General features: G+C 34.2%; 4 protein-coding genes across 4 annotated transcripts in view; 1 reads left to right on the forward strand and 3 right to left on the reverse strand.

The window, feature by feature from the left end:
• Window positions 1–9,784: 9,784 nt before the first annotated feature.
• On the forward strand, window positions 9,785–13,465 carry LOC132626013 (lignin-forming anionic peroxidase-like). Its single transcript, XM_060340715.1, has 4 exons — window positions 9,785–10,075; window positions 11,120–11,308; window positions 11,894–12,059; window positions 12,824–13,465. Exons 1-4 carry the CDS (start codon window positions 9,869–9,871, stop codon window positions 13,237–13,239), a joined length of 978 nt encoding a protein of 325 aa, XP_060196698.1. The 5' UTR covers window positions 9,785–9,868; the 3' UTR covers window positions 13,240–13,465.
• A 10,662-nt stretch (window positions 13,466–24,127) lies between these two features.
• On the reverse strand, window positions 24,128–27,901 carry LOC132626015 (lignin-forming anionic peroxidase-like). The gene is made up of 4 exons (XM_060340717.1): window positions 27,642–27,901; window positions 26,618–26,806; window positions 25,541–25,706; window positions 24,128–24,772 (listed from the first exon to the last, which is right to left on the reverse strand). Exons 1-4 carry the CDS (start codon window positions 27,852–27,854, stop codon window positions 24,357–24,359), a joined length of 984 nt encoding a protein of 327 aa, XP_060196700.1. The 5' UTR covers window positions 27,855–27,901; the 3' UTR covers window positions 24,128–24,356.
• Window positions 27,902–35,100: 7,199 nt separating this feature from the next.
• Window positions 35,101–39,293, reverse strand: LOC132626016 (protein trichome birefringence-like 4). The gene is made up of 5 exons (XM_060340718.1): window positions 38,481–39,293; window positions 37,822–38,014; window positions 36,932–37,125; window positions 36,475–36,633; window positions 35,101–36,124 (listed from the first exon to the last, which is right to left on the reverse strand). The coding sequence occupies exons 1-5, from the start codon at window positions 39,227–39,229 to the stop codon at window positions 35,758–35,760; spliced, it is 1,662 nt and encodes a 553-aa protein (XP_060196701.1). The 5' UTR covers window positions 39,230–39,293; the 3' UTR covers window positions 35,101–35,757.
• Window positions 39,294–70,029: 30,736 nt separating this feature from the next.
• Window positions 70,030–72,089, reverse strand: part of LOC132626017 (formate--tetrahydrofolate ligase) — a 9,496-nt gene continuing 7,436 nt past the window's right edge. The window contains exon 5 of the mRNA XM_060340719.1: window positions 70,030–70,697. Within this exon, the coding sequence (XP_060196702.1) occupies window positions 70,422–70,697 (276 nt within the window). The 3' untranslated portion in view covers window positions 70,030–70,421. The remainder of the gene's footprint in view (window positions 70,698–72,089) is intronic.

The raw sequence follows: 72,089 nt of genomic DNA on the forward strand, positions 1-72,089 counted from the left end.
ATGTCAATATTCTGAAATATCTACATTCTACAAGGACAAACTAATTTTTAAAGACAAATAACTTTTGAATTTGACTTTCTATTGTTACAATTAGATACAAGTTGGGTCGAGGAAAATAGATTAAAATGGGAAAATTGACGTGGGATGGGTGGGAAGGGAGAGAAAAGTGCCAATATTTTAGGCTTATGTTTGCTAAACATAATTCTTGGCTAAAAATATACCAATAGTTTCTAAGGAATGTATTTAACTGTCAATTGTCCGTCCATTTATACGTAAAAATGTTGTGGCCTGGTCACTTCTTGGTTTGGTATTCAATTTTTAGCCAGCGTTTGAAATGCAATTAAAAAAATAGTTAGTATTTAACTAGGAAGATCTTTTAATCATTATCTTCCTCATTTGAAAGTGGCAAGGACTCGCTTTCACAGTCTAGGAAATTTGCATGGAGATTGAAATGCTCATCAATTTTTTATAGAGTTTTGAACTGACATAGTTTAAACTTCAGGAATCTTTTTCTGGTTCTGCGGACAATTAAAAACAATTTTTTAATCAACTTCAAATATGACGTATTCAACTATGAATATCATATGGATTGTTCAGGATTGTAGACTGTGGATTAATAATGAAAGAGCAATATATTAAATTAAAAGAGAAGACATTTAATGAAAATGACATCGAGATTAGTACTCCAAGGTAATATTACAAGATTTTTCACATAACTAAGCACATTATTTATACAGCGAACCAACTCGGATGAGATGAATGCCTTTTTGCCATTGTCCTATGAAGAGAGACTAGTTCAAATAGAATGGACGCTTCTCGCTCTTTTCTCGCTGAGCAAGAACCAAAATGTTCTCCAATACAGTGTGCTAGAGTTTCAATTGTGTAAGTTCGCGCTCCAGGATAGTGCCACGGACGGCAGAATATAAACTTATAAAGTTTCACTTCATGACAAAATTTGCATGGAGATTGAACTGCCCATCAATTTTTCCTAAAGTTTTGAACTGACATAGTTCAAACTCCAGGAATCTTTTCTTGGTTCTGCGGATAATTAAAACACAAGTTAACCAATTTCAAATATGACGTATTTAACTATGAATATCATATGGATTGTTCAGGATCGTAGACTGTGGATTAATGATAAAAGAGCAATATATTAAATTAAACGAGAAGACATATAATGAAAATGATATCGAAATTAGTATTAACGTTAATATTAAAGGAATTGCTGCAGAATTAAACACATCATTTATACAAAACTGTTAAAATCGAGACAGGGATTATATATAGTAACAAACTTGATTCAAGAAGGATCTAAAATTTTAAGTTTTGAATGTAGAATATTACAGTACCTATTAATAATTGGTGATGATGGATGCAAACTTAATATAAATATATACATTTCTTTTAGAAGTTGTTCAACTATATTCTATATATATGGTTCAAGACTTCAAGTTAGGCAAAGTGGACAGTGGCGGATGTAGTTCTTCGATAACATGTTCATATAAATTAAGTAATTTCGACGTGAAACGTAAATATAAATGTGGAAATTCACCAATATTTGAATGATTATTAGATTTGAACCCATATTAGTTTAGTGTTAAAAATTTTAAAGATCGAACTAGTAATTTTGGTCAAAACCTTTTTTGATGAGAAACTTACTGAATATGTAAACAATAAACTTTAGAACCTATAAAAATTCATAAAATTCAAAGTCTAGATCCACCTCTGGTATAAACTTATCCTTATCTTAATCATGTAAGAGTTAATTAATTTTCAAAAGAATGAAGTACAAGTCTTATGGCACATTATTGTACTATGCCCCAAAAATATATTATTCCAATCAAGAATGACATACCATGTATGAAAAATTCGTAAGAAATGTCTCCGACAAATGCTGTGATGAATGGGCCTGAACCAGTATTTGTAAATGGGCCAGCGGAATGGGATTCATGTTGCTAAATAGTGACTTGTGCGAGCAAAATAGGTTACGACAATATTGTTGAAGAATGTATGTCCTCTAATCTCCTTTTTCGAAGTTGAAGCTTCTCATCCCTATTCTTTGTTACTGTTTCATTTCTTAATTTTCCCATTCAGTTCGTTAAATACAATCATCTTCCTTGTTTGAGTATATGTAGTAGTGTTTACTACCGGTGGCGGACCCAGGATTTTAAGGTCTTGGATCCTCACCTTTAACGACAAATTATGGTCTTCTAAAAATGTAAAGCGATGTGAAAAGAGAAACTATTGTGTGGAGGTAATTAATGCAAGTGATTTTTTTTCTCTCTTTTACCACAATTAAGTAAACTAATTAAAAAAGGAAATTAGAATTCCAAAAAAGCAAATAAGCAGTGTGAAAGGACAGCCAGCTGGTAAAAATAAAAGGAAGAATCTACCCAAAAAAATGAGAAACAACGCTCTAAGCAAGGATCGAACTTGAATATCAAGCAAGCTATAGCTTTGATTTCCCCTTTTTAACCAAAGCACTCAACAGCATCTTTGTACAATGGTTGAGCATTTTATATATCCATTTTGTTGATTTTATATATAAATATGTATAGCTCGAGAAGCGGTCAAGCATTAGTGGCGGAGCCAGAATTTTACCTAGGGGTTCAAAAATATGGAGAAGTAAATGCATGAAGAAGGCAAGGAGGCTCAACATCTACTATATATGTATAAGAGAATAATTTTAACCTTATACATACACTGTTATTTTTCGCCGAGGGGGTTCGGATGAACCCGCTGGAGCCTAGCTCCGCCCCTGTGATAAGCACCACTGCACTATGTGGGTCCGCCCCTGTTTACTACAAATAATGCTTTCAAGATCTTCCGTTGGAAGCTAATTTTCCGACGAATGCGTTCATCAGAAATTGATTTTGATTTGTAGTAATTAATGTGATGATATCACCAAAGTTGTTATTGTTCTGTTTTTCTTTGTTTTCGAGAGAGCACAAATTTGACAATGTTCACTTAATAATTGAGCCCTACAAATTAAAAACTTGTCCAATTGTGTAGCCCTACACGTGCAATATTGGACTTTTTCAACAAAACAAAGATCAGAGCTTTCATGAAAATAAGTATAGCTGGCCAATTTCTAAAACTTATTACTACCAACTATTTCTTAGATTGCAACTCCTTATGATGTGTACATTTTATTCAATCAATTCAAGTAAACTTCTTACAATGATCAGGTGAGACAAGTAAATTTGGAGTGAACATAAGTCCTGCATCTAATTGAAATTATTGTAAAATCCAAATTATCAATTTATCTTGTCTTTTTCATTTATTGTTTGATCAAAGCTAAATTTGACTTGTTCACTTAAAAGTCATATGAAGTTAAACTATTAATTCCTGGATTATTTGATAAATTTTGATTTTAGTTCCTATGATATCCGACTAACCACATTAAATCTTCAATAAATTGAATTGTGCATTTATTATCTAGTTGGCCTTTCTTAAATATATTTCTTAGTTTGTGTTTTTTTTATTGTGATGTCATGATGCTCATTCTTTAACCAATTCATTATTATGTAAGACAAGCAAACATTACTTGGAAAAGCTTGAAATTATTATGGACGTTCTCATCGAACGTCGTTAGTGAAGGGAATAAAATAGACCCGTAAAAATAATATTCACGGTATTAGTGATAAACGCGGAACACTAAGTTATGGTTAAATCAACAAGAATAAAATGCAGCAATAATGACACCAAGATTTTACGTGGAAACCCTTCTGAATAAGGGAAAAACCACGGCCAAGAGGAGCAGCTGATATCACTATAGTAAGGAATTTTACACTGTGTAGTAACGAGTATAAATACTCCTAAGACCACTACACCCACAAAAAAGAAAAACACTCTTTTGATTTTCCCACCTTACTACAATATCACTTACACTCTATTTTTCTTCACAGACTATTTTCTTACAGTCTATGGAATACCTCACTTTTGGTCTCACTCAGATGTATTGTCTGAGATTTTGGTGTGTTACAAATGAACCATAAGCTGCCTATTTATAGGAATGAATTTCCTATGGTGAGGTAAGCGCTTACATCATGAAAATGTGAACAAAGAAATTGGCTTGTTAGCCAAGTCCACAATTATTGCCAATGTATAATTTGTCAAAGGAAGAAAAATCTTCCTTTCTTAAAATATGGGATAGGGGACTGGACCCCACAAATATCCCCCTCCAGTCCCATTCACCTGAAGGAGGGTACACTGGCTTCTAATTTGAGTGCATGCCGACAAGTTCTTTGCACGATTCGAACTTGTCTCTCGGTACCGCCTTGGTCAGCATATCTGCAGGATTTTCATTCATGTGAATCTTCTTGACTTGGAACAATTCGCTTTCCAATTGCTCACGAATCCAATGATATCTGACATCGATGTGTTTTGTTCTCGCATGGTACATGGAGTTCTTGCTCAAGTCTATTGCACTCTGACTGTCACAATAGACAACATACTCCATTTGCTGCAATCCAAGTTCTTGAAGGAATCTCTTGAGCCATATCATCTCTTTGCCAGCTTCAGTAGCCGCAATATACTCCGCTTCCGTTGTAGATAGTGCAACACACTTCTGCAACTTTGACTGCCATGATATAGCTCCCCCTGAAAAAGTAAACAAATATCCAGTAGTGGATTTTCTGTTATCAAGGTCACCTGCCATATCAGAATCTGTATAGCCCTTCAAAATTGGATTTGATCCTCCAAAACACAAGCATTCATCTGATCCTCCTCTTAGATACCTGAGTATCCACTTCACAGCTTCCCAATGCTCTTTCCCTGGATTTTCGAGAAATCTGCTAACAACACCGACTGCATGAGCAATATCTGGTCGAGTGCATACCATTGCATACATTAAACTTCCGACGGCAGAGGAATAAGGAATCTTGGCCATTCTCTGTTTTTCCTCTGTTGTTGTAGGACACATCTTTTTGCTCAATTTCAGATGACCAGGAAGAGGTGTGCTAACCCACTTAGCACTCTTCATATTGAAGCGCTCTAGTACACGTTCTATGTACTTTTTCTGCGACAAATAAAGCTTCTTTTCATCTCTCGAACGAGTAATTCTCATGCCCAAAATCTGCTTAGCATGACCCAAGTCTTTCATTGCAAAAGACTTACTCAACTGTTTCTTCAACTCGTCAATCCTGGAAGCATTTTTGCCTACAATCAACATATCATCCACATATAGCAGAAGGATGATAAAGTCACCATCAGAAAATCTTTGTACAAACACACAGTGATCTGAAGAAGTCTTCTTGTAGCCTTGCTTCCCCATAACAGACTCAAACTTCTTGTACCACTGTCTGGGAGCTTGCTTCAATCCATAGAGACTCTTCTTGAGTTTGCATACAAGATTTTCTTTACCTTTTGCCTTGAAGCCTTCAGGTTGTTCCATATAAATCTCCTCTTCTAAGTCACCATGAAGAAAAGCAGTCTTCACATCCATCTGCTCAATCTCCAAATCAAGACTAGCAGTCAAACCAAGAACTGTCCGAATGGAGGACATTTTCACGACAGGAGAAAATATTTCGTCAAAGTCAATACCTTTCCTTTGACCAAATCCCTTAACAACCAATCTAGCTTTGTATCTGGGCTTCAAGCTGTGTTCTTCGGCTTTAACTTTGAACACCCATTTGTTCTTCAAAGCTCTCATGCCCTTAGGCAAGTTCACCAACTCATAAGTATGGTTCTCACGCAGAGATTTCATCTCATCTTGCATGGCTTCAATCCATTGATCCTTGTGCTCATCTTCCATGGCCTCCTCATAACATTCAGGTTCTCCCCCATCAGTGAGTAATACATACTCATTAGGTGAATAACGGGAAGAAGGAACATGCTGTCTAGTAGACCTTCTAAGTGGTGTATCTGGCTCATCCATGACTTCATGAGTAGGAGCATCTACTTCATCAATAGCAGCATCGTTATCATCATCAACATGCTGATCTGGAACATGATTCTGGGCATCACCATCGTCATCGGGCCCACCAACTTCATCAGCATTTGTATGAGGAACTTGATCAAGATTAACTAAACCTTCAGAACTTGAAGATTTTATCTTCTCCGCTTTGTTAATATCTTCAATGGTTTGATCCTCCATGAAGATAACATCACGGCTTCTCACAACCTTCTTCTCAATTGGATCATATAGCCTGTAACCAAACTCATCAAGGCCATAACCAATGAAGATGCACTGCCTTGTCTTGGCAGTTAATTTCGACCTTTCATCTTTAGGCACATGTACAAAAGCTTTACAACCAAACACTTTCAAGTGGTCATAGGAAACATCCTTTCCATACCAAACTCTGTTTGGAACATCACTTTGCAAAGCAACCGCAGGGGATAGATTAATAACATGTGCAGCGGTCAATAAAGCCTCACCCCAAAAGGAATTCGGCAGCTTTGCTTCAGAAAGCAAACATCTGACTCTTTCCATCAAGGTCCTGTTCATCCTCTCTGCTAAACCATTAAGCTGAGGAGTCTTAGGAGGAGTCTTCTGGTGTCTGATACCCTGTTGCTTGCAGTATTCGTCAAACAGTCCACAATATTCACCACCGTTATCAGTACGAATATACTTCAGCTTCTTTCCAGTTTCTCTTTCAACTAAGGCCTGAAACTGCTTAAAGACACCCAACACTTGGTCTTTAGTCTTTAAGACGTAGACCCAAAGTTTCCTTGAGCAATCATCAATAAAGGTAGCAAAATAAAGTGCACCACCCAAAGTCCTTGTCTTCATTGGACCACATAAATCTGAATGCACCAACTCAAGCAACTCTGTCTTTCTTGAAGGAGGATGAGACTTGAAAGAAACTCTATTTTGTTTTCCAGCCAAGCAGTGCTCACACTTTTCTAATTTAGCACTTTCGAAATTTGACAATAATTTCTTTTTGGCCAGAACATTTAGTCCTTTCTCGCTAATGTGGCTAAGCCTCTTATGCCATAACGTTGAAGAGCTATTGCTCTCAACTGCATTCACCATATCAACACAGGTAGAGGCCGTAGTCCAGTATAGACCACGACGCTTTTCGCCACGAGCCACAATCATGGAACCTTTAGTAAGCTTCCACTTTCCAACACCATTGGTACTGACATATCCCTCATCATCCAAAACACCAACAGAGATTAAGTGCAAACGAACATCAGGTGCATGCTTTACATTGTTTAAAACTAGTTTAGTTCCAATACTAGTTTTCAAACAAATCGTTCCAACACCAGCCACCCTAGATACAGTCTCATTACCCATACTCAAAGTTCCAAAGTCACCCGGAGTATAGGATGAGAAAAATTCCTTCCTTGATGTCACATGAGATGTGGCACCACTGTCCACAACCCAGCTTGACTCATCACAAGCAATATTTATCAGATCCGCATCAAGGACAGTAACAAGATCTTCTGTAGTGATAGCGGCAACACGATTGCCATCTTCTTTCTTTTCCTCCTTTTCTCTATTCTCTTTTTTCAAAATCCGGCAGAACTTTTTTGTGTGCCCTTTCTTCCCGCAATGATAGCAGTCAATATCTTTAAGTCTGCTTCTGGATTTGCTTCTATGAGCTTCTCTATTTTGAGAACCACGATTCTTGTCTCTCCTCCTAGTGTCAGTCACCAAGACATCTGATGAGGAGGAACCTTGAGATTTTCTTCTCATCTCTTCATTTAAAAGACTGCTCTTGGCAAGATCCATAGAGATCACACCATCCGGAGCAGAATTTGATAATGAAGTTCTAATAATTTCCCAAGAATCTGGTAGGGAACCAAGTAGAAAAAGGCCTTGAATTTCTTCATCAAAATTAATGCCCATAGCAGATAACTGGTTCATGATCCCCTGAAAAATATTCAGATGATCTGTCATTGCGGAACCATCGTGGTATTTTAAACCCAGCATTTGCTTTATCAGAAACATTTTGTTGTTACCAGTTTTTCGAGCATACAAACTTTCAAGATGCTCCCATAGGGTCCGAGCATGTGTCTCTCCAGAAATATGGTTCAACACATTATCGTCAACCCACTGTCTAATAAAGCCGCAAACCTGCCGATGCAACAAATTCCACTCTTCATCTGATTTATTATCAGGCTTTTTATTTCCAAAGACAGGTTCATGAAAATTCTTGACATAGAGCAAATCTTCCATTTTGCCCTTCCAAATGACATAATTTACGCCACTCAAAGTAACCATTCTACTAGTGTTGGCTTCCATCATTTATCACAAATACAAATACTATTTTATTCGAATACCAAAGTAATTCTTTTCTGATGTGGAAGTTCAGACTGTGCTGCAACCACAGAGCATACTCAGACAGAACCTTGGCTCTGATACCACTTGTTGGGAATAAAATAGACCCGTAAAAATAATATTCACGGTATTAGTGATAAACGCGGAACACTAAGTTATGGTTAAATCAACAAGAATAAAATGCAGCAATAATGACACCAAGATTTTACGTGGAAACCCTTCTGAATAAGGGAAAAACCACGGCCAAGAGGAGCAGCTGATATCACTATAGTAAGGAATTTTACACTGTGTAGTAACGAGTATAAATACTCCTAAGAGTTAGAAATATGAGATTTTCGACAGAATATTTCTAATAAAAAATAATTTTTGATGGATTCTGTCAGAAAATTCCATTTCGAAATTTGAGTTTTTACTTACTTTGGAGTCAACATAAGTCCCTTAATTAATAATACCTATTTTGATATACGGTAAAATCAAAAGGAATTTATCTTGTCTTAATCATAATGAGATCCTGTAATCAACCTAAATTTGACTTGTTTCACTTAAAGTCAGTATACCTAATTGAGATGGTAAAATAAAACGAATTTATCTTGTCTTAATCATACTATTTTAATCAACTAAGTTTGACTAATTGCACCTTAAGTCATATGAAGTTAAATTTTAGGAAGATTTATACATATGCCTCTAAATATTGGTTCCTTCCACTGCTTTTGAGGTTACATTTACGTTCAATTTCACTACCCAATGGGTAGTATTACTTAGCACTCCCCTGGCACAATCGGGCCGTTCCGGTTCGGGTTAGAGCCAACCCGGGCCATACGTGGGGTGACCCGACTAATTCTGGCAGGATTACCTACTACTGCCTAGGAGCCTTGGAGCTTAAGATTTTAATTAAGTTCAAGTTTCTTTTCATACTCTCCTCATGGTACAACTTCACCATCAGAATCACTCTACCAAGATGATCGTTAATCAATTGTTAATTCATATAAGATTCTACGTGTCCTATGTTATTTGTGTTAGAGCCTAAACTAGTGATTTTTTCAACCAATAATCTTCAATCATCTAAGATGCATCATTCAAGCTGCTTCGCGTAGCTGCACTAATTATCACAGAGGGAGAGTAAGTGATATTGACATTTCAAAAAAAAATTCTACCGACAATGTAATATGCATGCCAAACAACGTGAACAATATTTTCTTGAAAACACATCAATCCATCTAAATCAAGAATTTATTATTCCACTTTCTATTGTACACAATTAAATCCCACTTCACAAGTCTTTGGTCCATGCAAATCACAAGTTGGTGCCAATTAAATTCTTTGGACTTGTCTACCATATGGCCCAACCTTATACTAGAAGATTTTAATTGAATGCAAAAATTGAAAATTCTCAACTAACTTGAAAAGAAAATCTAATCAATAATTTTCTTCACTCTTTTTCTTAGAATAGTCATACTGGTGGCTAATATTTGCCGTTGTCTCCCTGTTATCTTTATAATAATTATTTTGATAATGATAGTATTATACTTCCATATTCTATAAATAACAACCTAAAATGAACATCTAAAATATAGCAACTTAACTTCTTGCATATTCTTGAAAACAAGAAATTAAAAAAAAAGTTGTCATCACTTAGCGATTATGTCTTTTTTAAGATTTATTGTTGTAGTTCTCTTCTTGGTTTCAGTTTTTGGATCATCAAATGCTCAATTAAGTGCTACATTTTATGCTACCACTTGTCCTAATGTTACAGATATTGTGCGTGGTGTCATGGTGCAAGCTCAAAGTACAGATGTTCGAGCTGGTGCCAAAATTATTCGCCTTCATTTCCACGATTGCTTCGTTAACGTAATGATTCACTGAATATCATTATTTAAAAAATGTGAATTTCTAACAAACCTTTCCCTCAGAACGCAAGTTGATTGAGAACGTTTTGGACAATCCAATTTTTGATGGATTCCGTTAGAAGTTCGCGTTTTCTTATAGCCTGTTTGGCCAAGCTTCTAAAAACAGTTTATCAAAAAAGTATTTTTGGCTAAAAGCAGTTTGTGTTTGGCCAATTAATTTAAAAAATATTTTTGAGTAGCAATTAGTGTTTGGCCAAACTTTTAAAAAGTGCTTCTATGTGTATTTTTCTCAAAAGTACTTTTCAAAAAAGTGCTTTTGGGCAAAAGCTATTTTTTTTAGCTTCTGAAAACCTGTTTCTGCTACTCCTCAAAAGCACTTATTTTCTCCTAAAAGTTTGGCCAAACACCTCACTTTTTTTAAAATAAGCACTTATTGAAAAAATAAGTACTTTTGGGGAAAAATAAGCTTGGCCAAACAGGCTATTAGTATTGTTTCTTTTTAACTTATGTTTTCATGCATGTTTATGTGTCTTACTGCATTAACTTGCGTATCTAAGTTATATAAATTGATGGTGTAAAATATTTTTACATTCGTAGTATTGTTTAACATGAAGATTAGTCACCACTTTAATTAAGGACTTAAGTCATATGTATTGGTAGTGTAAAGAATTTTTATACTGTTACTACAATTTAACCGGTTAAATCAGGTTATTACTCTATTTTCCAGGTTATCATATCAAGCGTGATATGTAGACTTACTTGTTATTGCATCCTATAGGTCTAACCTTGAAATTTTTTGCATTCTCAGTGTCAGTTCACAAAAATAAATTATTTTATGGAGTTTAAGTTTCACACACTAATAGTACAAAATGTATTTACGCTATTGGTGTGTATAACTTAAATCCATTAGGAAATCACAAATTTATTGTTTATCATGGATCTTTAACCTGTAATTTTTACCTTATAACAACCTATTTGTGTAAATATATTTTACATCGTTAATGCATCCTAACTCAAATAATTGATGGTATTTAATTTTGTATAGGGTTGTGATGGATCCCTTTTGCTAGATAATGCAACAGGGATTGAAAGTGAGAAAGCTGCACCTGCAAATGTAGGTGCTGGAGGATTTGATATTGTGGATGATATTAAAACAGCATTAGAAAATGTTTGCCCTGGTGTTGTATCTTGTGCTGATATTTTAGCCCTTGCATCTGAAATTGGAGTTGCCTTGGTAAGTACTCACAAATGTTGCATTCTCTAATTTTCTTTTTGTCCCTTGTCTGGTGTTTGATATCCGTTTTGGTGTCTCAACTAATTCAGATTGATTATTTATACATATTTGTTTTGGTGTCTCGACCAGAGGTGAAGCGATCGCTATCGTTACGAATTCGACATAATTTATTAGCTTTCGCCCAAATCCCGTAATTACTTTGTATTGAAAATTTTATTTAATATGTATAAATAATCTATTGAGAACATAATAAGCAAAAAAGATTGTGGTCCAGATCCAGCGAATTAAAAATCCTGGATCTAAGACCTCTTAAAGGGAAACAAGCTCTCTAGTCAAGGAACCTTTTTTCATTATAGAGCTCGAACCCGAGACATCTGATTAAGGGTGGAGGGATCTTATCCATTTCACCGCAACCCTTAGCAGGGCAAAGATAGAATACAAATTACGAGTTCATTTGAATCCACTTATTGTATTCTAAAGCCTATATTTATCTTAAGAAATTCATTAAATATGTATAAATTATCATTACACTTCCAATAAATATATAAATTGAGGATTCTAAATTAAATCTAATTATATTTTCAGGTTGGAGGTCCATCATGGCAAGTTCTTTTAGGTAGAAGAGATAGCTTAACAGCAAACAGAAGTGGAGCTCTTACTGATATCCCAAGTCCATTTGAAAGCCTTGACCAAATTAGACAACAATTCGATAACAAGGATATGGATTCTACTGATATTGTTGCTCTATCAGGTACTAATTAACTGAGAAAGAGAGAATATCATTTTCTTTTTTTCTTTAAGAATCCGAAGTCCGGATCTACTAGCCCGGCCAATCCGAATTCACACTCTAGAAAGTTCATTATGAGCTCTTTCATTGGATTACACCCTCAGAGTTCAAATCGGGACCTCAGGATAAGGGTGGAAAACCTTTGCCGTTTGCTAATCCTATTTAGCGATGAATTAGCGACAGATTATCAAAAAATTATATTAGCTACGAGTAATTTAGGACAGATTACTGACGAAGTTCACAGTTAGTTTCAGTTTTTCTTGTAGATAACTAATCTAACTATGACGACTACTAGATTTTGAACGGAAGTGATATAAATGGTTCATAGAACTAGTCCTTAGGTTAATTTGAGATTGAAACATAATTGCTTGATTTAGCATTAGCAATATATTTTTATATGGATTTAAGTTATATACACTTTGTATCATTAGTATAATTTAATATTTTATAGCAAGTTACCATTTATCCAAACTTACCAATCAATGTTTATTACAGTTAAACTTCTTTATAACAACATCGTTTATCTAGAATTTTTTTTTAATTGTTTTAGCAAAATATTGTTAAGGAGTACATATAATATCACATAACATAAAAAATCAGTTTAAAAAAGAAACTCGACCGTTATAGTGAAATATATTATGAAAAAGTTTGATTGTATATGGAATTTACCATAATTAATCACCTTTTAAGTGATCTGATTGTGTAAATATTCGTTTTATATTGTGTAGGTGCACATACATTTGGAAGAGCAAGATGTGGCACATTTGAGCAAAGACTTTTCAACTTCAGTAGCAGTGGTAGCCCTGATCCTACCATAAACTCAACTTTCTTACCAACACTACAAGGAATTTGCCCACAAGGTGGAAATAATGGTGCTACTTTTACAAATCTTGATCGATCAACTCCTGATAATTTTGATAATAACTATTTCACAAATCTTCAAAACCAAGAAGGGCTACTTCAAACTGATCAAGAATTGTTTTCTTCACCTGGATCTGATACAATTGCCATAGTGAATCGTTACGCGAGTAGCCAGACTCAGTTCTTTACTGATTTTGCTAGCTCGATGATTAAATTGGGAAATATTAGTCCGTTAACTGGTACTAATGGAGAGATTAGGACAAATTGCCGGAGGGTTAATTAGTTAAGTAAATTTTCACCAAGAGTGCTTTAATATAATTTATACATGTTCTTGTGTTGTGTTTATGTCCCAAAGAGACAGAGAGATTGTCAAAGTTTGATATGATCTTGAAGTGTGATTTTTGTCTCTTGTTTGTTTTTGTGTAAATGTAATATGTGCTGAAATAGCAATTCCAAATAAGACATGTTTATGCTGAAATAGCAAGTCCAATAAGGACTTTACTATCTAATTTGTTTTGCACTATATATTTTCTTTTTGTTGTTTCAATTGGTGTTGAGTATCCGCTTTTATACTGTGAATGTATATAATAAGTTAAATTCAAACACTACTAGAACTATCACAGTTAGAATTAAATAAGTTTATTATAAGTACTGATTTTAGGATAAAGCTAGTAAACATCAACAATATAATCATATGAGCTGAGAAAATATTCACATTGGTCATATTTGAGAACTATGACCAGTTGTCATTTGTCAAGTGCATTAAATGACATTGAGCACATGGACAATACGTGATTCAGTTGACTATGTCAAATTAAGTCAGCGCATGGAGTACCTAAACTAGGTGTTGTCTATATTGCTTGAATTCTTAAATTTTTTATCGTCCTTTGTGTTTGATTTTCAAAAATGTTATTTTTAGATGACATGTCGATATTTTTAAAAAATCTGAGTAACATAGAATATGATTGTATGAGAATATTAGAAATTGTATGTAACATATTAAGTACACTAATAGATTAAATTTTGGGGAAAGTAGACTTTTGGTAATTTCTTAAAAAAAAAAAAAGGGGGGGGGGGGGGGGGGGGGGGGTTGATAGAGCAATGCTTGTCCTAAAAGAATTTAAAACCCTTATTACATGAGTTTTGTGGCAGAACTTTTCAATAATTTACAAAGGCAACAATAAATTGAATTTCTTTCGAGAACAAGGATGTGAATATTTTGAGAAGAAGAGAGGTAATTTATTAGGCAAATCTGATAAGTTGTACTGTTTAAGTTTATGGGGCAAAAAGGCAGGTATTTATAAAATCTGTAGGAATCTGTTAGAGGATAAATATTCTTAACAAACGCAACTCCCCTTAATAGGCACTTTAAGAATCATCTTCTAATTTAATTAATACTCCCTCCAGTCCAAGGTTTTAAGTTTCGGCATATAAATTAAAGAATGCACTAACTCCTAAAATTAGGAAGGGTTTTGACTAAAATACCTTTAATTATGATTTTCTTTTCCTTTTAGGTTGACATAGTTATAATGGGGATACGTGAATGTGTCAAGGGCAAGTTTGGAAAAGAAAACTAAATACTTTCTTGGTTTTGTAAAACATCAATTATTTTGAACCAGTTTGTAGAGACTAAAACCTCAATTATTTTGGACCGGAATGAGTATATTTAATTTTTCTTCTTTTCTCTTTTAATTAAGGTTGTCAAATGTGGCTCAAACATTAGTGATCAGTCTAATTTGCCTAGATTATGAGTTGGACACAAAATAATTTAATAATGAATTAAATTTTAATCAGTTTAATCAAAATCCATTTTAAAACCATTTTTTTGTGCGGAGTGCCATTCAAATGCACTGGTCTTTAATTTTTGCCCCTCAAATTGTTGGTCTTTAATTTTTTTTCCCTTCGCCTATCCTAGGTTCCGGGTTCGAACCCCCGCTCAGTCAAAAATTTAAAAAAAAATCGTCAGATAGAACTTGGATTCAAGGCAGAATTTCGTAGGCAAACCCCTGCCTTAAGGCAGAATTTTACCTTCATTTTCCTTATTCTTCAGATCTGATTTTCCAACTGAAGAAGAGGGGTCCTACAGGTCCAATGTGGATATAACTTAAAGGAGGTTAGTGAGTTAGTTAGGCAATTAACAAGTAGTTAGAATGACAGCTGTAATTAGTTAGTGGGATCTGATCTCAACCAAATCAGTGTAGTTAGTATATAGAGCTAGAAATATCTTGTAATCCACATAACACTTCTCTCAATTCTGAGAATGCGTTAAATGAATAAAATGTGTTCTCTTCTTCTCCATTTTCTTCAGAACTGTTTCTTCTTCCTATTTTTCTCCTTAACAGTTCATGGCTGAGCTTTTAACATGGTATCAGAGCTTTGAGTGTAGATCCTAAAGCTCAGCTAATTCAATTTCTCAAATTAATTCTGATTTGGTTCCTCAAACTATCAAATTGTTCAAATTTGAAATCCACTGTTCTTAAGCCATTAAACTTACGATTCAGTTGTATTTGTGTGTGTATTCAAGTTTGGAAGTGAAGTTACAAGTGATTAAGGTGAAATAATCATTCAGTTCATTCTGTAGAAGTTGTCGCAAAATCTAGGTCATCAAAATTTGATCTAGATTCAACATGACAAATCAGCAAGGACTGAATCATCTCTCAATGGTGAACAAACTGCTACGGAGACAGTAAATGCAACTCACGCAAATGGAAACTCACAACGAATTGATGAAGTTCACCACAATCATCCTCTCTACATTCATTCGTCAGATACACAAGGTTCAGTACTCATTTCAGTACAGCTTCAAGGCACAGAAAACTATTCTCTATGGAGTAAATCATGGATGCTTGTTCTGCGTGGTAAAAACAAATTAGGATTTGTGTTAGGTACATGTATGAAAGAAAACTATGAATCAAATTTCCATGATTTGTGGGATAGATGTAATGCTATAGTTCTAGCTTGGATTATGAATACAGTGTCAAAAGATCTAATTAGCACTGTGATTCACTCTTCTAGTGCTCACAAACTTTGGGAAGATTTTAGGGAAAGATTTGATAAAGTAAATGCTTCTCGGGCCTTTTACCTACACAAGGAGATTACTACCTTAACTCAGGGAACCTCATCTATATCTGTGTATTTTTCAAGGCTTAGAGAACTCTGGGATGAGTTTCAAGCCTTAATTCCACTACCTTCATGTCCCTGCCCTGAGTCAAAACAATACAAAGAGCATTTTCACCTACAAAGACTGTGGCAGTTCCTAATGGGATTGAATTAATCCTATGATCATGCTAAGAGTCAAATGTTGATGACTGTACCTTTGCCAAATGTAAACCAAGCATATGCAATGATAGTTAATGTTGAAAGCCAAAGAAGAAACAGTATTAGCAACTCTGTTGTTCATTCTGAGCAACATGAGTCAATTGCTCTTATGAGTAACAGGAACCAGGCTTACATGAACAATAGCCAGAGAATTTCTGCTGGTGTGAATACTGGAGGTTATAACAGATCACAGAATGGGCCAACTAATGGTGGTTACAGGCCTAGAAACAACTTTGGAAACCAAAACAATCAAATGTATCACAATAAGCCCTCACTCATTTGTGATTTTTGCAACTTTAAAGGACATACAAGGGACACATGCTACAAACTGCATGGTTATTCATCTGACTTTAAGTACAAGAAGAAAGGAGCTACTGTTCACTCTTATGCCAACAATGTGGCAAGTACAGGCCAATCATCATCCTCTGCTATGCAGGATAGAGCTGGTCCTTCCACACAACCATGGAACCATTCTTTACTCAGGATCAGTATAATCAAATCCTACAGATGCTGAACAAGGACACAAAAGTGGACTCTAATGCACACTCTGCCTCAGTTGGAGCAGCAGGTAATATTGTTGCCTGCTTGTCTAAATCTGTAAACAATACATGGATTGTGGATACTGGGGCTTCAAACCATATGGTACACAATCTAAGTTTACTAAGTACTTGGGAAAAACTATCAGATATGCATAAAAATAAAGTCAACTTACCAAATGGTGGTCAAGTTTCTATCACTCACACAGGAGTTGCCTCTATTTTTAAGGATAAATCCATAAAAGATGTTCTATATATCCCAGACTTCAAATTCAACCTCCTATCTATGTCCAAAATAACCAAATAATTACAATGTCTTGTGGCATTCCTTCCTGATTTTTGCATTTTCCAGGCACTCTCAAATGGAAAGGTGATAGGGATTGGTAAGGAAGATCAAGGTTTATACATTCTAAAGGTTGGTTTTGATGCTGATCATGTCAAGGTTGCTACTCCACCTGTTATCTCTTCTGTGCTTAATAGTACTTGTATACATAACAAGACAAAAAATAGTTTTAGTGCTATGGAAACTGAATGTCCTACTGATGAAAATTTGACTTGTAACTCTGTAGAAGCTAAGTCTTGCAGTGACTTGTCTATATGGCATAGGAGACTAGGACATGCTCCTCTGTCTGTTCTTAAAAAGATTGATAGTTTGAAGTGTACTTTCTCAAAAGATCATATATGCATTGTGTGCCCTATTGCCAAGCAGACCAGACTGCCTTTTCCTATTAGCACTTCTTCATCCTCTCATGCATTTGATCTTATACATGTTGATGTTTGGGGTCCCTATAAGGTGCCATCTCATGATGGTAAAAGATATTTCATGACACTAGTAGATGACTACTCTAGGTATACTTGGATTTTCCTAATGCATACCAAAGCTGATTCAATTGTAGTATTGAGGAATTTTGTATCATTTGTGAAGAATCAGTTTAGTTGTGGTATTAAATGCCTCAGGTCTGACAATGGCACTGAGTTCTTCAATGACCAAGTTACTAGATTGTTCACAGACTTAGGTATAATCCATCAAAGTTCCTGTGTCTACACTCCTCAACAAAATGGAGTTATTGAGAGGAGGCACAGATATATTCTTGATATGGCTAGGGCCATCAGATTTCAGGCCTATGTACCCTTAAAATTCTGGAGTAAATGTGTTGAAACTGCAGTGTACCTTCTTAACAGACTGCCTATTGTGCTATTAAATGGTATGTCACTCTTTGAGAGGTTATTTCACAGAGTTCCTTCCTTGCACCACCTCAGAGTTTTTGGGAGTCTTTCTTTTGCTATAAATGTCAAAAAATCTAACAAGTTCTGTCCCAGAGCTATACCAGCTGTCCACTTAGGCTATTCTTCTGTTCAAAAAGGGTATGTCCTATATGATCTCATCTCCAAAGTGTTCTTTGTTAGCAGAGATGTTGTCTTTCAAGAGCATGTTTTTCCTTTCAAAGATATTCCCTCTGATTCTCACTTGTCTCCTTTGTTTCCAGTCTTGACCTTACCTACTGAGCCTTATTCATCTATGCCATCTCCATCTCTCACCTCACCATCTTCCCCATCATCTTCTCATCCATCAAACACACTCTTACCTGACTCAGTTGTGTCTGCTGAGCATTCTGCTCCTTATATGCCTGATCTCACTGATCCTATCCCTGCTCCCTCAAGAAGTCCATCTAGTACTCTATCTATTCCTTTGCCTTCTCCTAATCTTGCTCCCTTAGTTACACTCAGAAAATCATCTAAACCATCTAAACCTCCCATCTGGATGGCTGATTACATAGGTCATCCCTCCTCTTCTACCTCCTGTGCTTATCCCCTATCTTATTTTGTCTCTTATGAACATTTGACTCCTGCATATAGATGTTCCCTCTCTGCCTACTCTGCTGTACTAGAACCAAAATCCTATGCTGAGGCTTGTTCCCAACCCCAATGGGTTGATGCCATGAAGGCTGAGATAGCTGCCCTACAGGAAAATCATACTTGGTCTCTAGTTGAGTTGCCTACTGGCAAGGTCCCTATTGGGTGCAAGTGGGTGTATAGAGTTAAGTACAAATCATCTGGTGAAGTAGAAAGATTTAAAGCCAGGCTTGTGGCAAAAGGTTATTCTCAACAAGAAGGCCTAGACTATAAGGAGACTTTCAACCCTGTTGCTAAAATGGTAACTGTCCGGTCAGTGGTTGCTTTGGCTGCTGCATCTCACTGGTACATCTTTCAGATGGATGTCCACAATGCTTTTTTGCAAGGGGATCTGATGGAGGATGTCAACATGAAGGTGCCAGATGGCTTTTCAAGCCAGGGGGAGTGCAGTAGAATGGTGTGCAAACTTAATAAGTCTTTATATGCCCTAAAACAAGCACCTAGGCAATGGAATCTTAAGCTTACACAAGCACTGGTGGATCTGGGATTTAAACAATCTCATTATGATTATTCCTTATTTACTCAAAAAATTGGCACTGAGATCTTGCTAGTGTTAGTGTATGTTGATGATCTTTTGGTAACTGGTAGCAGCCTATCTTTGATTAAGAAGGTCAGGTTAGATCTTCAAACCAAGTTCAAAATGAAAGACTTGGGTGAATTGAAATATTTCCTTGGCATAGAATTTTCTAGATCAGAGAAGGGAATCCACATGTGTCAAAGGAAATACTCCTTAGAACTAGTATCTGAGTTGGGACTATCAGGAAGTAAACCAGCCATTACACCCTTAGAGTTCAACCACAAGCTTACATCTGTGAAATATGACTCTATCATCAGTGAAAATGCATCAGAAAATGATAAGCAACAGCCAACCACTTCTGTAAATGACAGGCAGCTTGAAAACAAAGGATGCTATCAAAGAATTGTTGGAAGGCTGTTATATCTGACCATGACCAGGCCAGACCTTGCCTTTGTTGTACAGATCCTAAGTCAATATATGCATGATTCAAAACAATCTCATTTAGAAGTTTCCTTGAGAGTAGTTAAATACATAAAGGGCACACCTGGCCTTGGGTTGTTTATGCCATCTTCAGGAGGAAACACACTAACAACATATTGTGACTCAGACTGGGGATCTTGTGTAGAATCAAGGAAGTCAGTAACAGGCTATGTTGTAAAATTTGGTGATGCCTTAGTCTCATGGAAGTCAAAGAAACAAGAGACTGTGTCTAGAAGTTCTGCTGAGGCTGAGTTCAGAAGCATGGCTTCAACTGTTGCTGAAATCACTTGGTTGACTGGATTGTTTTCAGAGTTAGGAATAACTGTTGCAACACCAGTTCAGTTGTTTTGTGACAGCCAAGCTGCCATACAAATAGCAGTTCATCTCATCTTTCATGAAAGGACTAAACATATAGATATTGACTGTCACTTTGTAAGGGAGAAAATCCAAGCAGGACTCATTACAACACATCACATTGGCACCAAAGAGCAACTTGCAGAGCTGCTGACAAAGGGACTCTGCAAACCCCAACATGACTACTTAGTTACCAAGCTGGGAATGAAAAACCTGTTTTCATTCTTCAGCTTGAGGGGGAGTGAAGAAGAGGGGTCCTACAGGTCCAATGTGGATATAACTTAAAGGAGGTTAGTGAGTTAGTTAGGCAGTTAACAAGTAGTTAGAATGACAGTTGTAATTAGTTAGTGGGATCTGATCTCAACCAAATCAGTGTAGTTAGTATATAGAGCTAGAAATATCTTGTAATCCACAGAACACTTCTCTCAATTTTGAGAATGAGTTGAATGAATAAAATGTGTTCTCTTCTTCTCCATTTTCTTCAGAACTGTTTCTTCTTCCTATTTTTCTCCTTAACAGTTCATGGCTGAGCTTTTAACACCAACATTAAGCATATCTTTGAGAGCAGAAGCTGTTGCAAACGCAAACAGGCGGAATTAGATCCTTCATTGGCAGAAGAATCTTTGCGTGGCTCAGAGTGTTATTGTTGTATTACATTACTTAATATTATTGCATTCTTCTTCCTTTAATTCACCTTGGTGATTGCTTAAACATGATTACTTAATATCATTTTTCGTGTGCCTTATACAGCATTTTCCTTGTTCTTTAGATCTGATTTTCCAACATTAAGCATTGTGACCACGATCTTTGAGAGCACTTAGTGTATGCAAAAATGATCTGGTGAAAGTATGCTTTCTAAAACGATTTGCGAAAATATGCAAAAATGATCTGCATTGTCCCCTTTTAACACCTTCATTCACTATGGTTCAGAAAAATTCTGCCTGCAGACCTAACTTTGGTCCGAATAGGCCTAAGTTTGCTATAAAACTCTGCCTTGCGATTTTATTTTATTTTTTAAAACTGAGCCGGATTCGAACTCCAAAACTCATTGTATTAGGCGAAGGCCAAAAATTAAAGACCACCAATTTAAGGGACAAAAATTAAAGACCACCCCAAAATAAGGGCATTACTGCGAATTGCCCTTTTAAAACAATCTCCAACTTAGCCCATTTTCCATGCGTAACTAAACACGCTTTGTAACAAATACTCCTGACTAACCGTCTCGAGTTGTTATCAGTTATCACTAATTAGTCTTCCTCTTAAAGTGGAGTCCTTTTTGGTATGAGCGTTAATATTTTTGGGATCCGGCTCCTTTCTATTTCTCTGCTCTCCATTTTCCCCAAGTTCTTACATGGATCGGTGACATGTGTTATTTTTTTAATATCAATGGTCTAAATTAAATTAACTAAACTAAGGGTCTTAACCATAATTAAAGTAATATATATATTTCCATATATTTCTCCCAAAATATTTGGTAACCCACCAATTGAATGACGGATGCAATAATTATTATTCTATTAATAACAAATTATCCTGCAGCAATTATCCTGCAGCAAACTCTCGATTTTTATCATTCAACTTGGATACTTCAAGCTAATCAATTTTGAAAACATCTCTGATTTTTGTTGGTAGTAGAAAGCTACCTTTTGAATTTTTTGAACAACGATATACAACCTATATCAATTAAGAGTTTTTATTGCAAGTGATTTCACAATAAGCATATATATAGCAAAAAACAGGAACATACTTTCGACTATGAAGTTAAATTTATAAAAAAATTAATAACTAATTATTTGTTCAATTTGTAGAATAAGAGAAGTTTTTTGAATTGATTAGCATGAAACCACCCTTGTTCAATGATAAAAGAAAAAGAAACAGACTAAAATAAAGTCTAAAGATAATAGTTATTTTTATTTTTATTTTAAATTGCTAGATGTTTTTGTTATTGACAAAAGATCATAATTTAGCTGCTATGATGATGGTGGAATATTGTCAGAATTTTTTAGAGAGTATATATATATATATATATATATATATATATATATAAAAGGAAATATTCGGGAGTTCTTTAAACTGAAAAGGAAGCAAATATATAAAATATTAATCTATACTATATTAAAAGCACGAAGGGTCTTAGAAATGTTGATTGAACTTTTTGTCCTTCATTAAAAGACTCTACAATAGACAAAATTGTCATTTACTATTTTCCTCAAATTATTATTTAATTATTTTACCTTGTAAAAATATACCTCCTCACAATTAATACTTACCAAAATTAATACTTTTATGTAAGAAATTCTATTTCATCTAGAATTCTACCTTTTTTGAGTTTACTTTTATGACACAATCTTTTTATTTCATAAATTTATTTGGGTTAATTATAGAGTCCAAGTAATGCAAGACCTCCGCTTACTAGGACATAAGTAGTATTCCTCCGTTTACAATATCTTGAATGAATTGTGATTCAACCGTGTATAATCCATCATATGCTTTGCTCATGATTAATTGATTGTATCTTTTTGTTTGCAATTTTATGTAGGGACAACCACAAGCTACATTAAATTGGTGGTAGAGACTCCAACTGTGAGGTGGATGATGTTGTTCCTTTCACAGAAACTCTAATTTATGAGAGGTTGAACAAATTATGATTAGAAAAAATAAGTTATTTGAAGTAGTTTTGGCATATGATCAGAATTTTAGGTTGAAGATATATGTTGTTTATTTTTTATTTCTTGTGCATATTGACCTTACGATTTTTATTTCTAGAGAGACATTTATTTTGATCACATATTAATATTTGTTTGACTTTTAATCATTGAGATGGACATATAAGAGTAAAATGACTTATTTTGTAGGTAAATTATGGGTGGAAGCTTTCACTCCCTTGAAGAGGGAGCCAAAGGAGGTTCCGTACACTGAGTTTCATCAAAATTCCCTTTTTTTTTTTTTTTTAATTTTGATATCAAAATTCATTTGTTTATGTTGGTTTATTGTAAAATTATGTTGGTACTGATGTTTAAGTAAATCAACAAATATGAGTTCAAAGGAACAGAAGGTTAATTATTTGTATAATCCAAATAAATAATCAAATATTTACATGAGGATGACTGCTTTTAACTTTCACTCCCTTGAAGAGGGAAGTGTTTCATCAAATTTCTCCTCTTTTTTTGTTTTGATTTCAAAATTCATTTGTTTATGTTGTTTTATTGTAAAATTATGTAGGTACTGATGTTGCAAGTAAATCAACAAATATTAGTTCAAAGGAACAAAAGGTTAATTATTTGTATCCTCCAAATAAACACTTAAATATTTACACGAGGAGGGCTGCTTTTAAAGTTTCTACATCAGTCGTAAGTCTTGAATCATAATCGGGTATTTGTTCCTGATAATATTATTTCATTAATTTGCTTTGCAATTTGTTTTATTTGGTTCGTTCCATCTATATATGTATATATATTATATCTCGAGTCATTTATTTTCTTCCGATATTGACATGGTTGTATATTTATCTAAGTTTATTTATTTTCTAACAATGTGATTTTGTTTATATGCATTCATCGATGCATTTAAGGTGGATGTGGCACTTATATTGATTTTTTTTCCATGACAATTGATCTTTTATTGAAAGATGTGACTAATTTCTGAAGTCTAATAGTGAGTAATGTAATTGATTATTCTACATCCATTAATTGCGTAAATCTATTTTTTCATGCTTGAATTGAAAAATTAAACTCTTTATAGCCATAATTTTTTTTTATTACACTTTAACAAATGAAAGCTCTGAATATTCTTTTATATATTAAGTTACTTCATTACTAAATGAACACAAATTATCAACGGAAAGTTACCCAGTAAAATTCGTCACTAATTTTATTTAGCGACAGATTAGTAACGAATTATCAAAAAATTCTTTTAGCGATGAGAAATTTAGCGATAGATTAATAATGAAGATCGTAGCTAAGTCCAATTTCTTTTCTACAGTGTTTGTTGTTGAATGATGTACGCACTTTGGTCACGCGCAAAACGCGTAAGCTAAAACAAAAGGAAGTAGATAGTTAAATCCTGGTTGGAATTGGTATTTCAGCATAGCATGTCTTATTTGCGATTTGCTATTTCAGCACACATTACATTTACACAAAAACAAAAAACAGACTAAAAATTACACTTCAAGATCATATCAAAGTATCAAACTTTGACAATCTCTCTTTCTCTTGGACATAAACAAACACAAAAAAACATGCATAAAGTAAAACACACTTGATTGCAAATTAACTTAATTAATTAACTATTAACCCTCTTGCAATCTTTCCTAATCTCTCCCTTAGTACCAGTTAATGGACTTATATTTCCCAATTTAATCATTGAGCAAACAAAATCATCAAAGAACTTGTGTTGGTTTTTTGCATAATTGTTCACTATGGCAATTGTATCAGATCCAGATGTAGAAAACAATTCTTGATCAGTTTGAAGAAGCCCTTGATGGTTTTTAAGATTTGCGAAATAGTCATTATCAAATTCGTCTGGAGTTGATTTATCAAGATTTGCAAAAGTACCCCCATTTCCACCTTGTGGACAAAGTCTTTGTAGTGTTTGTAAATAAGTTGGGTCTATGGTAGGATCAGGTCTGCCACTTCCACTGAAGTTGAAAAGTCTTTGATTGAATGTTCTACATCTTGCTCTTCCAAATGTATGTGCACCTACCCAATAATTATGAATATTTGCATGATTAGATCACTTAGAAGGTAACGGTAATTAAGTATATGTAATTATATATACAACAACAACAGCATATCCAGTGCAATCCCACGATATGTAATTCTGTCTAATATAGGATAAATGGTGTAACTTGCTATAACATGTCAAATGCTGGTGTTAAAAAGATTTATATTGTTAGTGCATATAACTGAAACTCCATAAGAAAAAGATATTGTTAACGTTAAATCAACCAACTATGTTTCAATCCCAAATCAGTAAGGACTAGCTATATGAATCCTTTATGTCAATTCCGTTCGGAATCTATTATTCTAAGTAGAGCTTAAGTTATATATACTTAATGTGAGGAATTTTTATATCAAGTTACCATTACTTGTTGTACCTGGTATTTGTTTTATTTCAAGATTATAAATTTCGCATTTTAGGAAGGCTTACCTGTAAATTTTATTTGAGTGACGACCTGATTGTGTAAAGATTACTTATTTCTATGCCTGAAGTTGTATATAACTAAAACTCTTCATGAAACTATTCATCATAGTTAGACTATTTTCATGCATACCGTTAACCTACATGTTGTAATACATGAAATTTTACCACCGAAGGGGTGTGGTGGGATGACAAAGGTTTTCGTGTCCTTTAATTAGAAGTCTCGAGTTCGACCTCTGGGATTGTAGTTCTCTTTGAGTTAAAAGCCTCCATACATAGGGAGCTTTCTAAAACGCGAATTCAAATAAGTCGAACCGGTTAATTACCTGATAGAGCAACAAGATCAGTTAAATTCATTCCCTTTCTAGTGAACTGTGGTATCATAACAGCAAGGCTTTCAAAGGGGCTTGGGATATCAGCACTAGCTCCACTTCTGTTTGCTGTTACGCTGTCTCTTCTCCCTAAAGGAACTTGCCACGATGGACCTCCAGCCTGAAAATTTAATTTGACTTAGAGTTTTGCAATACATTCACTAGTAAGAAAAAAGTAGCTCAATGCACGAAGTATTTCGTGTTCAGACAAGATTCGGAGAAAGGCCACACCTAGAGGTGTAATGTTGACAGTCTATTCTAACGCGGGCTTCAATGACAGCTCCTATAAATCATCTTGCTATCTTTTAGAGCCAAGATAATTTTGAGTTTGTTTCCAAATACTTTAAAGCTAATCTTGTAAGTAAATCATCATTAAATAGTTGCAAAAGACTTCAACAACGACATATCCAGTATAATCCCACCAGATGGGGTCTGGGGAAGTTCGAAAGACTTCAAGAACAGAAAATATGGCATCTTATGGTGAAAATCAATTATGATAGAGAAGATTTTTCCATCCTTTATTAGAAATTTTGGGTTCGAATCCCTAGAATAGAGAAAATTCTTATAGGGAGTGATTCCCCCTTTAATAAGCCTGACGCATAGCGAATTTGGATTAGTAATAGAAATAGCGATCATTGACCAACTTTTCAATCCGGTTTTTGAAACTAGTCATTATGAAATTTAAAGCTTCATCACAATGACTATTTTTAAATCATAGAGGATGAAAAGTGACTATTTGTGAATTTTACCCGAATTACACAGGTGAAACTCCATGATATATATATATATATATATATATATGAAATTTAAAATTTCATGACACTGACTATTTTTTAATTACTGAGATTAAAAAATGATTAAAGAGCAGTCTGGTGCACTATGCGCGGAATCCGAGGAAGGACCAGACAACAAATAGTCACTAGAGGTTAAAAAGTGACTTTGTGAATTTCACCCCAATTAATTGGACCAACCAATACGGATACCAAACACACGAAAAATAAAAGAATTGAAAATGTGACATTTGTGACTTACCAAGACAACTCCAATTTCAGACGCAAGAGCTAAAATATCAGCACAAGATACAACACCAGGGCACACATTTTCTAACGCTGTTTTAATTTCATCCACAATATCAAATCCTCCAGCCCCTACATTTGGTGGTGCAGCTTTCTCACTTGCAATCCCAGTTGCATTATCTAGCAAAATGGATCCATCACAACCCTGTACAGAATTAAATACCATTAATTGTCTGAGTTATGATACATTTGACGATGTAAAGTATATTTACATAAATACATTGATATAAGGTAATTACAAGTTAAGCACTATGACAAGCATTTAATTTGTGATTTTGTAGAGTATTTACATTGTATACACTGGCAACATCATATTTTGTTTTTTTACATTATTAGTATAGTTTAACCAATGATATAACATGTTACTTACCATTTTTATAATCAGGTTATATATGAATTAATGTGTTAGAGAAATTAATTTGTTTGTTACCTTATAAATGACCTGCTTGTGTAATTATTTCCGACACCTTCAACGTGTAAAGCTTAAATTCTGGTAAAAGAATTTATTTATTGTGCACAGCTACTGACAGTGCAAAGAATTTGTCACCGTCATGTTAGACCTACATGCTACAACAAGAACTCAAGAAGTGAATTCTTTATATCACGCTTGATACAGTAATCTGACAAATAAAATAATAATTAACCTAATATAATCAGTTCAACATGAACTATATTGCAAAGATTATTTACACTGCTAGTGCATATAACTTATATTTTTAGTTAAAATGGTAACTAAGCTACGATCATGCACATGTTACACTCTAAATAGTGTAAAAACATGTACTACGTCGTCATTTATATAACTAAAATGCGTAACTTAATGCATTAAGACACATAAACATGCATGAAAACATATGTAGGACTAGAAAAACACAAATTTCCGACTGAATCAAAAACTGAATCACCGGAAAAGTTTCTAATGAACTTTCCAAACGACAATCCAACAGGGACGTCTATTGAAAATTAACGAGAGTAATTACATTAACGAAGCAATCATGAAAATGGAGGCGAATAATTTTGGCACCAGCTCGAACATCTCTACGTTGAATTTGCTCCATGACACCACGTACAATATCTGTAACATTAGGGCATGTGCAATCATAGAATGTAGGAGTTAGTTTATAATGAGCATTTGATACTCCAAAAACTGAAACCAAGAAGAGAATTGCAACTACAAATCTTAAAAAAGACATGATTAATTGACACACTTTTTGATTAACTGAGCTTATTTTTCATGCAAGAATACTTGAGAATAAGTTGCTATTTATAGAATTTAGTAGTGAAGTTGAGCTTCGCTTGATTAATGCTATAGCTACCACCAATTAAGGTTTGTGGTTGAGTGGTATTACAAAGGCAAAACGCTAATTTTGAGTTTTTGAGTTCTAAATTCTAAAATAGACAACTTAATTGATTCTTCGATAAAATAATTTCTACATATTAAGTGAATTTCGTAACACAAATACAAGTTACTGGGGTTTGTTGAAAACCTTAGCTTTCTCTGTAAATACGCCCCTAAGTGGTAACTATTCTTCCATCCTAATTAACCACAGGCAGAGGCAGAGTCAGCACTTGAAGTTTATGGGTTCGGGAGTCAAGCTGCTGGATTCTAAATTAATAATTTATACATATTCAATCGATTTTTAAGACATATACAGAGTTTGAGACAAAGCTACTGAGTTTGGCCGAACCTGTAAGCTATACTCTAGCTCCGCCATTGACTGTAAATCGATCTCAGGTTCGAGCCTCGGTATGGAGTCGCCTGTGATGATAAAGAGCGTTTTACCCTTAAAGTGATTTTTTTATATAAATTCGAGTTAATCGGGCCCCAAAACAGATACTGAGAAAACAAAAAACATTAGATGCTATGGCTATTATTGCCAAGAAAAATAGGTAGACATAGAGCCAATTAGCCGCCATGTCACTATTGTAAAGAAAACGAAGTGATTGAGAACCACGTGCCTGGACGACTAGTCTAAGAGGATATAATTGATCAACTCGTAGGAATTCACTTGGATAAATTGTGATTGTCATTTGCATGGACAAAAGATTGGTTAAGTGGGGAGACGATTTTATTAGAAATAGGGTAGAATAAAATCTTGACATGAAGTGATGTATCTTCAAAAACAAAAAAGAATTACTCATGTTGTGTATGTTATTTTGGCTTTCTTCGATCGTTGATAAGCGCTTTGAGGTCTGAGTAATCCTGATTTGTATTGGAAAATTTCGCTTTGGAGGGTAAAGCACATCTAGCATCAGGTATGCACTTTGAGGGTAAAGTGCATCAGTGTTCAAAATCTACTTTGGGCCCCGACTAATCTTGATCCGCGTTGAAAAATACCGCTTTGGAGGGTAATAGGCATTCAGCGCCTGGTACTTGAATTCGCGCCAGAAAATCCTGCTTTTAAATGTAAAGCGCATCGCTTCCTATCAAACGCGACTTTGTTTCAAAGTTCGAACCTAAAACCTCTAATTAAAGATGAAATACTTACCATTCGTCACAATCCCTAATGGTGTATATGTTACATTGTCGGTGGAATGATTGAATGCAAATCTTTCAGCGTAATCATATGATTAAGGCGACAAATTCGTTTTAGTTTTACCATCTGATCAATTTTACCATCATGACTTAAGGTGAATATGGTCAAACTTAGCTTGAATAAACAATATGATTAAGACAAGATAAATACATGTGTTGATTTTACCAATATGTTGACTAGTTATTAATGCAGATTTAAGAATTGAAGTTTGTGAGTAGTTTTGAATTCTAATTTTTCGGAGTTATTAAATTCTAAATTTATATATAGTTTATACGTTTATAATCTTTTAAGAAGAACACAAGCTTTGAATTAAAGTTACTGAATTTTGACATGTGTATCATAAGCGGTATTATTGAGGGTGGATTTAATGGATACCTCCAAATTTACTTCTCTGACCTAATAATGAATTGGTTAAACAATTTACATCATGAAATCACAATCAAAGAAACGCTTACTGATAACTATATTTAATAATGCCCAACTACTTTTTTTGCATGAAACCTGTCTTCATTCTTTTTCTTTCTCGAACAGGTCTGGGCCCCAAAAATTGCTACTGCTATAAATGTTTAAGAATTTAATACCTTTATTTTCATATATATGTTTAAGAAATTCCATCCTCTCTCTCATTGACTCGTATCATCTATATACTCAACCAATATTAATTCACATTATTTCAACTTCTAATTGAAATAGATAATTTAAAGTTGAAAAATTAAAGTGACTTGTGAAGTATTTCTGGTGAAATCTGCACATCACAAAAATTCGATTTTTTTGTGAAGTTCATAACCAAACATAATTACGATTTCTATATTATCTTTTCCAATTTCAACTATTACCAAGTATTGTCCAAATGGAATATAAATAATTTGAAATACATATTCTTTTTTATTCTTTATCACGTTTTCTGTTTGACTGTCACGTTCATATAAATATATATATATATATATATATATATGAATCTTATCTAATATATATTTAATGCTTCGACTTAAACATTCAGCTGCCATGTCCACGTGTATGGCTACAAAATTGAATGAGTTTTGTTAGAGTCCGCAACTTAAATGACCCAGTTTTTGTGCTTTTGGACCAAAATAACCCATAAAAAAAAGTTACAAAAGTACTTTTTACGCACTAAATTACGGTTAAGTCCTATCACGCACTAATTTTGTGCACAATAGCGGTTATTTCCATTTTCACAACACTGTGTAATTTCAAAATTTTGAAATTTCACGTTTTTTCCATACTTTGACCAAAGATTAGTCATGTTTTAAAACGCCGGAATATCAATATTTTATATAGAACCTGATATCTTTTTCTATGAACAATAATGTAGGCTCAATACATCAAGTATAGCTAAACGTTTGGATCGTCGTTTTAGGGGTTGTAAAGTGCCCCGAAGTAAGTTTTGTTTGTTTGGAAACTTATTATCTTTAGGTTTAAGTCTTTTATTTTATAAGGTTTTGATTTAAGCTTTTTATTATTTAGTCAAGGCATTACTTTATTTCAAATATGCCAAAAAAAAAAATTCATAATTAATACATTATCTTTTTGTAAAAAATCAAATTTGTGTGTCGATGGGCTCCTGAGATGGATGGTGAGAGGGCTCTTGAGCTGGCTCCTCAGCAGTCTCAGTGGGAGACGGGTCCACAGGCGCAGAAGAATGAACCTGAAATAACATATAAACAATTTAGTTTAGATTACTCTAAACTAAACCTGAAATAACATATAAACAATTAAAAAGGATGAACCTAATTATAATTTAGATTTAACTAATACATTATCTTTTTGTAAAAAATCAAACCTGTGTGACGGGCTCCTGAAATGGATGCTGAGAGGGCTCCTGAGCTGGCTCCTCAGCGGTCACCTAAGCGGGCTCTTGAGCGAGCCTCGGAGCCGGAGAGGTAGATGGTGCCAGAGCTAGATCCTAAGAAATTAAAAATTATATAATAATTAGTATAAGTATTTTAATCTGTTAAAATAATTATTTCAAACACTTACATCTTGGCTCCAGTTGTCGAAGTTCAAGAATGTTTAGTCGTACTCCAACTCTCTTCCACCCTGTAGATCACGAACTGGCCGCTCACCCGGTGGATGACGAACTAGTGGTTACGCATGGTATGCCTCTAATGATGGCCACTCCAGGTGCTCTGAAAATAGCTCTGCCGGCATATATAGAGGTGTCGACAGTCGGTAAGAAGTCGACGGGCACTCTAAAGTCGACCGGCACTCTGAGCTCGACAGATGCTGCTGGACTGGAGCTAGAACGATAGCATGCTCGTCAGTCTCATCTACTAGACGGAGGCCTCCACCACCTATATCGCCACCACCTCCACGAGCACGACCACGACCACGTGCTAGAAGGGCCTGGTACAGGATATCTAGAACATGCTCATGGATACGTCCGAGCTCTTGTGATTGTTGCATATGGCCCATGCTCTCATAGCCCATCGTCTGTACGGTCCGTAGCTACATTTATTTGCAAATCTTAATGATTGAATAAATTTGTAACGTAACATATAAGACTATTAATTAAGTTTAAGTAGAATAAACTTACCAATGCCTCATACTGTCCCACGAGTGCTACATATCCTCGGTCCTCTGCGTAACGCGTCTTGGGGTTGCCAATCAAGTTGTGTGTGATCTGTCGGTATCACTCCATGTACTCGAGGATCAGAGTCGTATGTCCGACCACCGCTAGCGACCCCATCCTATGATCCCAACAATGGAGCTGCTCCGGCATAAAGGCCAGGAATGTAGCATCGACGACCGCACGCTCGTCCCACGTATAATGGTCGTGCTTCTAAACAACTAGCTCAGGTATATTGTGTACATGCTCGAACTGTCGTAAGACGCGGTGGGGCGCGTGATCCTCAACGATATCCATTTGTATCAACGGACACTGCGACCTCCACATGTGCTCACCAGCCCTACAAAACGCCGGCAACTGATCCAAAATCTTATCATATGGCCTCCATATAAAAAACTATAAAAAAAAATGAATTGTAAACAATACAAGACAAAATAGTAAAAAACAAATAAGATAATAACCTACCATGTCCGCCGTCATACGATCTAGTTGATCCCTGAATGGAAGAAGTTTGTGGTGCGTATCCACATCTCGGATTACGCCTCCCGTCCATCTCCTCGTGTAGGGCATGCCCTCAACAATGAAGTCAGACTGAGGGTGAGCAGCTACGAGCTGAAAAGACCTTATCCTATACCACACTCATATCTGAAAGGGTTATTAAAAATTTATTTTATTAGTCGTCGTTTTAAAAAGCTATATTTAGAATAAAATTACACGCACTTAAATATATTACGTGGAGGAGCGCGTGAAATCTGTCGACATCCGCACGCTGGCCCACAGATGCTTGATATAGTGATTGATACAGGTAAGCCAGAACAGCAGCTCCCCAACTATAACATCCCAACTCGCCCAGATCCTTCATATATAGAAAATATCGTAAGCTCACATGGGAACCCGATGTGTTCGGGAACAAGATGCCCCCGAATATGATAAGTAAGTATAGACGGGCACGACGATCGACCTCCACCAGAGGTATGTCCTCTGTAATAGGATGTTGGATGTCTATGAGGCGCAAGTGAGTACAGAGGGCAACCAACGACACTCGAGTCTGTAACCAGAAATCACACTTCTCCGACACAAAATCAGTGAACCTAGTCAACTCTTGCTGGTACGATCTGAGCTGCTGAGGCTCCTTAATATATAATGGGCGTCCATCTACCTGTAAACCATATACGACATCCACATCCTCAAGCGTGATAGTGGCCTCACCAGTACGAAGAAGAAATGTGTGGGTCTCCGGTCGCCATCACTCAATCATGGCCGTCACAAGAGCCCTATCATGCTGTACCTGACCAACAGTGACACAATAGTAGATACCGCCCTGATAAAGTATATCTAATACGCAACAATGTGGGGGTCGAGCCCCTCAAAGATCCCACGCATGTTCCACCCTATGGGGACGGAACAACGTACTGGAATCTATCTCCTCATCCCATAATAGTTGGGACCTATGAATAGCCTGTAGATGAAGTACTGATCCATCGAAGGGTCCCGGATGAAGAGGGTTGGAATCCATGGAGGTGTCGTATCTGTATTAATAATTTTTAATTATTCATTAACATGTAATATTAATTATGTAATCCTCTATCGAAAAATTATACTAACTAACTATTCCTTTAACGGGAAATTATATTAACTATCTAAATTTGTGAATTAATAATTGTTAATTAATTATTATACTAACTACAATTAACTAATTAATATTATATTAATGATATTTTTAATCTTAAACTAAGAATGTTCAATCCTAAACTAATGATTAACTACAATTAACTAACAAATATAATATGAAGGATATTAAGGTTTAACTATTTCTAATTAACAATTGATAATTAATTCTACCACTAATTAGCACATTAACACATAAAATTAGATAACTAATTAGCACATAAAATTAGATAACTAATTAGCAAATAAAATTAGATTAACACATAAAATTAGATAACTACGTAGCACATCGATAACTAACATGGATTAAACAATTTTACAAATAAATAAATTAACAAATAAAGATATTATTAGGAGATGAGTGTATTTTCATATAATCAAACAATTAACAAATCATTAACAAAAAATTAAAGATTAACATATCATTATTAAATAATTAACAATTAGCTAATCAAACGATTAACAAATAATTAAAAATTAACATATCATTAACAAATAATTAATAATTAGCTAATCAAACAATTAACAAATAATTAACACATAAATTTTTTTTTTTGAAAAAAAGCGCACTGGACAGCTCTATTACGTGTTGTTTTTTTGCGCAATATTTTTTTTTTCAAATCCGCAACTATTAAACATTAATCATGCTTAGGATAATAATATATTTAATAATGTGATAGAAAATTCATAGTAAATTTACCTAGATTAAAGGCTGTTTTTGAGTTTTTGAAATCGACTTCTACGCCACTTTATTCCGAAATTCAAGCTTCGAAACTTGTTCCTTGACTTGAATATACCAAGAATATTGACTTTCGGGTTAAAAAAATAACACGAAAACAACATTTTTTTAAGGTGGGACCTCGGCCTTTTCTTGTTAATGGCGACTTTTTTTTTAAAATTGGTGGGGACCGTTCAAGTGGGGAAGATGGTGGGGCGTTTTATTAAATTTCTTTTGTGCACTAATTTAGTGCGCTTTCGGTCACAGCTAAGCCCTAATTTAGTGCGCAAAAGATACTTTTGTCACCCTTTTTTTTGTCGTTGTTTTGATCCACAAACCCACTTTTTGGATCATTGAAATTGCGCACTCAGTTTTGTTAGGCTCAAGTATTATGTGACTATTCAAATATGTCCCTAGAGAAAAAGAGTAACAACAAATCGATAAAAGAGACAATTTCTTTGACGATGATATTTGATAAAACTCTCACATGAGTGGCTGTTGATTTCGTACTATCTATGTTGTTGCTTTTTCACTATTAATGTATAGGCAGTTTTGGATAATATGGTTGTCACAAATTTCTGCTTAGGTGTGCTTTCTCGGATGCTACTTAAAATTGAGACATCTAAAAATATAATACAAAGAAAAAAAACTTCACGTGTATTGATGCTAAAACTAATTATTTATTTCATTTAGCCTCAAGAATGGATCCTGGCTGTTGGTTTTGATGCTTCATATTTGGCAGGAGGTTGACTGTTCAAAATTTAAAAGTTTTTTTCCAAAGAGAAGTAAACGGAAAAAATAGAAAGGATATGAAGCTAGAGTTTTGAATTGGCAATAATTATGGCAAGTAAGGTAATGAAGTTAGATTAATCAAAATCATAGAATGGGGTTCTTATTGAGAGTATTAAATTAATCAATACAACAGTCAGTCTTATAAAAGTGTGAATTTCAGAGCTCATAGTATTCCACTGTATAGAGTTACCGGTTACAATGTGCTGGGGACAAAGAGGGAAAGAACTTACCATAATCAAAAACATTATAGGCACTCTTTGTCTAACAATATCATATCTACACACTAGTGACACTATGGCGCAATGTGACCAAGAAGTCACGGCTACAAGCCATGGAAACAGCCTGTTGCAGAGATGTGAAGTTGCATTCAATAGACTCAGTGTGATTTGGCCCTTCCCCAGATTCCGCAATGGCAAGAGTTGTTGTGTTGTAACCAAGAGGTCACGAGTACAAGCCATGAAAACAGCCTCTTGCAGAAATGTAAATTATCTGACCCTTCTGCGGATCCCATGCATAGCGATATTTGTGTACGGGATTCCCTTTACGCTACGGTATGCCTAAGAACCTATGTGCTGCTGCTGTTGCCAGTTATGTGTCTAATAATGCTTCATCAATAGTTCACTGAATAGGAGCTCATCAGAATCCGGAGCACTTCTCTTTCTTGATGTAAACTTCGTTCTACCTTAGAAGGTTTGAAGACTTTACATAGACAGTCCACGTAACCCGCCTATTTCACACCTTCTATGATAGAGGAAATACTTCCGTACGAGGCAAATTAATAGAGCTATTTTCAACTAGGAACCAATCTGCTGCTTTTGTTGTTGTTTCTGATGATGTTTCATCAGAAGTTGAGCATATAAAAGCTCATTCCAGGTATCTGGTACACCAGGAAGGCACCAATGGCTGCAATCTTGGTACCTCAACGTCGACCTCCTCTCCTCGTCCGTCATGTTTGGCTTCCTGTACACTGATGGATGTCCATCCTTGCGAAAATCCGTCATTCTAGTAATATTCAAATAGTAAACCGGCGCTTTCATCCACCTGATCACATTCTCTAACATCCCCGTTGTTGGAGGATAAAGAGAAGTCAATAAGTCTTTCTCATCGTCTAATGGCTCAGTATCGCTGTCACATTTTCCACCAGAATACCACTCCCCTCCACTGCAAAGGCATCAAATTTCACATTTTCGTTCTCATTACACGTAGTTTATTCTCCCTCTGCGCCCAATTTATGTGGCACAGTTCGAACTTCGAAGTCAAACTTATAAATTTTGACTGTAAATTTGTACATGGAATTTTAATTATTTTGAAATAAAATTTACATATTTGGAAACTACATTAAAAAGTACTATAAGTCACAATAATTGACAATTCAAAAAAATCTATAAGGCATGTGAAACAATTGTGATAAAAAGGAGAAATTTGACTCTCGAAATTTGAAAGGCGCCACATAAATTGGGACAACGGGAGTAGTAATTGATGGTCTTATACCGAATAGAGCGTGTAATTACCTAAAATGAGAGACTGAATATCCTCTGAAGAACACTTGAGTCTTGATTGGATCTACATTAGCCTCGATCCATCTTGACCATGTTGTCATTGCCTTTCGAAATGCCTCGACTACATTTAATTCACTATAAACATGGCTACCTTCTTGATAGTAACCTTTCCTACAGAGTTTATCAACATGATAAATTAGTACTGGCACTTCCTTTCCTTACTACAATATGCCCAAGAAAATAAAAGGAAGTGAAACATATCATAGAGCGATGGCACGATTTTACGTGACCTGCGTAACATATGTGAGTGTTAGCCTTACATGGACAATTTGGTAGCCCTTTCAAAAGAAAGAACCGACCACATTGAAATTTATGCAAAGAAGTAGCAAAAATATATCCTTTGTGTAATTCATTTTGCAAACAGATATGTAAGAAAATCCAAATATTAATGAAGAAACAGAGAGGGTACCCTGCAGATGTTTTTTCGTGAGTCCACCAGTGCCCCGTGTTAAATACAAGGATGTCAGCGCCTTTGTATTTGTCCAATGACATTTCAATAAGATCAAGTCTGAGTGTTTCTTTCTTTGATCCGTTCTTATCCGGTACTTCCCATTCTTGAACTAGAAACGGAGAACGAACAAACTCCACTGAACAATTGTAGTCCTGCTCAAACATTTAGCAAAAGATTAGCAGATTGTTCCAAGGACTTAATGAATCTAAATTGGTTGGTATTTAAGGTATGCATATAATAGAACTCCTTATCAAAATTGTTCTCCTTCGAAGAATCAACACATTTTACTCTCATTCACAAAAGTGTAATAATAACTTCTACTACTATATCCCTCAATCCCAAACAGTTGGGGGTCGGCTATATGAATTCTCACTGATCATGTCGATATATTTAATGAATCAGCATAAACATTTGACATAGTACAAGACAGCTAACTCATGATAGATAATAATCATAGGCGTCGTTATGTTAAATTTGGGATTGCATTTATCCACCGTTTGGTTATTGGTATTAGCTCCTACCACTATAAATTTTATACCAAAATCTTGGTATTATCTATCCCATATTTATAATCCTGGATTATATAACCCTTTTTTGAACCAAATGACCCCTTATGCACTACGGCCCCATTCACTATGATCATCTACAACAACACCATCTAGGCTTCCTCTCACCCCATTAATTCATCGTATCGGTTTACCAAACTTTGCAGTACAACAAGAACTACATCTCAATCCCAAACAAGTTGGGTTCGACTATATGAATCTTCACTTCTCTATTTGCAATAACTTTGCCAAAATCATATGATAATGTTGATGAAATCACTAGTCAAATAGAAGAAAACATACCATGAATATAAAAGAATAAGCACCCTCTTTCTTGAAATCATGTCTACCAGAGGCCTCAAAAACTCTGCTCTTGTCTTCAAGAGAGTTTCTAAGCAAACACACCATTGATTCCCACATATTTCTGTTCAAAGAATCACCAACATAAACTAGTCTTTTTCCTCTCAACAGTTCTAACATCTCTTTGGCATTCAACCTTCAAAATGAACCAAAATACCATATCAAAAAATGAACATCAACAAAACAAAACTGAACTCAATTCAATAAATATAAATACAACAACGACAACTATGCCTCAGTCCAAAACAAGTTGGGATCGGCTATATTAATATCCGCTACTTCATTTAATCATGCATATACAACTACTACTACGCCTCAGTCTCAAATAAGCTGTGGTCGGGTATATGAAAATCCGCTACTTCATTTAATCATGAATATACAACAACAACAACTACTACTACTACTATTACTCTTCAGTCCTAAATAAGTTTGAATCGGCTATATGAATCTTCAATTCTTCACTTAATCATAAATATGCAACAACAACAACTAAGCCTCAGTACCAAACAAGTTGAGGGCAACTATATGAATCTCTGATTCTTCATTTAATCATACAATATCAAGCAACAAAAAGTATATTCTGTCAAAACTTTGCTAAGTACCTTGGAATATTACAGTGCTTAGGGTGCCACCTGAACTTCATATATCCATTATCAGGCCTTCCATTTTTATAACAATCAAATGGTTCATCTATATGAGGACATGAACCATGTTCATATAAAGGGCCAGCTTCATCTTTCATCCATTTCCCATCAAAAATATCACAATGACTCATTTTTTCCCACCAAGACTCAATTTTTTCATTTCCATTTAATTTTCCACTATCTTTACTAATCCCATCTCCATTTTTCATATAATTTGATGAAAAATTCAATCTTTGCTTCTGTTTCACTTCTTTTTCATTGGAAGTACCTTCATTTTCATCATTATTAAAACCCTTTTCACCATTTTCAGTGTTATTGGTTTTAGCAACTGAACTTGAAAATCCATTTTGGGAAACAGAAGAATAATTCAAATTCACCCCATTAATTTTTCTTGAAAATTGGGGTGAGTGAACATGAGTGTTTTCAAGAAAGTCGTAAAAATGTGATCTTTTCTCCAAGATTTTCTTGAACCAAATAGAGGAATGGTTATTAAGTGAAGGATTGTTGAAAACAAAGAAGACAACACAAGTAAAAAACAAGAATGTAATACCAAAAGCTAATGTCAGTGTACGTTGAGTTCTAAAATAAGGAGTCTTGAAAGTTTTTGGTGAAAAAAAGCTTTTTTTTAGCTCTGACATAATGGGGTTGTTGTTGTTGTTCTTCTTGATTATCTTCAATAATGATGGTGTAGGTGATTTTGCCTTCATGAAGTATATGAACAGATTGTTTGTATAGTCTATAAGGGAAATACAGGAGAGGAGGAATAAGAGAGGAATTATGAGTTTATGAGCTAGTATATGTATAATTAGTTTCATGAGTCCATGCTAAGTTTGGAGCCAAACTATTAACCATTTTAATTTTTATTATTAACAAAATTATTTATTTCAATTCAGATATAGAGTCAATATTTAAAATTTATGAGTTTTAAATTCTTACTTTTTAAGTTATTCAGTATTAAATTAATAATTTATCATTTAAATACAAAGTATGTGAACCAAAGTTATTGGGTTCGATTGAAACTGTTGTCGACACTCTAACTCCACCCTACTTCAAACTCATTTTGCTCTTATTTTAAACTCATTAAGATTTTTAAAATGTATTTTCTTTTCACTTGTATTAACAAAACTCATATTTTCATCCTCTAGAATCATCTAACGCAACAGAAATCGCACAAGTGGGGTTATTTTGAGATAGAGGAGGAAAAATAATTTAATAAGGAGCAAAAAATAAATTCATAAGTTACTATAACATTAAACAATTACAAAGGCCCAAGTGAAATGTCATTTAAAACAAAATTGTAAAAGTAAGAATATGCCATAAGTGAAAAGATACAAAAGCCACATGTGAAAGCTTCGTTGGATTAAAATTTAATGTGAGGACTACAAAATTCTTTATTCCCACTTATATATAATAGTAATATAAAGGCAATTTAGCTAATTTCGAAGCTAAATTGAGTTAAAGTAATTTAATATTTTAAATTAAAATTTAAATATTAAAAAATATACACAAAATATTATAAATTGCAATTCTCTTATCAATATATGAATCCTGAATAAGTAATATTATGTACTGATATATATATATATATATATAAAAGTTATGAGGAAATTTGTATATTAATTTATGCAGGATAGAAGGTAGAATAAGTAATACGTGAATAACTTATACATGACTCGACTCGAGGATAGTCTTTTATATGTCAAAGTGCATAGATACTAGATTTAATTACGTTCATCATAATATATTGGCTGTGTAAAAATTTATAACTACACACCTCAAAATACCCTTAGACAAGCGATGCTTGAGTTTTATACGATTGAAATCAATTATTTTTGTGTGAAGTGCATAGACATACAATTCAGGTTCACTCATTTTACTTGAACTTGAGGAGAAAATATTTGAACTTTAATCACATATAATTTCAAATACCGCATATCTAAATTGTTCCAAAATGAATAAGCTTGCAAAAAGAATATCTCATAAAATTTTGCCTTTGATAGGAATTACTTTACCTAAAAAATGGAAATTCAAATTAATCAGTCGGTCGCAAAATGAATATCAAATGACAGATAAAAAAATAAGAAAGTAAAATATGAAAAGTCTTTGTAATTCCAATGCCACCTCCAATTTAGTTGACGGTGAAATAACTATGCTTATCAGAACAAATGTCAACTATTGAACCTAACATTTACTGATGTTCATGTGCCAAAAGGCTTATAGGGGACACTAGGATAGCAAAGTGGCACATCTGAGATTGACAAGTCGGTAAAATACTACTCACTCCAATTGTCGCATTACTTTTTCTTTAGTATTTCCTAGGAAGATAGTCATCTTTCTACTCTTTCTATGATTAAAAATAATTTAATTTAATGATATAATTTATAGCTATATAATATTTAAGATTTATTTTAGATTAAAATTTAAAATCTTTTTTTTTAATTTTATGTCTAATCAAATGGTATTACATAAATTGGAATATAAAATGAACGGTAACCCGAAGCATTAAGCGTTCAACATTTATACAAGATTTAGAGAAAATTGTGTCTTAAGGATGAATAATATTATAGACAGTATATTGAAATGCAAGCACACGTAATTAATTCCACGATTGAATTTATCTATAAAGTATATAGAGACAATTTTACTCATTACCTCCAAACTCTCCTTCAAATACTATTTTACATAATTTAGATAAAAAAAAAAAAAGTAAAAGATGAATAGTTTTCTTTTGTAGTTCCAATGCCACCTCAAACTCAATTGATGGTGAATGACTCTTTTATGCTATAAGAACAAATGTCAAATACATAAGCTGCCACCAACTCACCTCTTCATGTAGCTAAGGTTTACAGAGAAGAAATAGGTTTATAGGAACACTAGGATAGAAAAGTGGCACATCCTAGACAAAGACTATAAAGATCTGAATCTGACAACAAAATACTTTTTCCCATAAAGGCTAGGTCAAGCGCAAAGTATTTTGCTCGAAAAATTATTCTACGTTAAGTGGTGGTTGATTTCATAACTTGAACACGTAACTTTTAAGTTGTGATGGAACACTAATTATTTATTTATTATTAATCAGAGACATCAAATTCGAGCTATGATATAAAATTATAAAATTACTTTGATAAAGATCATTTTGCAATTTCGTATTATTTGAGTTCCGAGTATGAACAGCAAGTGCGAAAAGAAAAAAGGTTCATGACAAATGCCAAATATCGAAAATGTCAATCAACCCACTCTACTCGCGTGCTTTAGGCTCCTAAGTAGGGGTGTTCATGCTTCGATTTGGATCGGTTATTGATTAAAATCGTAACCAAATCAATTTAGTCAGTTTTTAAACGTCTAAAATCATAACCAAACCAAATAAAATAATAACCACCGGTTTGATTATTGTCGGTTCGGTTCGGTTTGGTTGGATTTTTCGGTTTATGACTAGCAGCCATGAGACTTATCAATAAAACATTAAAAAGTTGAAAAAGACTTGTCTTTTTTTTTTTGTTCAAACGATAACTTTTATTTATCGTTTAAGGTAGAACATACATCATAGAAATATTTTCACTATTAGTGATAGTGTCATACTCAAGTTACCCAAAGTTGCTAAACTATTACATATAGAGCTAAAAACTAACTAAGTAGTGGTTGCACCATTTTTGTCATCTTAATACACATACCTGGAAATAAAGTAGAGCATAGGAGCTTTTAGTTGTTGTTACAAACATACATATTAATTAAACATAAAGACTACCTAAAATTAAAATGAAAATATATGAAATAAAAAAAACTTTGTGTAATGATCCCAAACTTTGAGGCAATACTTGCATTTTGTCCTCAATTCTCCCATTTTATTAAAAACACTTTGTGTAATGATCTCAAACTTCATATGTTTTTCTATCATTATCCCAGGGCTAGGGTCTCGACTACAAAGAGTTGTTCTTTTCTGCCTTTTAGGAGGATTACCCACGGAAGAAGTATTAGGGCATTACCATGTGCTTGAGTTGCAGCAAATGCTGATGTTACTGAAGTATCTTCTATGCTGATGTTGCAGCTATTTGATTTTAGGACCCATTCAGACAAGAAAAAAGAAAGGTATAAATTCGGGAAAAAAAGAAGAAACAACCTAAAATCAAATGGCTGACACAGAAAGGCTAAAAATTTAAGTTAAAGAGATTAGACTCGAATGTGAGCTTCTGTTAGTAGGTTTACACTTAACACTTAACGAGTTAAAAGACTTAAAGACACGGGCTTGGACATATTATTAAAAACATGGGCCTTAAACAATCATGTGAAATAAGTAGACCAAAAATCAAATTAATGATTAAAAGGTATAAAATATTTATAATTATTTATGAAAAACTAATATTATACATATAAATAATTATTTATGTATATAATTTATCGGTTTGGTTCGGTTATTTATTCGGTTATTTTTTAATATAACCATAACCAAACCAAATATTATCGATTTTTAAAATTTAAAACCAAATCAAACCAAACCAAATCAAATGTCGATTTTTTTATTCGGTTTGGTTAAATTTTCGGTTTTAACCAAAACCGTGAACAACCCTACTCCTAAGCATAAAGTTGCACATTACTGCCCAAAGACTAATTGATCTAAAATCGACAAGATTAGGTATTAAGGCCCCGTTTGAAATCATGTTTGGACATGCATTTTGAATATTTGAAAGAGTATTTTATGTTATAAACATAAAAACCCCACAAGTTGTGAAAACTATCAAAACATTCTCAACTCTTATACAATCTTACCAAATGAGCAAATCATACTTCATAACAAAATTAATACGCTAATTCATAACAACCGGTTCAAAATTAATACTAGAAGACCTTTCTAAAAATACTACATCAATTGATCAAATTTTAATTCAATAAATAAAATTAAACTATGGGTCTTTTTTTACAAAATTAAAAGGTTCGTAGACATAAATAAAATTTGGTGGAAGTTAATGAAATTGGTAAATGATTGATGGGGTAATTGTTAAAAATATCTACCAACTTATGGGTCTTTTTTTATAAAATATAAACTTGTGGGTTAAATTTTATATTTTAAAAGTTGAAACCATGGTTTCAAACCCCAAATCATGCCTTTTTGAATGATTTGAAATTTGAAACTATGATTTCAAATGTATGTCCAAACGCTGGTTTGAAACCATGGGTTGGCCAAACGCTTACTAAGTTAAAAGATTTTCATTATTGTAGACAAAAAAATTGTCTCTTAATACCATAAACATTTTTTAATAGGCTAACAACTAACAAAATTTTACTCTATAGTGCACAGAAGTTAATCCCATTTTATAACCGACAGTGCTATATATTTCCTTGGTGAAAAGCGTCATTTCATCGTCATTTCATCATCATTTCTCATTAGCCCATATCTTAATTATCTTCACAAATGGAAAACTTTTGTTGATGATAAGCACAGTTAGTAGTTGAGGAAATTAAGAAAATATTGAGACTGTTTCTTAAAGTACCACGTGACACTGAAACTTCTGAACAACTTATCATGCCCTATTCCATGGCATAATGATAGATCTTGCATTAAGATTACTGCACCAATAATAGATATTCCCAATTTCAAATAAATTACAGTCAGATTATATGAATCCTCGCTAGTTTATTGATATATTTAAGCTCATCTCAAGTTAATAAAAAAGGCCAGCTCGTGCACAAAATATTTCTCCACTCAGTGTCGAGGAAAGGACTTCTCATTATCGATAGCTGATTCCACGACAATATTATACAAATATAGAAATAAAAAGTATTAGAAGTACTCTATATTTTCTGATGGTATATAAATTCAACAAATTTCTTAAAATTATAGGACTTTTGATATAACTAAAACGTTTCCCAAATACAACTTAGAATTTTTTACGATTCCTTATTCCATGGCATAATCGTAGATCTTGCATTCCGAACTAATTTACAAATTTAGGATTATAATATGAAAAATATATCAGATTGGACTACTTAGATTAATCTAATATATAGGGTTTCAGATAGAATGTTAGTAAATAGAAATATTAAAATATTTGAAAAAGTAGAATTTTAAATAATGTTGAAAAAAGAAAGTTTAAATTTTAAATAGTAAAATGACTATGAATCTTAAGAGTTGTTAAAAGAAATATATACTGAAGTGTACTGCTTTGAAAATTCTATAGCACATCAAATTAAAAGAGTGTCATATTTGAATTCATCCCTTTTTTTTTTTTGGGTAGATTCAACGAAACAACCTTCTTGGAAACAAAAATTTAAATACAATGAAATGGAAATACATATGTAAAATGAGAAATGTTTGAAATTTGGAACTGGAAAACCAAATTACAGACAAAAATATTCGAAGTTTGCCTGCACAACCAACATGTCAAACTTCCGACATTTTGTTTGAGTAATGTAACTTCAAACGCAGAATCCCGTAGCTTTGAAGTTGATTTTAAACGGCTAAATTTACAAAGTTTTAAGAACTTCGGTTATGGTTGAAATAGTGGTTCTCAAATCGGCTATCTATGCACTTTGCTACTAGTAAAAAGCCTAATTTATCGCACCAAATGGGCTGAGCTAATTTATCCTTTGAAGCCCAAACGCAGTCTTGCCCAGGCCCAATCAAATAACGTAGTGAAGCCCATTTTATACTCCTATGGGCTGCCAATTAGTTATATCTAAGATGCGTGGTATTCCGAAAGTGTCCGGTTTTGAATTTTTGTTCTCGTTTATTAAATTTGTAAGAAATAAGTCAATAACCTCAATTTAAAAAAGAAATTGTTGGGAAGAACTTTTATTTCCCATCAGGTATAAGTTCTAGCTTTTACTTCATTTCATCTTCTTTTTCATTGGAAGTAGACTCATTTTTATCATTATGCAAACCATTTTCAGTGCTATTGGTTTTAGGAATTTGAAAACTCATTTTGAGAATAAGAAGAATAATTTAATTTCCCAAAAACTCCATTATTTTTTCTTGAAAATATGGGAGAATGAACATAAGGACTTTGAGAGAAAAATGTGGCCATTTCTCCAAGATTCTCTTGAACCAAATAGAGGAATGGTAATTAACTGAAGGATTGTTGAATACAAAGAAGACAACACAAGTGAAAAACAAGAATGTAATACCAAAAGTCTAATGTCATTGTACGTTGAGTCCTAACAGATGGAATCTTGAAAGTTTTGGTGAAAAAAGATTCTTTTTTAGCTCTGACATTATGGGGTTGTTGTTGTTGTTCTTGATTATTCTCAATGGGGATGATGAAGGCGTATGAACAAAAATTTCTACAGTCTATATGGGAAATACAGAGGAAATATGAGCTAAGTAATATATATGGTATTTGAGGAGTTAGGCCCATGTTTTCAAACCATGGTTTCAAATCATGTTTGGACATGTAATTTGGATATTTTAAGTTGTATTTTCTCTTATAGACATAAAAACCCCACAAATTGTGAAAACTATCAAAACATTCTCAATTCTTATACAATCTTACCAAATGAGCAATTCATAGTTCATAACAAATTTAGTACACTACTAGAAGGCCTTTCGAAAAAATACAACATCAATTAATCAAACTTTAGTTCAATAAAAACGAAAATTTAACATGAATAGTAATGTAACTAGTCTTTAATATAATCCTCCCACATAAATTAAAGGTTGGTAGACATAAATAAAGGTTGGTGGAAGTTAATGAGATTGGTAAATGATTGATGGAGGTAATTGTTAAAAATATCTATCAACTTATGGGTCTTTTTTTTACAAAATATAAACTTATGAGTTAAATTTTATATTTAAAAAAGTTAAAACCATGAGTGAAAACGCATGTCTAAATGCTGGTTTGAGGTCATGGTTTCAAACCATGATTTGAAAACGCATGGCCAAACGCCACTAAGTTTGTAAAATAGTGTTGATGTTGTATCCAACAACAAATTGAAACTCAAAGAATAAGTAAAATATTGTAGTAGGAAGGTAAGTAGCCTTTATCCCTGATTAGAAGTTTTGAGTTCCAGCTTTGAGAATTGAGTCGCCGCCTACGTAAGATATCATTAGTTATTCAGTTGGTTGGCTACCTGAACTTTCACCTTGTTAGTGAGGGTTCGAATCCCCATGTTATAATCCTCTTCTCTATTTCCCCTTCCCCTTCCTCTATCCCTATGTAATAAAAAAAAAAAGTATCACTTTGCTTCTAAATGCGACTTTTCGCACGAACTCGAATTAATTGCCCCAACAAAGATGAATCAAATTTATTAAACTCTATGAGTTCAACCTTTAGGGGTCGTTTGGTTTGAAGACAAGTTATGATGAAATTAGTTATGTTCGGATTAGTTATCCTAGTATTATTTCTTATTGATTGTTTGGTTTGTCGTATTAAAAGTAACATGCATTGCATAATTTTAAAAAAAAAAAAGTTAGTTGTTTATAAAAATGTCCTCCAACTTATTTAGTAAAGGATTTGAGGGACCACAGGGCTACTTTTGTCATTTTCATTATTTTATCCTGGGATAACTAGTCATAGGATTGTTATTCCACCCTCTGTAACGGATAACTTATTCGAGTACTATTTTTAATCCTGAAATAACTTATCAGGATTAGTAACCAAACAAGGGATATGGTGGTACTAAATTTTATCCCAGGACTAGTTTTCCTTATCCATCGTATAAAACGACCCCTTAAGGTTTTTACATTTGAATTCATTATGTTTTAAAAATTAAAGATTTATATACACTATTCATTAGTTGTACTTTCTGCGAATTTTTACAGAAGAATTTGTGTTCTGCAATTGAGTACTACATTCAAATAAATCCGGTACGCAAGGCTAGATCATTTCTGAGCTCCAAAGCGAGTATCGAAGATTAGGTGAGAAAACCAATAAAAATAAAAGAGATAATAAATATGTTTTTTAGTATTAACTCAAACTAGAATGGAAGTAAAAAAGTGAAAGTGAAAATTTTATTCTTGTAATTTCAATGCCACCTCAAATTCAGTTGATGGTGAATCCAAGGACTAGTTTATGCTATAAGAACAAATGTCAAATATTGAAGCTGCCAATAACTCACCCTCTTCATGTGCCTAAGGCTTATAGGAACACTATGATAGCAAATTGTCACATTGGAGCAGACAAGGTTCCACAAATACTATTTTTCGTAAAAAACAATTGAGTACACACAATGTTTCATATTTAAATAGGACTTAAAGAAGAGACGCACAATCTGTCCCGATGCAAATATTAACGGTTTACTCTTCAGTTCAAACTCGTAATTTATAGATGATAATAAATAATAAATACTTGTTTATTTTTTATCCAAAAATTTTGAGGTCGAGACTTAAATATGAAATCGCCTTTAATGAGAAAGTTTTATCTTCCAAAGTCTAAAAAGTTTTCGGATGAAAATTCAAATTAATCATGTCCGAAAATAGTTGTGAATACCGAACGGAAAACCAAAAAGTTATGTGCCAAATATCGAAGATGAATCAACCCTCTCTAGTGTACAAAGTGGCACATAGCTAGCAAAGACTAAGTTTCTCAGCTCCAGTACAGTATGATTGTGATGGAGTTTCACTTAAAATTTTCAAACTCCTGCACATTGTGTTGAAATTTTTTTTGTGCTTTAGGTACAAATATTTTTATTTAAATTTTATTTTCGTATTGAAAAGTGACCATCCATTACGAGTTGGTGCATGCTTCCACAAAAGTAGTTTTCTGTTATTGCTTCGTAAAGAACAAGATATATCTTGCGCTTTTATTAGATTGTTTATTAAGGACGACCATTTCTTATCATTTCTATTAGTTAATTGAAAGCTATAACGTTCTTTCTTGCCGTAAAAATGATAACTGAATGAAAAAAAAAAAATGAATGATTGTTAACATTTACAATCTCATGTATTAGTGCTGGCAAATGAACAAGATGAATCAGATATAGGCGACAATGGAAAATAAATTACGCAAAAATGAATATAGGATCCAAGCTGCATGTATTTAACACGGACAAAAGACGGATAGAGCAACAAATAAAACTAGTGAGTCTTCCAAGCGATTTATATATAATATAGTTGTTTTAATATAAAAATAATGACTAAATTCCCCTCCCTCCACTTTTGCACGGCGTAACCGAAAGGAATTACTTATCCACGTAAAATCGAAAGAGTACGACTCTTTAATCTAATTTAATATTAATATGACTTGAGCGTCTTTTTATCATAAGCTGAACTAATCATGTTTCTTAAAAAAATGAGATATTTTAAGAATATAATAGATTTGATAAGTTCTTGAACTACGTTATAATTCTTGTTCTCATAATTTATATTGGATTAATTAAGTCACTGAGTTATGTTCATTCTAATTCTAACCCACCCTGATTGCATATGTTAAAGGTAAGTAAATTATTCTTTTGCCTAAAACTCCACTTGCTAGTATATTGGATAATTAAGTCACCAAGTTATGTACTTTCTAATTTTAACCCACCTAGATAGAATATGTTAAAGGTAAGTAAAGTAATCTTTAGCCAAAAACTCTACTTGCTGCGAAGTTCCTTCCATTTAATCACATTTCCATATTGTAGTAATCTCCATAAAAATTTAAAAAACCCCTATAAATACAACTATTTCCTCCTCATATTATTCAACAATATAGTTTTTTATGATCCCACTAACCCTTCTTGATTGCTTTCCACTTCAACTTAATATCTTTTTTTATGATCCCACTAACCCTTCTTGATTGCTTTTCACTTCAACTCAAGATTTAGGAGAGTCTTCATTCTATCAGCAGATCTCATCACTGAAATTCTCTTAAAGCTATCGGTAGAATCAATCATGAAATTCAGGTGTGTTTCAAGTAATTATTTTGATATGTTTATATATTCGTAATAAATGTTTGGGTTACTAAATGTTTCTCCATTTAGTAATATTGATTCTTCTATAATTTGATACGAGAATTAATTACTTTTGTGTAATTGAATGTTAAGCCTAAGACTATTCAACTTCTTCTAATATGTATAAAATAGTTGCTGCTGAAAAGGATATAGAGGATCGAATTAGTTATCTGCCAAGAAATGTTATAGATGGTATCCTTGAATTCCTGTTTGTTGAGGATGCAACAAGAATAAGTATTTTGTCAAAAAAAAAAAAAAACGGAGATATATTTGGGTCATGCCCCCTATTATTTGGTGCTGCATAAGCTCTTTTGTAAAAAAATATCAGTAGAATCTAAATCTGCCTTCAAACAAGCCGTAGACAAAATTCTCTTACAGCATCTTGCAGACATTGTGAAGTTTGACCTTGGTGTTTTAGGAGTACATTTATTTCCCTGTCCAAATATTGATAGAATGTTTTATGCCACCAGAAATGGTGTTAAAGGAGCTAACCCTTAACGTGTCAAACAATATTACATATAAACTACCTTCTTATATATTCAATTGTCCAACACTAAAAATTTTGAAACTTGTCGATTGGGTCTTCAACAGAATCTTAAAACACTTTATATGGAAGAATAACATTTGTGCCAATGATAGAATTTTGGGTTATCAACACTTCCCCTCTTGTCCGTTTGACCTTGAAAGACTGCAATGGTACACAGTGCCTCGAGGTACTAGGTACCATTGCATTCTTTCAATGTCAAACGGACAAGAAGGGGTGCATTGATAACCCAAAATTTTATCATTGGCACAAATGTTATTTTCCATATAAACTGTTCTAAGATTCTGAAACCGAAAAAAAAATAGGTGTTTTGAAGACACAATTGAAGAGTTTCAAATTTTCATTGTCAGACAGTTGAATATATAAGAAGGTAGTTTACAAATAATATTGTTTGACATGTTAAAAGTTAACTCCTTAACATCATTTCTGGTAGCATAAAGCATTCTATCAATATCTGGATACGAGAACAAATGTACTCTTATAACATCAAGATCAAACTTCACAATGTCTCCAAGATGCCGTAAGAGAATTTTATCTACGGTTTCTTTGAAGACATATTTAGATGCAACTGATAATCTTTTACAAAAGAACTTATGCAGCACCAAATAATTGGGTGCATGGCCCAAATATAACTCCATTTTTTTGACAAAACACTTGTTCTTGTTGCATCTTCAACAGACAGGAGTTCAAAGGATACTATCTATAATATTGGTTGGCAGATAACTAATTCGATCTTCTCTATCATTTTCAGCAACAACTGTTTTGTTACATATTAGAAGTTAAATAGTCTGAGGCTTAAAATTTAATTACACAAAAATAATTAATTCTTGTATCAGATTATAGAAGAATCAATATTACTACGTGGAGAAACAATTATAAACCCAAACATTCATTACGAATATATAGACATATCGAAAAAATTACTTGACTTGATCAGTATAGCCTAATTAATCCATCATAATACAGTAAGTCTCGTGCCTTTTTCTGTGTTAATAATTTAGTTTAAAGGTACTTCTCTTATTGATTTGGAAAAAGTTTATCTCAGTTGTTTGCATGCCATTTTTCATGGCTTCTCACCGTTTGATTATTTTTCAGGAGACCCAGGACTCTAAAATGGTTATTCAGTTGGTGCATGTGAGTGTTTTGACATTTCTTCCTCATATATTGTTTGAAAATTGCTGAAGGTTGTATGCCCCAAATTTATGTTAAAAAAGAATAATAGAGAAATTAAGGCTTTGAGGCGTGAAAGATCAATATCTTTCAAGAGTTATTGCTTGTATATTCTTTGGGGATTACAAGCAAATCTCTATCAGGATACAACAAAGCCTGAAATCATCATGCAAATTATATCACTCCTTCTGGGATGAATCCGTATTTATAGAAGCTTAAAAGGAGACTGAAGAAACTCACTTTTTTCTGAACAGACACAATGTTCTGTGTTATTTGAAATTTAAATATTAAATTCAGATTTTAAATAAACAAAATCTGTTCAAAATTAAAATACAAAATAAGACCTTTAATTAAAAGATCCGACCAGGCCCGTGCCCTAAGCCCAAGTCCAAATCATTTAGATATATTATTAAATATATATAAATGCACATATCTATCCATTTAAATATGCCAAATGTTCATCTTATTAGACTTAACTTTAACAAAGTGGCTCATGTGCCACCTATGTGTGAAACTCCCACATATTACAAGTATTCATCAGTAATTCACTCTGAACCGTGTGAAATTGGCATGTTAACGCTGATTAATATAACTTAGACTCATTTTTTTTTCATTTGAGGGTGAGGTAAGAATTCATTATAATTTTGCGAGTATGACGCTTTGTTTCTAAGTTTTCTTTTATTTCGAGTGAGTTGTTCTATTTTGAAGTACTGGACTTCGAATTTCCTCCATATGGTCGTTTTTTAATACGTTTATATTTAGCTATTATTTTTTCTTATAGGGTGACTTCAAAATAAGGCCTGAAATGAGCTCACCAAATCATTTTTGCTTTTTGCTGAGTCAAGTAAATCTGGGCTGAATTATTATCACCTTTATGAGCAAGTATGTTATGTTTTATTACATGGTTTTGTAATATGATGTTATATTATTATCATTTAAGAAAACATTCTGAATTCAAGAATTTGATAATATTTCCTGTTTTGCTAGATGATCCGTAGTTTATCCCTTAAGTTCAACTTTTTGGTCAAACGAGATGTTAGGCTCCCAGATTCTTAAAAAATTAGATATGAGGAAAACAAATGTGCTTTAACTGTAACATTACCCAACACCAACAATTACGTAAAAAAATTAGCTTCAAGATTTACTTTTAAGCTTTACTTCTATTTATATCTAATCAACTGAAACATAACTTTATAACATATATATGATATGCTTTGTGCATATTTTTTGTTTTTGGGAAGAAATGTTGTTATTAGACATTAGACAATGAATATGTAAACTGCTTCATCAAGACTTAAATATCTCTCGCAAGTTTTGCTACTCTCTTTTTAAGCTTATTCTTCTCACTTTGATTTTCTCACTCTGCTTATTTGTTTAGGAAGGAACATTCAATAATTTTATGGGTTTGATTGCAAATAGAACATCATTTCATTTGGACAGTTTCTTAATTGATAGAAATAGGAGAAAGTTTTCTTGCCTAGCTTCTTTTTACAGTAATCTACTATGAGCTATAAGGACATAGTTGAGAAAATAATATTCTTCAATTAATTTGTATGAACAGTTTTTCCAGTAATATGTAAAAAGAAAATTTCCAGTGTTCGTGGCCCTCTCCCTAATAATTAAAGTATTGTTGTGTGACCTACGGACTTCATTGTGCATGTACGACATTCATTAGACATTAAGTGTTAGTTATTATATTATCAGTTCACTAATAGTTGCCTTTTTTTTTCTTCCTGTAATCAGGAGCAGAGCCAGCCCTTCGGGTGGGGGTTCGGCCGAACCCAGTAACTTTTGTCCGAACCATATATTTGTATTAAAATTTTTGTTAAATATGTACAAATTATTAATTAAGAACTCAGTAACTTTAAAGAATTAGAACCCCGAACCCACAAGCTTCGAATCCTGGCTCCGCCTCTGCCTGTAATTACTCACTATAAGATTGGTGTTACCATAAATATATAGCTTTAAAAAAAATTATATCCTTGCTTCTCCTTCTCTTCTTCTCTAACTAGTTTTCGACACGTGCGTTGCACGTGTATATTATATCCTTGCTTCTCCTTCTCTTCTTCAATGAATTAAATTATTCATTGAATTTGTTCCTTAACAATTTCAAATTTGGTACCGTTTGTGTAGATGGAATCTCGTAGTTGGATGTATAATAGGACCAACGACGGCCGAGGGGGGATGAGGCAAGAATTTGTAGACGGTGTTGATGCTTTTGTTGACTATGCAATGACACTTGAAACTTTTCAAATTCATGGCTTGGTTAGGTGCCCTTGTGTGAAATGTCAATATATGAATTACGAGAAACCAGAGATTGTTAGGCTTCATCTCTATAAAGACGGCTTTGAAAAAGATTATACAGTGTGGACTAATCATGGAGAAACGAATAGTAGTTTTGGTAGATTTCAAAACTTTGTTATTGGTGAAAGTAGTAGGTCGGTGGAACCTAATGTCCAAAATTCTAGAATGCACGACATGGCTCAAGATGCTTATGAGATGCATTCCGATTTTGAATCTGGTAACCATGATGAAGAAGCTCCAAATGAAGAAGCTAGTCGTTTTTTTGAACAATTGAAAAATGCTAGTCGGCCTTTATATGAAGGGAGTCCCCACTCTCAATTGTCTATTGCTGTTAGATTATTAAGCATCAAAGCAGATTGGAATGTTCCTCAAGGTTGCAATGGATGTTGTGATTGGCCTTCTACATGAATTAGTTGACCCGAAATTAGAGATACCTGAAAACTACTATAAGGCAAAAAGATTAGTGTCTAAGTTAGGACTCTCGTCGATGAGAATTGATTGTTGTGAAAATGGATGCATGTTATACTATAAGGATGACAAAGGTCTAGAATCTTGTAAGTTTTGTGGAAGAGATCGTTTTAAGTGGACTCACAGCGGGAAGAGGGTTGTCGTTAAGGCGATGCATTACTTACCTCTTATACCAAGGTTAAAGAGGTTGTACGCATCAAATAGCTCCGCTCCTCATATGAGATGGCACAGTGAAAATAGAAGGCCGTCTGGTGTTATGTGTCATCTATCAGACGGAGAGGCTTGGAAACATTTTGACGCAACATAGCCAAACTTTGCGGCTGAACCACGGAACATTAGGTTGGGTTTATGTTCCGATGGATTCGCTCCACATTCTGTTTCTGCTACACCATATTCTTGCTAGCCTGTTTTCTTAACACCATATAATCTTCCACCTAAGTTGTGTATGACTAGTCCATATATATTCCTTAATTGCATCATTCCTGGCCCACGTAATCCAAAAGTTTTGATTAATGTATACTTGCAACCTTTGATTGATGAGTTGAAAATGTTGTGGGTTGAAGGGGTTGAGACATTTGACGTTTCTCTTAAGCAGAATTTTAATTTGCGGGCCACTTTAATGTGGACTACTAATAATTTTCCTACCTACGGGATGTTGTCTGGGTGGATGACTGCTGGAAAGTTAGTCTGTCCTTACTGCATGGAGAATACTAAATCGTTCACTTTAAAGCATGGCAAAAAAAAATCATGGTTTGATTGTCACCGTCAATTCTTGCCAATGGATCATGAGTTTAGGGGTATGAAAAATGCATTTAGGAAGAACAAAATTGAACGAAACTATCCACCTCCAAGACTTTCAGGAGAGGAAATTTGGGAGAGGGTTGAGAACTTTCCGAAAGTTACTGAAGAACCACCGTACAAGTTCGATGGGTATGGGCTTGCACATAACTAGACCAAACAAAGCATATTTTGGGAGTTACCATATTGGAAGGATAATCTTCTCCGGCATAATCTTGATGTCATGCACATTGAAAAAAACTACTTTGATAATTTATTCAACACAGTAATGGATGTCAAGGGCAAGACAAAAGATAATCCAAAGGCTAGATTGGACTTACAGGAATATTGTATGCGTAAAGAGTTATGGTTGCAGGACAAACGGAACAGTGTCTTCAAGCCTAAGGCTAGTTATTCATTCACAATGGATCATAAGTGAAAGATTTGTGAATGGGTTAAGAACTTAAAGATGCCTGATGGGTATGCATCAAATTTGGAAAAACGTGTTGATATGGCGCAAGGAAAGTTACATGGGATGAAAAGCCATGATTGTCATGTTTTCATGGAAACTTTACTCCCTATTGCATTTAGTAGCTTGCCCACCCGAATCTGGAAGTCTATGACTGAAATTAGTTTATTCTTCAAAGACTTGTGTTCCAGCACATTGAAGGTAGACAACCTGGATTGGATGCATCAGAATATTCCTATAATAACAAGTAAGTTGGAGAAAATTCTTCCACCGGAATTCTTCAATGTGATGGAACATCTTCCAATTCACCTTGCGGAGGAAGCTCGGCTCGGTGGTCCAGTTCATTGTCGTTGGATGTATCCCTTCGAGAGGTAATAGGTGTAAATTTTTATTTATTTCTCTCTACCAATTTATTTTTATAAAAAAAATCACGCTTAAAATAATATTATGCAGAACTATTGGCAAGTCTAAACGGGGTATCAAGCAGAAACATAGAGTTGAATGATCAATTTGCGAAGCCTATCTTGCTAAGGAACAACTCATTTTTGTTCTTACTACTTTGGGGATGATGTGGCATGCTTGCGAAACAGACCCAATCAGCATTATGAAGGAGGTGAGAATGATGCTTTAGCGAAGCCGATATCAATCTTCAATCGACCGGATTCAGGTTCAAAAAAACGTACAAGAGAATTTAATGATATGGAGTCTAAATCTGCATCGATACATGTCTTGCTGAATTGCCCGAAAGTTCAACAATATTATGAGTAATTTGTTATTATTTTGCACTAAATATCCAAGTACAAGGCATAACAACTAACTCAAACTCCATTTTGTCGGACAATTACTTTGTGCATTTAAATGGCGTTGAAAAAGTGTACGACCAGTTTGGAAAGTGGTTTAACGATTATGTAAGTGTTACAGCCTTTTCACAAAGCTAATATAATTTAAAAAGTGCACATTATATTACTGCTAACTTACTATTTCTTAACTATTAGTAGGTTTACAGTACAGAATATGGTTACCATGACCAACTTTTAAAGGACATATCTTGGGGACCCGGTATGGTCTATTTTATGGACAAATATGTGGTAAATGGTTTCAAATTTACTACCGAAGAACGATCTAAGCATATGAAAACTAACAACAGCGGGGTTTGGGTTAAAGGTGGGGATGGAAACCAAGCCGGGGTCGATTATTATGGTGTAATTAAGGAGATCCTAGAACTGGAATGTTCTGGTGGTGGCAAAAAAAGAATTGTACTTTTTTGGTGCAAGTGGTTTGATCTAACCCCAAATAGAGGTACAAGGATACCTGAGCAGTATAACATCATAGAATTAAACCACACGAGGGAGTATGTGGCTTATGATCCTTTCAATATTGCACAAAATGTTAGACAAGTGTACTATGCTCCTTATCCCTTGCGTCCAGATAAGTCTGCTTGGTGGGTGGTAATTAAAGTCAAGCATGTGGGTCGAGTGGAAGTGGAGAATGTGTTGCCTGTTGCGTTCCAGGATGACGACATATCAGTTGTTCACCAAACAGTTGACAATGAGTTAGAAGATGATTTAGAGCATGCAGAACACATATTGGAAGAAATTAATGCAGAGGTGAATGAATGTAATAATGAAAACGAAACAACTAATGAGGAAGAATGGTCAGAAGAGGGAGATGGGGATGGGGATGAGGATTAATAGCAATTAGTAAGTATTTTTTTTTATTCTTACATATTTTCTTTACATGTTTGAAATTAGTAGCTGATTGTTTACTTCCTAAATCCCAAATCATTTCCTGTATAAACTGGATCAATGAGATAATACCAGGCCACTATTTGTACCAGTTCCATACCATTTTCTGTGCAAATAGAATCAATTGAACAGTAAAGGCAAGAAACTTTGAACAAAATTCCTAACACCTCAACTCTAAATAGCAAAACCATCCATAATGCAAATTTTGCAAGTCTGCATCTCTGCAAATCACAAATTCTGCTGCCTGAATCCAAACTACCAGAAACCACTCTAAACCATGTTTGCACAAATTTTCCAATATTACTCTTGTGCCTGCTACAAGTGAACAGTGCAGTTTTTGTGCAAATTCTCCCACACCAAAGCTGACAACTGTACTCAATGTGATGCACCATGTAACTGATGCACTTAGAATCACTCCTATCACCAATTGCCTTTATCCAAAGATTATGCACCAAATCATTTCTAAGTGTTTAATTTTATATTTTTGGTAGTTGGTTACCAGACAAAGCTTCAAGAGTCCTTACAGATGAGATAGCAAAACTATTTAAAGACTCACCTACTTGGGGCCAGATGTCACCAAATCGCCAGAGACATATCTATTATGCGTTTAAGGTATATGCATTTATTATTTTTATTTAAACAATCCGCTTATATTGATCGATTCCTTATTAATAAACTCATTTACTTTTCATTGCAGGAAAAATGTGTCTGGCGCCCGGAACATGAGAAGCAGCTAACTCAAAACTTAAAGAAGAAAGCTCAGCGCTTACTATGTGACATGTTAGGAAGGGTTCGTGAATCTAACAAGAAGCCTACGTGGATCCTTCCTGAAAACTATGCCAAGCTACTGCATTACTGGGCAACTAATGAAAGATTCTTACAATTGAGTGACATAGGGAAGAAGGCTAGAAATTCGACGAAGGGTGGCTCCCTACACACTAGTGGGGCCATGAGCCAAGAGGCCGTGAGGAGGAAGCTGGCAAGTCTACCTTAAGTATACTTGAAGGATTGTGAATTTACTTTATTGTATTTATGTCTAATCAATTTATTCTTTTGCAGGAACTAAAACGGGGGACGCCAGTGCCTCAAGATGAGGCGTTCAAGATCACTCACGTGAAGAAGAAGGCAAACACTAATGATCCAGACTGGTGGTGTGAGGAACGGGCTGAGCGGACCTACGTAAGCTTCATTTTATTTTTCATATTTTGGTTTGTTAGATTGAGTTGTCTGTAGCGAGTGACTTACTTGAAAACTGATTGGTTAATGCATAGCTGATTGATTTCACCAGTGTAATCGCTTCTCTATATCAATCAATAGATATAAGATGTAATTTCATCTACTTCATCTAGTTTGTATATGGCATTGAAGTAAACTGAATAATGGTTTGAGCTGGCATATAGGATGTGCCACCCAAGTTTAGAACATGTTGAAAGGAAGAACTAGAGATGCAACCAACAAACTTTAGGAAACGGGGATCCGGCTCCTATCTCATTTTTATGCTTGATCTTTATTTTTAGTTTTATAAGATTCAAGTTATAGGGATGTTTCAATAATATATCCACTTAAGCAAATTATGATACATGTGTTATGCATTGCAAATCGATGGTATACCTTATGAAAATGTGATAACTATTTCATGGCTAAATTATGAAACTTCAATGGCAATTTGAGGAGAAGTTGTTGACATAACTCTTAGGTGAATGTGATAGCCTGAAGTCATTAGTACATGAAATACAATCTTCTTCAAGGTGAGTAACAAAATGGGAAAAAGGTGTAAAATCCTTGAAGTCCCAAGCAAGTAGATTTTTCCTGGTGCCTTAAGTAATCTTTTCTCGTTGGGTAGATTTTTGAATCCGGGTATTATAGATTCAACATCTAAATATTTTAGGCAGTATCCATAAAGTAACTAAAGAAAATAGCTATAGCAGTTCATCAGTATTTGAAGATCTAGTAAAAACTATGTAGGTTGGCTTTCCCCGAATGCAAGTTGATATTGAAGGAAATAAAAAATTATTAGTAGTATTGATTTGTTTTCCTATTAGTAGTATTGATTTCAACCATGTTTTAGTTGAATTGTTAGTAGTATTGATTTCAACCATGTTCTATTTTGGTTGTTTACTAAATGTTTGATAGTTTTTTTTTGTTGAATTCGAGATTTAAGTTGGTTGCTAATTTTACCTTCTAATTTCAGAATCAATATCAACATTCAAAGGCGAAGTTTCTTCGTACTCAGCCACCCGACACACAGCTGACAGAAGAACAAATGGAGGAAAGGTGGCTTGGGAGCGTTGGTGGTCCCACTAGGTTTGGCACAGCTTACGGAATGCCACATCGTGCATTTCATCAATACCGGTCGCCCCTGGAAGGCCTACATTCTTCCAATACCGAGTCGTTTGATAGAGTGAGTGCTATAGCCATGGAGTAAAAGATTGCCGAGCTATCTAGCCAACTACAGGCCTCAGAGTAAAGGGAGAGGCGGAGGGACGTGTAGTTTGACGGTATGAGGGTCCAATTAGACGCACTACTTGCTTCGAGGGGGATTCCGTCGTATCCTGATGATGCTCGTAACCCCCTTACTCAATCTAGTGGTAGGGATAATGATGGGACTCACGTGTCAAACACACAAAGGCATGTTTGAATGTTAATGTTGTGGTGGATTTGTGGATTGTGTAAGTGTTTTGTGGATGTTTGCGAGGGTGAAGTAGTCTAATGTTGTAGACTAACTTAATGTAGACTTGTTTAATGTTTTGTGGATGTTTGCAAAGGTTGAAATAGTTTAATGTTGTGTTGATGTTTGCGAAGGTTGAAGTAGCTTAATGTCTCTTGTGAATGTTTGAATGACGTTTTGATTTAACTTTGAAGTAGTTTCGAATTGAATTTGATGTATTGGTGATTGTAATATATGTGTTTGTTGAAGTAGCTTAACGTTTTATGTATTTGTAGTAGTTTGGTGAATTGTTGGCAGCTATTTGAGCTGGTTTTAGTTGAATCTAAAATTGTTTTCATCTTAACAGGGGAGCATGGAATAGCAGCTAGATCCTACCAATTTTTTTGCAGAATATCGACCTCATGAGGTCGGTTTTCTGCAAAATTTACCCAGAAACTGCAAATTACCGACCTCATGAGGTCGGTTTTCGGCAAATATTTTCAAGAAATTGAAAATTAACGACCTCATGAGGTCGGTTTTATGCAAAATTTTCTACAAATTGCAAATTACCGACCTCATGAGGTCGGTTTTCTGCAAATATTTTCAAGAAATTGAAAATTAACGACCTCATGAGGTCGGTTTTATGCAAAATTTTCCCAGAAATTACAAATTACCGACCTCATGATGTCGGTTTTCTGCAAAATTTTCTACAAATTGCAAATTACCGACCTCATGAGGTCGGTTTTCTGCAAATATTTTCCCAAAAATTACAAATTACTGACTTGATGAGGTCGGGTTTCTGCAAATATTTTGCAAAAATTGTAAAATATGGATCTCACGACGACGGAAATCTAAAACAATAAATTATATATTCATATAAATTACCGACCTCAGGAGGTCGGTAAACTCATATCATTATATTATTAATATAATTTACCGACCTCATGAGGTCGGTACTTTATCTAATTAATACCCGACGTAAAAAATTATACCGACCTCGTGAGGTCGGTTTTTTGCGATCTCATGAGGTCGGTAAGAATACCGACCCACTGTTTTCTGACCTAATTTTGAGATCGGTTTTTTACCAAAACCGACCTCATGAAGTCGGAAATAGCCATTTTTTTAGGTCGGAAAATCCTGTTTTTTTTAGTAGTGACACAACCGGCGGATATGGGCACATGGGACAATGCTGGTCCAAAAAAAAAGTGGCGTCACCTGAGTTTTCACGTATTTGACAATTCTAAATAACATTAAAATTGAACAGGAAAAAAAAGATTCTATTCTAATGGACAACAAATCAATGCGAAACTTGGCAGAATGCCCACTTACCAAATATTTTTAAAAATAACACGTCTACTACAAACAAGCCATAACCCACAACGGTTCTATTTTACAAATAATAGCCTCTCACAAGTACATTCTCCACTAAATAATGACGACTCTGATAATATCTTCCAACGTGTTAGTGGGGAATTCGAATAACGTAAACACTTTGTTAGTGGTGTATGTCTATTTGTTATTTTTTGTCCTTTTTTCCTCCCTTTCATTTGATTCCCAAATTCGACTTGAAGATGTGAAATATGAGTGCTGTCAATGAGTGTCGTTTTTTTAAAAAAAAAAAAAAAAAAAAAAACTTTTGGAATCAATAAATGCTACGTTTTCTGGGAAATGAAAAAGAAGAGGATTAGTAGGCACTAGGCAGTACAAGGTATATATTCCCCTATCTTTTAGGAATTAAAATAGAAAAGATAAACAAAATACTCATGTTAGTTATGGAATCTAGCACTTTTTTTATTGACGTTGAAAATATATAGTGAAATTTCTTATAAATTTTGATGATCATAAATAGATATGTGCTGATTGTTTAAGCAGCAAAGATTTTGTACTTTATACAAAATATAAGAATGGTCCAGTTTTTTACCACTGCATGATAGCGTGTTTAGATTTGGTTCTGTTCGAATTTATATGGCATCGTTCGGATTTAAACATTTAAATCTTCACTGTAAATTTAGACACGTAATTCCTAGATTATTTTTTTCCATATTTTGGAACTACGTAAAAAGAATTATATGTCACAATAATTAATAATTTAAAATATTTAAAAGGCATATATAAAAAGATTCGATAAAAAAATTATTTGACTCTCAAATTTAAAATGTGTCACATAAATTAAAATGGAGGAAGTATATATTTAAGGTAAAAAGTGATAGCTAGCACAAGGGGGCAAATGAATTGTGCACTTATAGTGTAGAAAGGAATAGTTATAGAGAATATAAAAGTTAATACATATGTAGTAAAAAATAAAGCTGAACAACAATTAAATAGAATAAAAATTATAGAAAAAATTACAATTACTTAGAATATCTAATTATCTCTGTAGGGTCAAACGATATCTAATCATCTTGACCTCGACAAACAAGTTATCATACGACAATTTACATTTATCCTTCACATAAATTTGTACAACATATTCTTTCATGTATAATTTACTCAATATTTTATTTTAATAATATTAATATTATTTACAATATTGTAAACTACATGACTTGACATACGCGTGCAACGCACGTGTCGAGAGACTAGTTATACTAAAAGTGGGAAGACTCTAAGCATAAAGTTGAATTACGAAAATGCCCATCATATTTTAATTCATCATTTTGCCCGGCCCTTTAATTATTATTTTTTAAAATTAAATGTATAATTTCAACTACACTAAATTCTGTACATGGCAACTCTTACAGTCTCCACTATCGACTGAACTTTAATTATTGCAACTTTTAGTTTTCCTTCGCCCTTAAATTTGCATACGTTCATACATGCTTTGGCTGTCCTTTTAATGTGAAATTTATGAGAAGCAAATAGCATAGCAGCGCATATAGTTACTCCATTATGGATAACGCCCGTACACCTTCATCTTTCAATAACTGTACAAAATAACACAATAATAATTTAGATTTGTGTCCGTTTGTTCTTACACTTTTCAATAATAATACTAATATTTATTCATGGCAGCCTCTTTACCTCTCTGTTTCAAAATAAAAAAAGGTGCACAATGATGTGTAACATTACTTCCCCTTTTCTTATTTCTAACTAAAAATAATTAACAATTGGTAAAACCTTCTTCCCATGTAAGCAGATTGTTGGTATCATATGGTATATTTTTCTCCATTTGCAATGTACAATTAATTTGCATGTGTCAAATTAGGTAATTTTATTCCTCTTTTCGTTAATTTTTTAAATATTATTGTGGTAACATTAAAGATGTTCTTTCCTTATATACTTGTCTAGAATTCTTATCATGAATTTGTACATCAAATTGTAAAATTGTTTGTTTGCTTGAAATTTAGAAGAAGAACTGTCTAACCTTATTTATGATTCTGGAAAAATGTTGCCCAGATGTTCAACTCCATAAATTATTTTCTCAATCTTTTATTTATCTTTGTTGATACAAATTTTCACTTTGTTCAATATATATATTAATTTTTTTTCTTCAAATCGTGCATGCTAGCAGCTCTTAAAGTTGGACAGCCAAATTTGGAATAAATACTTAAATAGCAAAAATTGCTCTCTCCAATATATGATACTTTGAAAGATTATTTTATGACATGTTGTGATTGTAGTATCGAACTCCTTGTCAAATTCCGAACTCCTTGTCAAATTCCCAATGTTAGCTTGTATTTCCTGCATATGTTTTCTCTTATGGATAAACTATATGTTATGCTCTCAAGAACGATATTAATGCTCATAACAAGAGTTCGGGTTATGACAAACATTATAATGGGAAATATACTACCAAATCAACTATAAGTAGGTGTTTGAGTGAGACACGATCATATCACATGTTTGTACCAAATAACATCAAAATTTATTTCACTACGTATCATACTTACATAACTAAAAGTTTACTTATTCAATTTTTCAAATGTTAATCATTTCATATTTAACAATTAAGTGGATCGAATAAGCTCAAAAATCATTAGTTTGAGCTTTTATTTTTCGCTTTTAATTAAATTTCTACAACTCATCACATATATTCTATATATTATTTTAGAAATATTATACTGATGGGTAAATTTTGAAAAATGGGTAATTTGGTCTGATTTGGGTTTTTCCATCCTTGGAGGGGTATAAATATGAACTTTGGCTAACAAATGGGTATTTTTAATTACTTTGTTAGCCAATAAACTATAGTAGAGGGGTATATTTGACCCTTTTCCCCAAATATAATTAGTGAGTATCCCAAGCGATTATAGTAGAGTTTCTTATTTTAATATAAAACTAATAACTAAATCCCCACCCCCCACGCCCCACCCCTCCACTTTTTCGTTGTGTAATCGAGAGGAATTACTTATCCATGTAAGATCGAGAGAGTACGAGTCTTTACCCTAATTTAAATTAATACGACTTAACTTATTTATGTTATAAGGTGTATTAATCATGTTTCTTAAGAAAACGAGATATTCTAAGAATATAATAGATTTGATAAATCTGGAACTACATTAAAACTCTAGTTTTCCTCATTTATATTGGATTAATTAAGTCACCAAGTTATGTTCTTTCTAATTCTAACCCACCTTGATTGCATATGTTAAAGGTAAGTAAATTAACCCTCTGTTTGGATGGTTGTTTCCCGTGGTTCATTAATATGCAGTACGGTACAGTACAATATGGTGTTGTATTGTATTGTACTGTATTAATGAACATAATGTTTGGATAGACTGTATCGTTTGTTGTGGTTTAATAACATTTGTATTGTTTGGTTTGACTGTATGGTACTGTATAATAACTTGTAAGTTTACTAAAATACCCTTAACTCTTAATTAGAAATTAGTTTATATATATTAATAAAACTCAGGTAAAGAATAAAATAGGAACTTTAAAAAATAAGTAGGTATTGGGTGGGGGTGGTGGAGGGGTGGGTGGTGTGAGGTGGATGGTTGTGGGATGAGGGTGGAGTTGGGTGGTGGTAAGGGGCAGTGGGTGGGGGTGGTGGAGGGGTGGGTGGTTGTGGGATGAGGGTGGGGGTGAGTTGTTGCGGGGTGGGGTTGGGCGGTGGTGAGGGGTAGTGGGTGGTGGTTGGGGTAGTGGGGGTGGGTAGCAGATGAGTGGGGTAGTTAGGGTGGGGTGGGTGGTAGGGCGGGGTGGGGTGAGGGGTGAGTGGCTGGGGTGGAGAGTTCAAAATCTTAATGATTAAGATCTATTCATACCAAATATGTGCTTAGATCTTAATGTAAATAAATGCACTTAATGTCCTAAGATCTGAACCATTCAGATTCAGAACTCCATTAAGTGCAAACAAATAAGGCCTAATTTGTTTTTTCCTTTCTTATATGGGATTTAAGGTTTAGATTCAAATTTTTACATTGTCAATTCAATATAATCAATTATAGCATTGTTTTATCTTTCATGCTCCATCCTATGGCATAATCATAGATCTTGAAAACTTATTTATTACATATTAATAATAGTTATACCTCAATTCTAAACAGCTTACCGTCGGTTACATAAATCCCCGCTAGTATACAATATTATTATATTTAAGCTTATCTCGAGTCAATAAGACAATAATAAAAGGGAAGCTCGTGAATGAAATGTTCCGCCTTTCACTCAGGGTTCAAGAAAGGGCCTATCAATAGCTAATTCCACGAAAATATTTATACAAAAATAAAAATAAAAGTACTAGAAAGTTCTCTATACTTTCTGATGGTAATAAATTCAATAGATTTCTAAAAATATATGAACTGAAGTTAACGTACTAATATAACCAAAAAAATGTACCCAAATACACAACTTAAGATTAATTTAATACAATGCATTACTGCATGGCATAATCGTAGATCTTTCATTCAGAACTTATAACTGCAAATCTGCAATATCTGTACTCCCTCCGTCCCAAATTATGACAAATTTTCTTTTTTAGTTTGTTCCAAAAAGAATGCAATCTTTCTTTACTTAGAAATAATTTAATTTTATGAGATCATTTATAGTCATACAAATATCTAAAATTTATTTTAGACCACAAATTTCAAAAATCTTCCTTCTTTTCTTAAACTCCATGTCTAGTCAAATAGTGTCACATAAATTGAGACGGAGAGAGTATTAATTTAATATATATGTGTAGATTTCTTTTTTTTTTAGGCCAAACCCATCGGGAGACATCTGTGGTTGGAGAGATTTTTCACTTAGACATCTCAACTAAACGTTGAACCTATTAACTACTCAGACTACATCAAATTTGTTCCAATTCGACACGTTTTCTACCATTCAGCCAAAATTACAAAGTGTTTGTAATACACTTGTGGGTGATGTGGCATGATGACTAATTAAATGAGGACACGTGGCATTTGGTTGTAAAATAATAGTAATTTAAAAATAAATAAAAAGAAAAGCTTTTTTCAGCAAAATAAATAAATAAATAAATAATCTTATTTTTTAAAAATTACAAAGTGTTTTGATTTTGAAATCTGTTGTTTTTACCACAGCCTCCTGATCCCCTTTAGCCTGTTCTATAATGTTTGTTTTTTTCTGCAGGTGAACCAAGATTGGAAAAAGACTTCACCAAAAAAATTGAACAGAGCTCAAATTGTTTTTTCCCCCTTGATTTTATTCTCTATCCTTTAGAAAAAAGAAGTTAAGATTTAGCTTACAATATTAATATGTTATTTTTAACAATAGAATGATCCATCCTCTTTCAATTTGGCTACTGCAAGTCTGGAATTGAAGAGATCAATTTCGATCTCCATTTAAGGGGTTTAATAAGCTCAGGGAAAATGGCTGAAGAAATGGAGAAGACGAAGTTGAAAAATAAAAATAAAATTTGGCTAAATAGAGCTTCTCACGCGCTGATTTTGGGTGTATTTCACTCATCATGCCATGTCCGCAAAAAGTGTCTAATTGAAACAAATTTGACGTAGTCTGAGTGGTCAATAGGTACAACGTTTAGTTGAGGTGTTTAAGTGAAAAATCCCGCCAACTACGTGTGTCTCCCGATGAGTTTGGCCTTTTTTTTTTTTTTTTCAATCCACTTTATGTCTATCCATTTATTTCAGGGTTTCTGAATCTGGATGTTTGTAGGGGTCGATGCTTTCACATTTCTCGTTGGTTCAAAGGTTCTCTAATAACCATCAATGTATGACGGTGGTTATTAGATAGAAAGCAAATAAAATATTAAAATAACTGCAAAAACTAGAATCTTAAACTAATGATTGAAAAACTAAATTTTAAAATTTTAAAAATGACTATGAATCTTTCAAGTTGTTAAAAAAAAAAAAAAGAATAATATTAGAAGTGTAATTCTGTCGAGTTTTTACAACACCTCAAATGAAAGGAGTGTCATATTTGATTTTTTTAGGGTAGGTAGATTCAACTAAATAACCTTCTTGGAATAAAAAAAAAAAAAAAAACTTAAATAAAATAAAAGGGGTTATCATAAGTGAAATGTAATGCAGGTACTGTGAGTAGAATTAAATGAATAAATGATCAAAGTTCTAACATACGACGAGTTTGAAGTTTGAGACTATCATGCCAAACTTCAAATATAAGAGTCTCAAATCTACTTGCACACAATAAAATCTTATACTTTGGTTATGAGTTAAATAGTGATCCTCGAATTGGCTATGTGTGAACTAGCTAGTGATACGCAATTTGGCCCCCAGGAGGCCGATAGTAAAAGGGGCTCATTTGCCCTTTTGTGTTGGTCTTTAATTACTATCCTTCAAATGGGCTGGTCTTTAATTTTTACCCTTTAAAATCGTATGCCAATAGAGGAATAAGTTAATCATCATAATATACACAAGTTATGTCAGCGTCCTTAAAGAACTTATGCCCCTATAAGCATAATTTAGATTTTAAAAGACGGAAAAAAAAAAAAACCAAAGACCAGTCCATTTGAAGGACGGGTTGCACCGAATGGGCTGGGCTCATTTATCGATCGAAGCCCAAACACAGTCTTGTTCACGGCCCAACTAATTCACGTAATGAAGCTCTTATTTTTGCGGGCAATTCGCAGAATTGCCCTTCTTTTGGGGTGGTCTTTAAATTTTGCCCCTCATATTTGAAATCTTTAAATTTTGCCCTTCGGCTAAACCCCATGGGTTCCAGGTTCAAACCCCCACACAGTCAAAATTTTAAAAAAAAATCGCAAGGCAGAGTTAAAATTTCGCTATGCCCCCATCGGCATACACTTGTGAAGGAATTACCAAAGTTATGCCGGACCCGGCATACTTATGCCTTATGGGCAGACTTGGCATAAGTATGCCGGGTCCGGCATAACTTTGATAATTCCTTCACAAGTTTATGCCGGGTTGGCATAAAAGTTTGCCCATTAAAAGTATGCCCCCACCGGCATAAACTTGTTAAGGAATTACCAAACTTATGCCGGACCCGGCATACTTATGCCTTATAGGCAGACTTGGCATAAGTATGCCGGGTCCAACATAACTTTGGTAATTCCTTCACAAGTTTATGCCGGTGGGGGCATACTTTTAATGGGCAAACTTTTATAGTATGCCACATAAGGCGGAATTTTTCCTTAAGGCATAACTAAAAGTTTGCCTTATAAGGCAAAGTCTATACCTTAAGAAAAAGTTCTGCCTTATGGGGCATACTTTTGGTTATGCCTTAATTAAAAGTTTGCCCCATAAGGCATAGTTCCTTAAGGAAAAGTTTTGCCCCATAAGGCATAACTAAACTATGCCTTGAGGAAAAGTTATGCCCCATCCGGCATAACTTTAGTTTTTCCTTAAGGACTTTATGCCGGATCCGGCATACACTCCCTCCAGCCCTGCCTTGTGAAATTATTTTTTATTTTATGCCTGAGCGGGGGTTTGAACCCAGAACCTCAGGTATCCAAGCGAAGGGCAAAATTTAAAGACCACAAATATGAGGGGCAAAATTTAAAGACCACCCCAAAAGAAGGGCAATCCGTGCAAAAAAAAAGTATTTTTGCTTTCTATGGCTGCTAGTAAGTCATTTTTTTGCACGGATTGCCCTTCTTTTGGGGTGGTCTTTAAATTTTGCCCCTCATATTTGTGTTCTTTAAGTTTTTCCCTTCGATTGGATACCTGAGGTTCTGGGTTCGAACCCCCGCTCAGGCATAAAATAAAAAAATAATTTCGCAAGGCAGGGCTGGGGGGAGTATATGCCGGATCCGGCATACAATCCTTAAGGAAAAACTAAAGTTATGCCGGAGGGGGCAGACTTTGCCTTGAGATATATATTTTTTATTTTCTTTTTACTTTTCAAGGCAAACTTTTAATTATGCCTTAAGGAAAAGTTCCGCCTTATGGGGCATACTTTTAGTTATGTCTTAACTAAAAGTGTGCCCCATAAAATATAACTAAAAGTATGCCCCATAAGGCGGAACTTTTCCTTAAGGCATAACTAAAAGTTTGTCTTAAGGAAAAGTTCTAACTTTAGTTTTTCCTTAAGGAGTTTATGCTGGATCCGGCATACAATCCTTAAGAAAAAACTAAAGTTATGCCGGAGAGGGCAGACTTTGCCTTGAGACATATATTTTTTTATTTTTACTTTTTAAGATAAACTTTTAATTATGCCTTAACTAAAAGTGTGCCCCATAAAATATAACTAAAAGTATGCCCCATAAGGCGAAACTTTTCCTTAAGGCATAACTAAAAGTTTGCCTTAAGGAAAAGTTCTGCTTTATGAGGCATACTTTTGGTTATGCCTTAATTAAAAGTCTGCCCCATAAGGCATAGTTCCTTAAGGAAAAGTTTTGCCCCATAAGGCATAACTAAACTATGCCTTGAGGAAAAGTTATCCCCCTCCGGCATAACTTTAGTTTTTCCTTAAGGACTTTATGCCGGATCCGGCATACACTCCCTCCAGCCCTGCCTTGCGAAATTATTTTTTTATTTTATGCCTGAGCGGGGATTCGAACCCAGAACCTCAGGTATCCAAGTGAAGGACAAAACTTAAAGACCACAAATATGAGGGGTAAAATTTAAAAACCGCAAATATGAGAGGCAAAATTTAAAGACCACCCCAAAAGAAGGGCAATTCTACCTCGTAGAATTGCCCGATACCAGCCCAAAAATAGGACTACATTGGGCCAAATGATTCAAACAGGAGGAATTTTCTGTTGGTTGTCCCTTTTTAAGACAACCATTCAGTAAATGGTCATATTTTTATTTCTCCCGAAACTTATGGATCTTTAGGTGACAATCTAAAGATCTCTTTTGAGCAAATTGAAAAACTTATGAAAAAAGTTAAATCATAATTTAAAAGTTTGTAAGTTATTGTCAAAGTTAGACAACAGTCTAATATTTTATCTGTAAGGTTGAACAATATATGAACAAACATTAAACCCGAATCTAACGTTATCCAGAAGAATAATTTTTTAGTGGCTATATTTTCACAACTTTTAAAATAGGGACAAAATCTGAATGGTGACAAAAAAAGAGACATTTGCGTACATCAACCTAGACATCTACGTACATCAACCTACTTTAGGCCATGATGATTCAAATAGCCAAAAGTTCACAGAATGAGGACATAAGGAGAAATGACAGAAACATTGCAAAACATGTTGACTTATTCCAAGAAATGTTCTTTGCACACAAAATTTGTAATCTTTGTACTAGAACCACAACATATTCTATACTAGTTCTAATTCACTTATCTGAGAAAATGTAGTGGAGACCATCAAGAATCGTGTCCGACTCACGAACGACTCTAAGAGGCCCCTTTAAACGAACCTCGAATAGTCTACAACTCCTAATGATCACTCAAATCTGGATACTAAACTCGAATCCAGGTTTATTCAATCAATGTTGCACTAATGTTACAACAGAAAAAAACACATAAGCGGCTCAGAGCAGTATCGATTATCGGCTGGGCACTGTAGGAGGAGGAAGCCCTGACTTGACAAACTCTTCATTTTTTGAAGCTTGGATTCTCAAGAAAGACCGATTACCTTTCCAGTAGACGTGTCAATGTCAATCTCGTAGAAACAAGGCCTCGTAGGCAAACCAGGCATTGTGCTCATTGTTCCAACAAGAGGATAGATGAATCCTGCACCAATGCTTGCTCTAATGTCCCTGATGGGCAGGATGAATCCACTTGGAGCGCCTTTCTTCGCAGCATCATGCGAAAATGAATATTGTGTTTTCGCCATGCAAATTGGCAGATTTGAAAATCCCTGCTTGGTATACATCTCAATCTGTTTCTCAGCCTAATATAGAACAGACATCACAAACTCCTTGTCAATGATATGGACCAAAAGAAGATCACTGTATGTAACTATGCTTTCAACCTATGCTTCTCAGACTCTTCAAAAATGCCATCGGGTGGGTGTCGGATCCTCCAAAAGTAGTGCATTTTTGGAGGATCCAACACGGGTGCAACAACTTTTTTGGAGAGTCCAAGCAACATAACTTTCAACAACATCAAAGTCTTCTATTAGACTAAATTACAAAACAATCTCAAATGGATCACTGATAGTTAAACGTTGTGATTAACATAAAAGGAGCGTCAAGGCATAAATCAGTCTTAAGTGTACCAACACCTTCAGTAATAAATTGCAAGGCAAAACATGATATTTATGGGAAACTACAGAAGATTGTAAAGGTCACAACAATATAAGAAATATCATGGAGAATTCTGCCAAAGGTCAAATGTACATATAGATTTAAGAGAAACTATCATTCCATACCGCAGCTTGTGTCTAGGCACATGGTTTTTTAAAAGGAAATGAAAACAAGAGTAGATGCAGCGTTTGATATGTTGGCTCTTAATGTCTTATCGGTGGATAAGGGAAAATGCATCCATTATGACATTTTAAAGGATATATTTTTCTGCTAAGTGGACATAGTTCTTCCTCGAGTTCCGGTTTTAAGACTACAGGCCAAGCTGAAAGAGAGCATTGAACGAATTGCAACATTCAGTGCACAGTGGAAATTGTGACTTAATCCTGTTAATGTCCTCATGTATTATAGGGTGAATCCTGTGTTGCTCGGACTCCCAAAAATGATGCTGCACCTGTATCAGATACTCCAAAAAAGCACTACTTTTGGAGGATCCGACACGCACTACTTTTGGTTGCAACTGTTCCATTATAGTCGTCGATGCAAACATTCATATACACCTGCTCAGTAGCTCCTATTGAGTTGAATCGATTCAGAGATTTGTGTAGGAATATCCTGGGGGTCAAATGAAGACAGATATAGCAAGCATAGAACTTCATCAACCGCTAGGCCATGCCGCTTAATAGTGGCAGCAGAGTCAGGATTTCACTAAGGTGATTCAAAATATAAAGAAGTAAATACAGGTAAAAGCCAAGGGGATTCAACATCTAGTATAATACATAAAAAATAATTTTGGCCTCTGTGCACTTAATCTATATACTTACGAAAAGAAAAAGGTCACGCGCTCGTCTTTTATTTTACTTAAATGCATAAGCTCAGCCCCGCCCTACCAACTCAAAGAACAAGCAGCAGATAATAAGCCTAACAAAGCAAAGCATCTACGAAATGCAAGCCTAACTCTCGCAGATATCTGTAACAACTACTCCCTCTGTCACAACATTTTATGACATATTTTTCATTTTTTCATCATATTGACATAT

The sequence above is a fragment of the Lycium barbarum genome, chromosome 2 (genome assembly GCF_019175385.1).
Source record: "Lycium barbarum isolate Lr01 chromosome 2, ASM1917538v2, whole genome shotgun sequence".
Classification (NCBI taxonomy): domain Eukaryota; kingdom Viridiplantae; phylum Streptophyta; class Magnoliopsida; order Solanales; family Solanaceae; genus Lycium; species Lycium barbarum.

Excerpts from the sequence above, each read along its gene's own strand:
- LOC132626015 (XM_060340717.1), bottom strand. The coding sequence starts at position 27,854 with ATGTCTTTTTTAAGATTTGTAGTTGCAATTCTCTTCTTGGTTTCAGTT. Across the intron at positions 25,707-26,617 it reads CTGAAATTGGAGTTGTCTTG|GCTGGAGGTCCATCGTGGCA; the intron begins GTAAGTCACAAA and ends TTAAATTTTCAG. Across the intron at positions 24,773-25,540 it reads TGATCTTGTTGCTCTATCAG|GTGCACATACATTTGGAAGA; the intron begins GTAATTAACCGG and ends ATTATTGGGTAG.
- LOC132626013 (XM_060340715.1), top strand. The coding sequence starts at position 9,869 with ATGTCTTTTTTAAGATTTATTGTTGTAGTTCTCTTCTTGGTTTCAGTT. Across the intron at positions 10,076-11,119 it reads TCCACGATTGCTTCGTTAAC|GGTTGTGATGGATCCCTTTT; the intron begins GTAATGATTCAC and ends AATTTTGTATAG. Across the intron at positions 11,309-11,893 it reads CTGAAATTGGAGTTGCCTTG|GTTGGAGGTCCATCATGGCA; the intron begins GTAAGTACTCAC and ends TTATATTTTCAG.
- LOC132626016 (XM_060340718.1), bottom strand. The coding sequence starts at position 39,229 with ATGAAGGCAAAATCACCTACACCATCATTATTGAAGATAATCAAGAAG. Across the intron at positions 38,015-38,480 it reads AAGCACTGTAATATTCCAAG|GTTGAATGCCAAAGAGATGT; the intron begins GTACTTAGCAAA and ends TTCATTTTGAAG. Across the intron at positions 36,634-36,931 it reads CACGAAAAAACATCTGCAGG|GAAAGGTTACTATCAAGAAG; the intron begins GTACCCTCTCTG and ends TAAACTCTGTAG.